This window comes from Dipodomys merriami, unplaced genomic scaffold (assembly GCF_024711535.1).
Source record: "Dipodomys merriami isolate MVZ:Mamm:240054 unplaced genomic scaffold, mDipMer1.0.p SCAF_146, whole genome shotgun sequence".
NCBI classification, from domain to species: domain Eukaryota; kingdom Metazoa; phylum Chordata; class Mammalia; order Rodentia; family Heteromyidae; genus Dipodomys; species Dipodomys merriami.
In genome coordinates this window covers 838,641-899,588 of record NW_027202782.1, presented here as the reverse complement: position 1 = coordinate 899,588, position 60,948 = coordinate 838,641, and the positions used below count along the sequence as shown (strand labels likewise).

At 47.9% G+C, this 60,948-nt stretch overlaps 1 protein-coding gene across 3 annotated transcripts; it reads right to left on the bottom strand.

Annotated features, from left to right (window-relative positions):
• Positions 1-533: 533 nt before the first annotated feature.
• Positions 534-50,290, bottom strand: Steap3 (STEAP3 metalloreductase). Of its 3 annotated transcripts, none has more exons than XM_070021851.1 (5): positions 50,130-50,290; positions 21,041-21,540; positions 18,255-18,782; positions 11,522-11,686; positions 534-3,291 (listed from the first exon to the last, which is right to left on the bottom strand). In XM_070021851.1, exons 1-5 carry the CDS (start codon positions 50,230-50,232, stop codon positions 3,010-3,012), a joined length of 1,578 nt encoding a protein of 525 aa, XP_069877952.1. In that variant the 5' UTR covers positions 50,233-50,290; the 3' UTR covers positions 534-3,009. The 3 variants fall into 3 exon arrangements, with proteins under 3 accessions (XP_069877952.1, XP_069877954.1, XP_069877953.1); XM_070021853.1 differs by lacking the exon at positions 50,130-50,290 and adding an exon at positions 43,981-44,032; XM_070021852.1 differs by lacking the exon at positions 50,130-50,290 and adding an exon at positions 35,603-35,631.
• Positions 50,291-60,948: the final 10,658 nt, after the last annotated feature.

The window sequence follows — 60,948 nt, the reverse complement described above, 5'->3', positions numbered from 1 at the left end:
TGAACTTTCCTGCTTAGGTTGGCTTTGGACCACAATCCTCAGATCTCGTTCTCCTGAGTTGCTAGGATTACCGGTGAGAGCCACTGGTACCTGTCTTTAAGGGTTTAAAACACCCAAACCCCAAAACATTAATTAGCATACTTCCCTGGCTCACTTTTCCAGTAATTAATTTTAACTACTGCATTCCCAGATCCCAACCTCCCCTTTTCTCTGCTGCTCTTATAACTCTCCAACCCCTCCCAGAAGCTAGTCTTTGATCCCATGGCCTGGGGTGTTTCATACACAATCTCATCTCACCACAACTGGCTTCTGGCCCCACCCATTTCTTTTCTGGCCTGTCACTGGCCCACATGGCTACTTTTCCGAAGTGGTGGGTTCTAGCACATATGACACATTCACACTGGCTACTCCAACACCGAATGCGCCAGGAATCAGGACTCACTGAGGACAGGCGCCAATCAGAGGCCGATCTAGTACTCCCCCTGGAGCAAACCAATGCATTTGGGATCCCATGCCAAAAATAGATCTTGGAATTTCACAGGTTAAGTGCTTTATTTTTGCAGCTTCTTAGACAAACTCTACAAGGTAAAAACAAAATGCATACGCTCTGTCAATGGCATAGATTTAACATGTGAACCTTGGGAGTTCCAGAACACATGGTTGAGGCACTTCTGTACCAGAGGCACATAGATTTTACTGAGCTCAGGGACTAACTTACTCTCTTGGGGATGCTATGGCCAGCTGCTTGGCAAGATTTGGACACAAGGTCAGGGCCGAGCACATGGCGCATAGCTGACTGTTCTGTCCAGATGGCAGGTGACAGGTCCTCTGCCCCACCTCTTACCTCCTGCCACTCACTTGGAATCTTTTCTCCTGATCTACACCTTCAGCAGAAGGCAGGTAGGAACAGCTTAGATTAGGCCCTGTGTCAGTGTCTTTGGTGTAAGCAACCATCCCCAACCCCCGCTGGGGAAAAAGGAAGAACTGAAAAAGGAAGTAGTCCACACTTACTGGGGAGGAACTGGGGATTTCCACTGCTTATATTCTTCCTGCTTCCCATTAGTAGGGACTCCACAGGCCTGCGCAATGCCAAGCATGTGCTAACCTCTGATTTGCTCAGCCCCTGTGCAGGGAGCTTCTCTGTGTTGGTGTTCTATCAGGTCCAATTGATGGCACAAGTTCTGTCTCCCAGCCTAGAACAGCAGCTAGAAGCACCTGCTGCTGGAAACAGCCTGTCTACTCACCCCCGCCCCCACCCCAACTAGCCCTGAACCTCACCAGAGGAACAGGCTCTTGCCCTGGGTGGTCCTGTGTGTCCTTCTCACTGAAGGACGCTAACGTGAACTGGGCAGCAGGGGCACCCCATCTTATACACTCCAGTTAGCCCTCCCCAGCCCTACTTTGAAAAGATGCTTCTGGGCACAGGAGGACCTTTATGTTGAATGGGTTTTTGGTGGCTGATCGTTGGCTCAGTCAAAATTTGGGGAATTTGGAGACTAGCTGTTTCTCTCCACTGAATCAGTGGCAGATGGAGGGGAGAGGACTGGTGAATAGATACTGGAAGAGCCTGGTTGTAGTCTGGGATACTGGTGTTTAGTCCTTTCCAGATGCTTTAAATGTAATTTCTCCTTTCTCCACTAGGGGTACATTCCAAGACCCCAGTGATGCCTGAACCTGACGGTAGGCGATCCTATACATAAATCTGCATGATGAGGTCTAACCAATAAATTAGGCGCAGGAAGAGAAAAACAACAGAACACAATCAAACTATTATGGCAATGTACAATACTAATATTTGTGAATGTAGTCCCTGCCTCAAGAATCAACATGAATGCTAATATTTTCAGACCACAGTTGACTGTGGGTAACTGAAGCCAAGGGAGGTGAGATGTGGATGGGTGACTGCTAAACCTCACAAGGTGGAACTTGGAGCTAGTATGGTTTTCTGAGTGCTCTGAAAAGAGTCAGCAAAGGACATTTGAAGGGGGGGATCCCTATTATTTTCCCAGGGGCCCAAATGAATGATAGCAGCCCCTCAGCCAGTGGGGCAGGTCCAAGAGGGTCTAGCAATAGTATCACTCAACCTGACATCTCCCCTTGCCCTGGGACCTGTCAGGGGTCTACTGCAGGCCTTCTGGGGAGATGGCTAAATTAATGGTGGAAAAGGCGAGAAGGCACAGCGGTTTAAAGAACGGTCACTGCCAACTTAATGGAGAGAAAGCAATTACGCTTGTTCTGAGATGGGGTTCATTAGTGACTGCAGCGCAGAGGTGTCTTCACACTGACTTCACACCCTTGCACAAGGGTCAATTTACAGGCTCTGTGGTAACTCCACACTTTCGGGGTGGGGGGACTAAAAAAAAAAACACCTCCGCAGCTGAATGAGGATCAAGTGGAGCTGCTTCAGTCCCCTGCCCACCCTATAGGACAGAGAACTGAATATTCATGGCTCTAGTACAAGCTCCAGCCTCCATCCCTGCCCTGGGTTCCAGTCTGAGCAGCTCACTTCTGCTGCCAAAGGCTGAAGGGAGAAACAGACTTGCACCCCTTGCACCCCAGCCTCTCTGAGCTCTCAGGTATAGCCAGAAATGTGGACATTCTAACCACTTCAGAGTCCCAGCTCTGTACTTTCTTTGGGGTGTAGCTAATGGGTACAAGAGAAGAGGAATACAGGATGGAAGCCTCCAAAGGACAAGCTTCTGGACAAAGTCTGTGTAAATTTTAGGAGTGCATGGTCTGCTCCTTTAACATCTGGCACTGGCTTCTAAGTCTACAAGTTGACATCTCAGGGCCCTAATTTTTTAGATAAGGAAGTATAATCGCAAATCCTGTTTTATGTATAGGTATGAAATGTATGTACATGTATGTCACACGTATGAGTGTGTCATTCTGAATACTGCATAATGTCCATTCCAGGCATTCTCACCTTACATTACCATTATTCTGCTCTGGATCATTCAGGAGTCCACTGACCATCTGGGCTTGGTATCTGGTACAGGCCCAGACACCTCACACATGGCTTGTTTTCTCTAGCAACATGGGGTCTGTCGGCAGCGTGAACTTGACAGCGCCATCCTTCTCCCAGCCCCTCCGGATCTTGGCGAGTCTGCGGCTGAAGCAGGGCAGGAGGAACAGGCCCTTGGCCAGAATGACGACACAGGGCACCAGCAGCGTGAGTGTGAAGGTAGGTGGCAGATAGAACTTGTAGCGGCTCTCCTCGAAGGCACGGGTCCAGCCGTAGGTGAGCGTGTGCAGTGTGCTCAGCACCAGGGCCATGAAGCCCAGTGTGGACTGCGGGAGGAAAGAGGGCTAGAGTGAGAGCCGGCCATGACCATGCTTTCGCTCCCTCACAGGGAGTCAGGAGTGTGGCTTTGGAACGCTTGGCTGTGGGTTCCAATCCCAGTGTTATAGGCAAGAGTATCCCAAGCAGAAATGGGAGTAACTCTTCTATACAGAAGGTGTACAAAATAATTCAGGATGAAGCTTCTCCCTCCATTTGTATCTCTTGGGGCTGCCAAAGAGTTTAGAATTGCTTTCTAAGAACTTTAAAAACATTCTATCAATTTTGTGCATATTTTAATGTACATTACAGTGACAAGCATCTACCTGCATCCCCAAATCAGAATTTCACAGTAGCTGGCCTACGATAAGACTGGATATATATTCAGAAGACTGAGATCTGAGGCTCAAGCTTCAAAGTGTGCCCAGGCAGTCTGAGACACTTATCTCCAATTAACCAGCAAAAAGCTAGAAGTCAAAGTGTGGCTCAAGTGGTAGAGCACTATCTTTGAGCAAGAAAGCTAAGAGACAAAGCCAGATGTTGGTAGCTCAGCCCTGTAATCCTAGCTCCTCAGAGGCTGAGATCTGAGGATCCTGGTTTGAAGTCAACCCAGGCAGGAAAGTCCATATGACTCTTAACGCCAATTAACTACCAAAAAGCCAGAAGTGGAGCTGGGACTCAAGTGGTACAGCACAACTTTGAACGAAAAAGATTAGGGCAGTGCCCAGGCCAACTTCAAGCTTCAATATTGGCAAAAAAAGAAGATTAGCTGTATTGATTTTAAACACAAAGTAAATAATTTACAGGCAGCAATAGTAAAAGTGGCACCAGAGGCTCCAGTCTGGGTGAGCTGGCACTGGGCAGAAAGCACCCAGGCAGATGCTCTGAGGGTAGAGGTCCCCCTCCTCCTGCCCTGCATCAAGCTAGGAGCTCCCCAGGCAGAAATGTGTCAGGATAATGCATACATTTCTTACCAAGCATTGCAGCCTCCTCCTTTGTTTAACCCCTCTGTACAGTATGTTCTCAAATAAAATAAAATAAAATTTAAATAAAAAAATTATTATCAAACACACACACACACAAAAGAAATGTGTCAGGCCTGCTTCCCGCCAGAAGGGGAAGAGTGACTGGGCGGGCAGTGGGCCCATCAGAGCTCCCAAGAGAAACTTTTTATCATTGCTCTGAATACAACTTTGTGTAGGAGCTGGGTGTGAGAACACCCAACATACACTTTTCCTGATAACTACAAATGATCTCATAGGAAGATGTAGATTCTCTGGAAGGGATGCTGGTTTTGGCTAGCTCTGATCCACTTAGCTTTAATGAGAAGCAGGGGATTCTAAAAGCCAACTTGAGTAAGCTCAGGCAGCGGTAAGGGCACTGTGCATTGGGCTGGGTGGAGAGGGAGGAGAGGCTGCCACAGTTGTGGCTAAATTCTTTTTCTTTTTTCTTTTTGCCGGTCTTGGGGCTTGAACTCTGGGCCTGGGCACTGTCCCTGAGCCATAGCAGCACTTCCTGCTTTTTCTGTTTATGTGGCACTAAGGAATCAAACCCAGAGCTTCATGCCTGGTAGGCAAGCACTCTACGAACTAAGCCACATTCCCAGCCAGTTGTGGCTAAATTCTGTGACCACTAAATATAGATCACAGGCTGGAAAGTTCTATGTTTATCATACAGGAATGAAAATAACAGTGAGTGACCGCCAAATCACTGTGCATTTTCTCCAAGGAAAGACTGCAAGGATTTAATTTATATGGGGTGGGATGGAATGTTTTCTTACCTATCACTCATGAGCTTCAGTGGGGATTTCTAGATTTCCTTCTAACCCTGCCTTGTCAGCATCAATCCAGCATCCCAGTGGGGAGATACAGTCTTGTCTGCACTCCTGTCACACACTCAAGTGGGGCTGGAGGAGTGGGGAACACTTGCCTAGCATGTACAAGGCCCTGTGTTCTATCTAATACTGGGAAATAACTACAAATGAATGACTGATTGAATAAATGAAATAGATTCTTCACTGGGCCTTCTTTTAACTACTCCCTGGGGACAGAGATGGCATACTTGTACCCATTTATAAATAATACCAGGAGAGTGAGGTCCAATGAGTAAAAGAATATTGCCCAGAATAATTGCTTGCAATGCTTTGGCATTTCCCACTTACGATGCACAGTATTATTTTGTGAACAACTTCCTAAGTTCCTTTTACCCAAATAAAACAAAATGCCCAGTCCTTATTCTTTTTTGCCCTCTCTGGGTTTTTTTTTTGGCTTTGTGTCTATTCAAGGATCTGATCTCAGATTAATGATGTCTGGACTCAATGAGAGCAGTTGAGATATGATGCTTAGCTTTGTTCTCTGATCTACAATTAATTCATATGTTATTCAATGCCATCAACCCCTCCATCAAATGGATATTTCCTTCACTGTCACTGAGAACCAAATCCTTGTCACTTCTAGAAGTATCTATCAAGAACTGCAAATCTGAAACTTCTGGTTTACACTAACTTTTTTTTTTTTTTTGCTTCTACAATTCTGATGTCTCACCATAAAAGACTGGGGTTAAACAAGTCTACAGCACTGATCAGCAGACTAAATGTTCAGTGACCTGTCAATCACCCTGCTATTCTCCAATCAGGTGCCCAGTCCCAGCAGGTGGCTCTCCCTCCCTCCTATTCATGGAGTGACAGGAATTGTCAAGAAGGCTAGGAAGTGTCATTTGTCCAAGATCACTGGCCAATCTATTTGCAGGCAGCTCCCCAGGGGAGCTGGGGAAATGTTGGTGCTCTAAGCTCCACTTTGGAAATGCAGATTAAACTGGTTTGAGGTGGGCCTCAGGCATCTGTTGTTTTTCAAAGTTCAGCTAATGCACAGCCAGGACTATGCCACTAATTTTGGAAGTTCTCAGCACCCACGTCCTTCCAGCTTGAGGTTGAAAGTGCATCCTGGCCTGGTGCCCAGGTTGTTAGAAAAGGCCCTGAACACAACTGTCCTTTGACAAAGATCCACCGAAGCCATTCAGAGCCCACCTGCTATGTTGTGGGTTTTCCCAGATGAGGAAATAAGGAGAACCTAAGAAGGTCTAGAAGAGTGGTCCCACAGAAATCAGCATCTCCAGAGGTAGCATGCTTTGTAGTTCTAGTGCTTGCCACAAGTGGGCCACTAGTCCTCTCTGAGAGTGAGGGATGGGCCCTGTACTGGGGCAGAGATGCTGTCCTGTGGTGTTGCCCTGAGCCCAGGGGGTGGCAGCTGGTGGCCCCAGCTTATATAGTCTCATTCCTGGGCCTTCGAAATGCCTTAGTGTAGATGGACAGCAGGAAGTCCTAGCCTCAGGCTAATGATTCTTAGAAAGGGATGACAGTCAAAGGCTAGCCAATAACAAGAGACTTTTAGATTTTGCAATTGAGCTGGGCAGCCTGGATGAGTCCAGCCAGTTTGTTTCCCTGGAACTCTCCCTCTCTTTGGGAACAACTTAAGAATTTCAGAGGCTACAGAAAACAAGAAGAAGGGCAGGAGCAATTAATAACCCTCCCTCACACCCAAAGTTAGGACCATTTTTATTATACAGTGGCTTGTTAGCAAAAAAGTCACAGCCAGGTTGTATGTGGCTGTTGCTGGTACTCAATAACTATGGCTTTGGCAATCGCTCACCAGGCTGAGGTCAGTCTGGTCCCTGTCATTATTCCGACCAAGGGGATGCCGAGAACAAAGTCAGAGGAAGCTTTTTTTATTTTTATTTTTGGTCATGGGGCTTGAACTCTGGGCTTGGGTGCTATCCCTCAGCTCTTCAGCTCAAGGTGAGCTCTCTATGGCTTGAGCCACAGCACCACTTCTAGTGGTTTCTAGTGGTTTATTGGAGATAAGAGTCTTTCCTGCCTGGGCTGGCTTTGAGCCGTGATCCTCAGATCTCAGCCTCCTGAGTAGCTAGGATTACAGGTGTGAACCATCAGCGCTGGGCTAGAAGAAGCTCTTTTTTTTTTTCTTTTTGAAAAAGCCCTAGTTTTTCTGTGCAAGTGAGCTTTGTCATCTGGGAACTTTGCAATTTAATGTTCTACTGGCTGAATTGGGAGTGAATGAAAGAAAGGGGAACTGTTAGATAGACAGGCATAAAAAATAGTGGACATAATATGTGGCAGAAAACATGTGGCCTGTCATGGAGCTTCTTGTTCCCATAGGCTCCTGCTCAAATGCCTCTTCTTCCTACAATGCATTATGTTTCTGCTTATACACTTCTTCTTCCCATAATGCCCTGGTGCCTGCTCATGCCTGGAAAGAGCCAAGGTGGCACACGCACAGGCCATCCAGCAATGAGCACAAAGCCCAGGAGAGGAGATATGTGAGGAGCCCCATACTGTCATAACCACCATTCATTGGGTCCTTCTTTGAGGCCCCCTCTCTGAATGGAGGGCTTTGCTACTTTCCTTTCATAGCTTTCTTTTCACTTTCAAATAAACTTGCTCTGTTTAACTTAAACACTTTCTTGCCTCTCAGCTCTTTAATAAGAGAAAAAACAATTCCATATTCCTGGATGGCATCAGGAGCATTTAGCATAGAAATTGAACAAAAATACCCGAAGAAACATAAACCAAAATTTCAAACTTTGAAAAGCTCCTCAAAAGCCAAAGGCTAGATGTAAGCAGGGTCATCTCTCTGAGGAATCAAGACAGTGGTCCGATGGCTCCCCACTGAATTAAACATGCGGACTCCATCAGCCCAGGAGCCATCTTGGTTTTCTAAGCTTGGGCTATGTGATTGTGGGTGGCAAGGGAGGACACAGTTTCCTTCAAAACTCTCCTTGGCACTCAGGGGTGTGCAAGGCTGGCACCGCACACATCCTTGAGGTGACAGTGAGTGGATGCAGCGGCAGGTAGGAACAGAAGCTTCTGGAGGCTGACCTGATTTCCTATGGCAGGGCTGGTGAAGGGTCTGGGCCTGGTGAAGGGTATGCAGCTCCTCGTCTGTGTTCCCACCACAGGAGGGCACCAGCAGTGCAGCAGTGCACCTACCTGACTTCTAGAACCATCTGAGTTCATAGGTAGAGTATATTGATACCAAATCTTTGGTTGTAATTTTTTTTTCTTGGTGCAGGTTCTGGGGCTTGAACTCAGGGCAGGGGCACTTCCCTGAGCTTTTTTGCTTAAGCCAAAAAAATTCTGGCTTTTTGGTGATTAATTGGAGATAAGAGTCTTACAGACTTTCCTGCCCATGCTGGTTTCAACCATAATTCTCAGATCTCAGCCTTCTGAGTAGCTAGGAGTACAGGCATGAGCCACCAGCACCTCGCCTTTAAACCTTTTTGGATGTCAGCGCACAGTTAGAAATGCGTGTTACATGATACATTGCAAATATCCAGTGGATAACAGGCACGCCACACTGATACATATGTGTCAGATCAATATAAGAGAACGCATATCTACGCTTATACCATCTAAGGCACTCTGGTGATTTCTTTGCTATCCTATTTTTAAAAATGTTAGGTACAACCCACCATGAGAATGTATGCTGTAGTTTATAAACTCTGACCTGAACCACTCTGATGCTTAGGGTTAGAGTCTCTTGGCTTCTTTCTACTTTCTACTCATTTCAGACATGGATGGTGGGAGCCAGGTTCAGTGACTTGCATCTATACTCCTAGTTACGCAGGAAGCTGGAGAAAGAGAATCACTTGGACCTAGGAGTTTGAAACCAACCTAGATAATATAAGATCCCTACCTCAAAAAAACAAAGGAAGCCAGGTGCCGGTGGCTTATACCTGTAATCTTAGCTTCTAAGGATCATGGTTCAAAGCCAGTCCAGGCAAGAAAGTCTGTGAGACTCTTATCTCCAATAAACCACTCAGAAAACCAGAAGTGGCGCAGTGGTTCAAGTGGTAGAGCACTAGCCTTGAGCTGAAGAGCTGAGGGACAGCATTCAGGCCCAGAGTTCAAGCCCTATGACTGACCAAAAAACAAAATCAAAAAGAAAGGAAGCAAAACAAAACAACAACAGAACAAAACAAAATATGTGGTTAGATAAAAAAGTATGACTGGTAGCTTAGTCAGGGAGAGTAGAAATATGACCAGCTACTCCAAGAATAGAAAAACACATTCTATTTTTATTACCCACAGGTCCTCACTGTTGCTTACAAAAATGCCTGTAGGAGGAAAGTGATGGAGGGTGAATTTGATCAAAGTACATTGTATGCATGGATGGGCATGCAAAATGAAATTCTCTTACACAACTAATTGATGCTAATTTTTGAAAAATGTGGACAAGAACAAATGTTAAAAGTCCTGGTAAAACATTTGGTCCATTTTTCAGCTGTGGAAACTGAGGCTTGGGTTGGACACAATCTGCCCATGGTTATGGATAGGGACCTGGGGAGGCAGAGCTAGAAGCTGGGTTTCCAGAGTTGGCAGTGCCTCCTGTCTGTTGGCACTGTTGGGAGACAGAGCAGTAGGATATGTAAATTAAATGTAGGTATTTGATTTCCACAAATAAAAGCCTGCCTTTCTACCTGCCCAGCTCCCTCCCTGGCTCCTGCAGTGGCAGAAGGACTTTTATATTTTTATCTCCACTCTTCAATATGTAAAGCAGAGTGCAGCTTTTGGGGTCCTAGGCAGCTTTCGCTAACAAAATCAAATCCACAGGCTTTCTCCAGCAGCCAGAACTGGGGCTTGTAATCTGTGTCTGCTTAAGGGCGCAACTTTCTGGTGAGAGGAGCAGCCTGCAGGCTGTTTTAATTGTGGACAAACCGTGTACCCTGAATACTCTACGCAGGAACTAGAAAACCCTAGATTTGGGTGTGCAAAACATGGGATTAGTGGCAAAGCAATAAAATTCCTTTTCCCCTTCCTTCTTAGGCCAATGAATGGCAGCCTGAGCCCTCCTCCAGGGACTTCTGAGATGAGCAGAGCCCTCAAGATTCACAGACACACTTTAAAAACAACCACGACTGTTTAGTTCTTAAGATACAGCTAAGGGTCCCCAGTCACAAATAATTAACTAAAGTTATATAAGAACAGTGCAGTCACTGCCTCTGAGCCTTCACCACAGAGAAGATAACTCTACAGATTCCTGGTGACAGGGTGGGTAGATATGAGGGCTGTTTTGGCTGTTTGGAGTCCTGATACAATCAGTCAGGAGCTAGCATTGGTCAGCTCCATCCATGGGAAGAGAGATGTTATCCCACCAAGTACAAGATGAAGAACAGCGAGAAGAAAGTCTAAGAAATATCCTGGTTGTTATCAGTTGTCTCCATTATCACAGAAACAAGGCTCAGGGCATCCCAGGTGTCCCACAATGCCAGGCCTGCAGTACATGCTCAGTACATGCCAACCGCATGAACAACTGCATAGAGATCTTTTACAAATGTTTTCTGCAGTGTTGGTGGCTGTTAGCTGAGAGACAAATGCTAAAGCTCAAAGAAGCCTGGTTAAGAGGGGTTTGTGTGATGTACAGGTGCTGTCCCTTAGCATTTTCCCTCAAGGCTAGCTTTCTACCACTTGAGCCACAGTTCCATGTCTTGCTTTTTACTGGTTTAACTGAAGATTAGAGCCTCATAGACTTTTTTTTGGGGGGGGGGGCCTGGGCTGACCTGTGATCCTCAGATCTCAGCCTCTTGAGTATCTAGGATTATAGACCTCGCTTATGTTTGTGGAATCTGTGATGTACCAAGATTTCCCCTAATTTATTTGATGGCAGACTCCCCCCACTCCCACCCCAGTTCTAGGGGTAGAGCAAATATTCTACCACTGAGCTACTTCTCAGACCCCAGAACTCTTTTGATCTTTCCTAGGAACGAAATTCTCTGGGAAACATGCATCTCTTACAAAGGGCTCCCCTCCCAGCTACTCTGCAGGATGCAGAGCCTATGGCACTGAGGATGCAGTGGGTGGGGCTCACACGTTTCTGACTCCCACTTAAATCCACAAGATGTACAGGCCTGCTCAGCAGCAAGACATGTTCAAAGACTCAAGGACTATAATAATTGGGGGGTGGCTTTACCTGGGATCCCCTCTTCTGGTCTTATCACCACCTCTGTCTAGTTTCCTAAAATTCAGAGAGCTCGGGAAGCTGAGCTTGAAGCAGGCAGTCCTGTGTCAGAAGCTGAGACCCTCTTGGGCGAGAAGGCCCTGGCACTTAACTGGGCAACCCTGCTGTGTCTGTGATCCATGCTCAGGTAGTTTTTGGAGAGAAAAGCCCAGTACTGGACAGGAGGGCCACACCTGAGATGTGGCCAGCTCTCCGGGGGGACCTGCTTTACCTGCACGAAGCTGAACTCTCTCCAGTTCAGTGAGTTTGCAATGGATGGCAGCGAGGTGACAGCCAGCAGGGACAGTGTGCCAAGGGCCAGCACTCCCAACGACAGGTAGATCTCCATTCGCCAGACCTCCTCCTCTACCCACAGGTGGCTCTTGTTGGCCAAAACCTAATGCAGATACAAGAAAAGCCATGACCACCATGGCAAATGCCAGTGTCCTGGGAGATGAGGGGGTGAGCCTTAACGGACAGGAGAGGGGCAGCCACGGCTTTACACGTACCTCCCAGACACCTGACACATGCTTGCTGTCTTCCAGTCACTGCCCAGCTGTTAACCCATTTTACAGATGAGAGAAATGGGGCACATAGAACAAATCACTTTCCCCAGGATCTGTGAGGCTCTCATATATCTGCCTGGGGGGACCAGCCAATCAGAAGGGTTTCATCAGTCAAGAGCAAAGGGTCAGAGTAATTGACAGTACAGACCCTCCACTCAGGACTGTATCACAAAGGTTGCTAGTCCCTAAACTGCAGGAGAGCAGAGAGGCACAGTCCCACTCTGAAACCCTAAACCATATGGGGCCACGCCTTCATGGGCTTCCTCTCCTCCCAGCTTGCCTCACCCTCAGCCCCTGTTTTTAGATCCTTCACCTACCTTCTCTGTCTCTCTTTGTCTATTGTCTCTCCACACAGATATACACAGATACTGATCTTCCAACATCCATCTCAAAGCTCCTGAATCTCATTTTCCTACCCACTCATCCATTTCCATCTGTAGAATATAGTTTGGGCTTGATGGCCACCAGGCAACAGAGACTGATGTCTTTTCTCCAGGACATTGAGGGACACCTACTGTGTGCTGAACCCTGAGCAGCGAAGCACAGTACCTGTTCTCAGTTGCCCTGGGGTACCTACTAACTCCAGGGACCCTCTGCAAGCCTCAAAATCATCCCACCTCCTCCTACCTAGACTGAGTCTGCAGCTGAACCCCTCTTTGTCAGCCTCTGCTCACACCCACTGGAAGCATACAAGCATATTGAGGTCTTTCCATTTCCTAACTCACCGGGAAGCTGGGTTCCTGGAAGTCAGGGTGTTCTGAGAAGCCCCTTGAAACACTAGTGCATTAATTCTACCAGAGAACAAGCAAGGATTCTTTCATGAGATGATGGGCCTGTGTGTGAGCCAGCTGCCTCTCAAAACAGAATGACTCATACAGGTTTTTTGAGACACTACTTCAGCAGAAAATGAAATATAAGCCCAGTTACCAGAAAAAAATTATTAAAAATGACTCCAGGGGCTGAGCAAAAGTGGCTGAACACCTCATGAGAGAAAGTTTAAAGAAACCCAGAAAATGCCACTCACTAGGCCCTCTGCCTGTGGTGTGGGAAAAAGGGTGGGTCTTTGTAGTATTTGAGGGAAGGTAGGCTCCTACTGGAAGGGTCAGGTGTCTGGTGACCCTGCTTATCCTGACCACTACTACGGAAGATTATGGGAAACTGGTTTCAGGCCTCAGTTTCTCTGCCTGAGACATCTGCATGAGGTTACACCTAAAACTCTGGGGTTGTTTGTGGGCCTGGCTGACTCACTTGTGGTACTGTCAGTCTATCATGTCTCCTGTTTGTCTGCAACCCCACTTTATTATTCACTCGCTCCATTTTTTGCTCATAACAGGCAGTTGAAGTCACTAGTCAGGCCCTGCAAATCTGCACACAAGGACCACGGGGGCTTGTAACATTCCTCATTTGTTCCTGATACTTACAGCCTCAATGGACTTGAAAGAGAAAGGGGTGAGGGGAAGTAGTTGGTGGAAGTAGATGGTGGAGAAATTGTCCAGGGATCTGCATTGTGGCTACTTTGAACATTCTGTGCCACTCTGTGCTACCTCACAGTCCACAAGTGCTAGCCAGTGCTGCCCATGGCCAGTTGCTCTCCAACCTTGGGGAATACCCCTACTCATATAGCTGACCAAAGGGTGGTGGACGCAGGATTTTTAGTGCATCAGTCATCTGAGGGCTGTGAGTCAGGGATGGATGTGGGATTACCTCTCCCTTCAGGTGTTGGATTAGATACGACAGGACTCAGGGAGGGCTAGGAATTTGCTGGACTGTCGAGGTGTTCCCAGATGAGTTTTCCAAGCCAGGAGGAATGTGCAGAGGACAATGTGGTGTGACATGGCATGAGAGAATAGGGTGAGGAGGCAGGGGAGGGAGTGCAGCTGCACTGTGAGGAGCTGATCATTATCCCAAGGTCAGAGGGGTCACCGGATGCTTCTCAGCAGTGCTGTGATGTGGTTAGAGGAGGTTTGGAATGATCTGAGAGCCACATGCAGATTAGCTTTGGGAAGAGGGGTTTAGAGGGAAAAGTGTGCACAGCCCATTGTCTTTCATCTTGATTTCTGATTTTGATCTGGAAATGCATCTCTGGGGAGCTGCACCAGCAAATTAGAAAAAAAAACTATATAAAATTAGTTATTGTTAATAACACTGCCAACAAACACAGTCTCAAAATCTTCTCTATCCTGGGATGCAGCCTTGCTGCCTGATCTGTATTTAGGGGCTTAAAGGGAATCTTGGGGACATTTCCTATACCCAGGCTAAGGCCCTCCCTTTACCCATGGCTTTACCAAGAATCTGCCTCAGAGAGGCACTGTGGGAAGGCAGCCAAGGGTGGGCCGGGGCAGACACCCAGCAGGCAGGAGCCATGGAGAAAGGCCTGCTATCAGGGACTAGAGGCAGGCACCCAGGCTTAGGATCCAAGCCTTGGGCTGATGTGTTCTACCTGCTAAACTCTTCCAGTGTTGTACAGTTTCACCACTTCCTGGTGGCTATGTGTCAAGTCCCAGCCTCCCTCTACTACAACCCCAGACATCCAGACATATCCCATCTACCTGGTTCCACCCTTGAGAACTCTGCAGAACAGTTAAGCCCTTCTAGTCACTGGCCTTCTGGGTCTCTGATAGTGAGCCTCTTGTAAAAGATGGTTGCCTGGCAACCTCCATCCCTTAGAGGGCTTTGAGATTCAGGGGAAATTGCCTTGTTTGTATCTTCTGGGCCTTGGTATTGGCATCAAGGCAAAATTGGGTTAGTGTTATACTGAGACGGGTTTGAGTTGGGCAGGGATCTTAGGGAAAGGAAGTTGGCCAACTGACAGGTATCCAAATTTGGACAAAGCAGTGGTTTGCCCTGTGCCCTGGGGGACAGTGGAGGTCACACTCAGATCTGCCTTGTCCAGTTGGCAATGATGACATGCCCCCCCCCCCCTGCTTACCAAGAGCCACAAAGAGATTCTTGCTGGCTAGGCTGGCTCTTTTTAAAGATGGATGAAAAAATATTAAACATGTTAGTGCTGCATACTAGTGGCTCACACCTATCATCTTAGCTACTCAGGAGGCTGAGATCTGAAGATCATGGTTTGAAGACAGCCTGGGCAGAAAAAAGCCCCATGAGACTCTTGTTTTCAATTAACCATTCAAAACTGGAAGTGGGGCTATGGCTTAAAGTAGTAGATCATTATCTGTGAGCAAAAGAGCTCAGGAGTGCCCAGGCCCTCAGTTCAAGCCCCACAACCAGAATAAAACCTGTCAGAGCAGGTGCTCATTGAATGAGTAAGTGAATGAATGGATGGATGGATGGATGAAGAGTCTGAGATCTTCTACCCAGCTGCTAATTTGGCTCTGTTTTCCTGTAGGAAGCAGGATGGATATGAGCATGGATCTGGAATGGAATGGCTGGTTCTGGATGGATGGATGGATGAAGAGTCTGAGATCTTCTACCCAGCTGCTAATTTGCCTCTGTTTTCCGGTAGGAAGCAGGATGGATATGAGCATGGATCTGGAATGGAATGGCTGGTTCTGAGTCCTACCTCTGCTGTTGATTGGCTTTGTGACTTCAGTTAAGTTTCTTAACCTTTCTCTGCTTCAGTTTTCTCATCTATATATTAAGGGGAGTACAGCCTTACAGGAACAAGATAGAAAATAAATGAACTTATAGAGGGAATGTAAAACTCTTAGAATGGTACTCAGAACAGCAAGCTTTCTTTCTTGTTTTTCTTTCTTTTTTTTGGTTGGTCATGGGGCTTGAACTCTGGGCCTTGGCGCTGTCCCTCAGCCCTTCAGCTCAAGGTGAGTGCTCTACCACTTGAGCCACTTCCAGTTTTCTGGTGGTTTATTGGAGATAAGTCTCACAGACTTTCCTGCCCAGGCTGGCTTTGAACCGCGATCCTCAGATCTCAGCTTCCTGAGTTGCTAGGATTACAGACATGAGCTACCAGCCCCTGGCTCAGTAAGCTTTCTTTCTTTTTTCTTTTTTTTTGGGTCCGGTCATGGGGTCTGAACTCTGGGCCTGGGCGCTGTCCCTCAGCTCTTCAGCTCAAGGCTCTACCATTGAGCCACAGCGCCACTTCCGGCTTTTTTCTTTTTGCTTATGTGGTGCTGAGGAATCGAACCCAGGGCCTCTGGCATGCAAGGCAAGCGCTCTACCACTGAGCCACCTTCCCAGCCCCTCAGTAAGCTTTCTTATGAGCTTTGTGACTATTACTTTTTTCCCTTTACTTTCTGCACGCATCTTGCTTCTCTGCCTGAAGCCGGAGGTTCTTGCTTTCTCAGAAAGTCTGGGCCACTAGGGATGGTATCAGGTGTCTGTGGGTGGGACATAAGGGCTTTTGAGAAGCTGCCAGTGGGGAAGCAGGAGCATCAAGAGTGAGTGGAGGCTGAGGTATGTGGTTCCTAGGCAGTAGCTGACCTTGCTTCCTCCTTTGAGGAGGGAGGAGTGGCTCCATGCTGGGCTTCTTGGTGGTGGGTCTCATCAGGGTCCCTACATCATGAGCAGGATAAGGAGCTGCAGGGCCTCAGCTGGGACAAAGGGGGATGACACATATCTTACCCAACCCTGCTGGGCAAGTAGTGCTGTGGTGTAGACAGGATCCACAGTCAATCAAGCTAGGGCTAAAGGTAAGAACTTGGTAGGAAGGAGCAAAGTGAGGAAAGAAAGACAGGTACAACATTGCTTTCAGTGCTGCTGAGACTAAGAATGAATCCTCAACTGTGAACTAAAAACCAGGAGGCTTGGGCTGGGAAGGTGGCTCAGTGGTAGAATGCTTGCCTTGCATATATAAGGCCCTGGGTTCGAGTCCTCAGCACCATATAGCAGAAAAAGCCAGAAGTGGCGCTGTGGCTCAAGTGGTAGAGCGTTAGCCTTAAGCTGAAGAGATGAGGGACAGCGCCTAGGCCCAGAGTTCAGGCCTCACCACAGATAAAATACCCCCCAAAAAACAAACAAACAAAAAACCCAGGAGGCTTGTGAGGTCTGTTCTGTATATACCACCTCCTGCTCTTACCTGGCTTGGCCTAAAAGCCTCCATTCCCTATGAGTCACAGGTAGAAGAGCATCATATCTATTCTAAATGAATAGTAATAATACCCCCCACCTTCAAACAAAACCACCCACTCCTGTAGCCTTCCCTGTGTTGGCTGTTGGCATAGCTACTTTTGGGGTGCTCAGACTCAGCCCCCAGAGCCACCCTTGACTAGCTTCATCTCTACCAGTGAACCTCACCTTCATTACTTCAGTAGCTCTGCATTCTCTTGCTTCAAACTATGCCTTCAATACTTTATGTCCTCCACAGTTCCCATGCCACTCCCTGATTCCACTGCACTGAGTGTGGGGTCAGCATGGCAGTGTCTGCCTTTGGCCCTTTGGCTGTTCTGGGCCAGGCAGCAAGAGCAAGCCAGTGATCAGGCAGGCCCTTAGTCCCCCCCATCAGAATCCTTCAGTGACTGCCTGAGTCCCTCAGGGCCTCAAGCCAAAGCCCTCCTCCCTTAGCCTTTAAGGTCTCAACTTCTACTTTTCCCTGATCTTCAGCCCCACAGGCCTCTTAGTTGTCCTTCAAATGTGCCAGGCCTGCTTCTATTTGAGGGCTCTGCTCTTGTGGCCTTGTCAGCCTGTGACACCTCTAGTTGGCCACCAATGAGGCTCTCACATGCATTATATCTCTGCTCACACAGCATCATTCATTAGGCCTCCCTGATTCCTTTAAAACCCCACCCTGGGCTGAGCATGCAGCCCATGACTGTAGCTCATGACTGTAGTCCCAGATACTCAGGAGCTAGTGGTTGGAGGCTTTAGCTTGAGGCCAAGGAAAAGGAGGGAGACCATATCTGAAAAATAAGCTAAAAGCAAAAGGACTGGGGTATGGCTCACATGTTAGAGTACTTGCCTAGCAAGGCCTTGATGGTTAATAATCCCAGTATTGCAAAACTAACCAACAGAAAACAAAACTGCATCCTGCCCTCCTGATTTTTGTTGGTTTATTGATTTTTGTACTCACGGCCCTGGGACTGTCCCTTAGCATTTTTTTCTCAAGGCTGATGCTCTCCTACTTGAGACATATCTCCACTTCCAGCTTTTTGGTAGTTCATTGGAGATAAGAGTCTCATAGACTTTCCCACTGGGGCTAGCTAGGAGCCCCACTCCTCAGATCTTAGCTAGAATTTCAGGTGTGAGCCGCAGGGGCCTGGCTGCTCCCTGCTCTTTGATCCTGGGTACCTGTGGCCCTCTGTCTGCTTTTCTTTTCTTTTTTGTTTTTCTGGTTCAAGTCTGGACCTAGGCAGCTGGGGATTTTCATCTGCTCTGTTTGCTGCCAGGAAGATGTGGGTACTGTCCAGCTGGAACAGCGCCAGCCTGCCCTTGGCCACTGTCTGTCCTGTGCACCTGCTGGGGGCCACAGCACGAACTGAGTACCTGCTTGACGGCCATATTGATCAGTTCGTAGCGGTGGGAGCGGCGCAGTGGCAGGCAGAAGCTGTAGAGTGCATGCAGCGCAGCACAGAAGAAGCTGAGCAGCCCGATCTGCTTGCGGTGCTGTAGCCAGTGGTCCAGCCAGTCAGGGAAGCGGCGGTACTTGGTGCCCCACTGCAGCTGCAGGGTGGCCGCCAGCACACCAGGCAGGTACACCAGTGACAGCAGTACATAGGCCACGCAGGGCAGTGTGGTGTTGACCACAGACACGGGCAACTTGTAGAACTTGTTCTTGCCTTCCTGCACATAGGGCTGCAGCACATCCCGGATGAAGTTGTAGGCATAGAAACAGACAAAGAGCCCCAGTGCCAGGAGGGTGGGCACCTTCCAGCCTGGGAGGAGGCGCAGGGGCATGGCCTCCACCTCCCGAGCTGAGGTCAGGGAGCCCATGTCCACTGGCATAAAGCCCATGGCACGCACCATCTCTGATACTATATGCTTGGCTTCTTGTTGGTCACTGCAGATGGGCACCTATGGGGAGAAGGAGTGGACAATCAGATGGATACACAGGCCACAGGGGCAGGCAGGGCCTCAGCAACCACCAAGCCAAAGAGCCACGGAGAAGCTAAAGAAACTGAGGTACATAAGGGGACTTGTCCAAGGAGCTAGCAGTTAATAGTACATGGGGGGGCATAAAGTGGCTACAAGTCCCAGGCCAGGGGTCTGTCCAGTTTTCTCTGGGGCTTCCAAGACAAGCCCCACCACTCAAGGAGAGATGCTAGTCACAGTGAATGTCTTGCATAGCGCACTCACTTAACAGACACAAGAGAGTGCCTGGCCATGTAGCCTCCTTAGGTCCTAGAACAGCTACCTCCCAAGATGGGGCTTACCCTAGGAGAGGGTTTTGCATGTGGTCCAGACTGTGCAGCTACAATTGCATCTTTCTGTACAGAAGTGTCCTTATTAGTGATGGCCCTCAGTTCCATGGGGACTTCGGCACACAAGCTTTCTTCAAGCCAACCCATGTCTACCTTTATTCTGGAAGCCCACTGCTCCTCCAGAGCAACCTCTGAGGGCATGATGGTATCTGGAGGTCCTGAAGATCTTACCAATTTTGCTGGCACAGCTGGGATCCAGTCCAGCTCCTCAATGTTCACTATGAACTTAGTCTGTGCCAGGTTTTATATACATGATTCCTCAGCTGCCTTAAGCCCTCAGGTAGGGACTCCTGTCCCCATTTCCCAGATAAAGAAACTAGGGTCTGGGAGTCTTGTTTCTTACCTTACTGCCCTTGCACTGTTGTGCCCACAGCCTTGAATACCTTCCTTGTTCCCTGATCTAAGAACATAAGGTAGCCAGGCAGCGGTGGCTCACGCATGTAATCTTAGCTACTCAGGAGGCTGAGATCTGAGGATCACAGTCCAAAGCCAGCCTGGGCAGGAAAGTCCATGAGATTCTGATCTCCAATTAACCACCAGAAAACTGGAAGTGGCACTGTGGCTCAAGTGGTAGAGTGCTCACCTTGAGCTGAAGAGCTCAGGGATAGCGCCCAGGCCCGAAGTTCAAGCCCCCTGACCGACAAAAAACAAACAAACAAACAAACAAACAGAACATAAAGTAAACCGAAGCCCAAACCCATCTCAAGGCCTTCCCCAGCCAGCTTGTGCCACTCCCTGCAGGCCTGCACCTTATACCTGCACCTCTGCACTCTTCCTCACAGCTGGTACTTGGCTGGACTGGTTGGTAGACATTCTTCCATATGTGTGGAATTATGTATTTTTGCCCCAGGGAAGAGGCAGGTGGATTTTTTAGCATTAAAAACCACCTTGTCCTAGTTAGACCTCTTTTTTTGCCAGTCCTGGGGCTTGAACTCAGGACCTGGGTGCTGTCCCCAAGCTTCTTTTGCTTAAGGCTAGAACTGAGCCACAGCACCTCTTCCAGCTTTTTCTGTTTATGTGATACTGAGGAATTAAACACAGGACTTCATGCATGCTAGGTAAACACTCTACCACTAAGCTTCCTTCCCAGCCCATCCCACATGTTTCTTGATACATATGCAGGTCTGGCTATTCTATAGAGCCATTTTCCAGCCTCTGTTGACCATTCTGAGAAAATTACTAGATTCTTAGAAGTCCTGTCATAAATGTGATGAGGTCTGGGATATGCCTGTCTCCCTCCGGGCCTGCCACAGAAGTGTATTACTGTCCTCTTTCTGAGTCTGATTTTATAAGCCACGTCTCCTTCTTGACTTGAAACAGCAAAAAGGCCAGACACTGGTGGCTCACGATTGTAATCCTAGCTACTCAGGAGGCTGAGATTTGAGGATCACCGTTCTAAATCAGCTTAGGCAGGAAGTCCATGAGGCAGTCTTATCTCCAGTTAAGTATCAAAAAAAGCTACAAGTGGAGTTGTGGCTCAAGTGGTATCGCACCAGTGTGGAACAAAAATGCTTAGGGACAGTACCCAGACCAAGTTCAAGCCCCAGGACCAACACAAAAAACCAAACTACAGTATAGAGCTATTACCTTCTAGGAAGCCCGGGTATCAAGGCACAAAGAACAGGAATTTCTAATTCCTAGGATTAAGGTTCAAATCCCGGCTTACCGGCTGAGGGCCTGTAAGATCACTAACATTCCTAGGCGTCTCCTGCCATGTAAAATAGATTTTTTTTTTCAGCTATGAGATTATCTCAGACTATATAGAAAAACTTGGCATGCTGCTAGCTTATGAGAAAAATGAGCCACATATTTATTATAAGGAGAACTGTTATGAACTTCTTATGAACCTACCTGCCTGTTTCCATCCCTCGGGCCAGCCTGTAGGGTCCAGGCAGAGATGACATTGAAGGCCTTGACCACTGTGCAGGTGGGGAAGAGTGAGGCCAGGAACTCAGCATTAGACTCACGGTGCCGAAGGTGCTCCTGCTCTGTGGGATTGCTCACATCCACCAGGATCTTGCCGGCTAGCAGGTCACTGAGACTGCACAGCGTGGAGTAGTGCTCCCGGAACATTGCCACGAAGATGACTTCTGGGGAGCTCACTGCCTCCTCCTGGAAAGTTACCTGCGCAGAGGCAGGGAAGAGCCCAGCCGTGCGTTTGGGGTTGCGGCTTCCCACCACTACACTGAAGCCGGAGCCCACCAGACGTGTGGCCAGGGAGCGGGCAAAATCCCCGCTGCCCAGGATGCCCACTTTGGGGGCCCCACTGGGGGCCTCCGCAAGGCTTCCATCACTGTCTATCAGGCAGCGACTAATCAGGGGCTTGTCCATCTCCCCTGACATTTTGGTGGCTGCAAGAGAAGACAGAAGACTGGTTATTGGAGGACTCCCAGATTCTCTGCTTGCCACCTCCTCCTCTTGTTCAATGTGCATGGCCAGACCTCAGCCCTGCAGGTGTTCTCTGAGTGCTCCCCATCCCATGGAGGACAGAGACTCAGCAAGGGGTGTTGTCCATCACCAAGTCCTGCCTTGGGACCAATAGGCTTGAGTGCTGGGAAAGGGGATGGGATTTCTGTCCTGATTCTTTTCAGAAGAGTTATGCAATGTGGAATGACCATGCAACCCAGCTTGTAGGGTATTGTCTGTGATTACTGGCAGGCAGAGCCAACATGCATCTGTGTTGCTTCTTGCTCTGCACAGTGGAGCAGGTGGTCCCCCTTGTGTTCTTCCTTAAGTAGGTGATGGGAAGCCAGAGGGCAGGGCCTCTGGCTGGGCCTAGATCCTGTATGTATGTATGTATGTATGTATGTATGTATGTGTGTGTGTGTGTGTGTGTCCAAAGTGGGCTTGAACTCTGGACCTACATGCTGTCCTTGAACTCTTTTGCTCAAGGCTAGCACTCTACCACTTCTGCCACATGTCCACTTCTAGCTTTTTTGCTCATTAGAGATAAGAATCTCATGAACTTTCCTGCATGAGCTGGCTTCAAACCCCAGTCCCCAGATCTCAGCCTCCTGAGTGGCTAGGATTATAGGCATGAGCCACTGGTGCCCTGCTTGACCTGTTCCTTCATCTTGGGGTCTGTTGCTGGTGTGGAGTTCAATATCTACCAAATGGATGAATGCGCATTGTAACTGACAGTTCTGGGGGACAGTGATGGGACTTCAAGGCGTTTTGGGTGCCTTGGGATCTCCTTCAGCAAGCCCATGATATCAGTGGACATGAAGGACATCATGGATTTGGGCCAGGGGTCCGCAGTAAAGCCAGATGGTTAAATTCTATTTTAATTGTCACCATCTGATGCTGGTGATTTTATTCAGGCACAATGGTGAGCACAAATCATGGTAGTGTTGGCAAGTCCTGTGAACTTGTGACCGCACTGACCAAAGTTAGGTAAGGGATTCCATCGTAAAAGCATTCACCCAATACTATTTAAACATCTGTAACTGAAAGCTATGGTAGATATCAGACCTGTCACTAGATCATGCTATTCAGCATAGTACTAAAGAAGCATACACAGTGTTAAAACACTTTTAAAGAAAATAAACAGTATCTGTGTTGCATGTTGGTTCCTTTGTAAGCCTAGAGTGTTTTATGTGTGCGAGAGCATCATCACTGTGAGCACAAAGCACACAGGCTTGGCGCAGGATGGTCAAAAGGCTGTGTCTGAAACTAGCTGGGTAGCAGGAGTGGCTTGTCACTACTGTGTGATCCTTCCCCCCACATTTCCATGAGAAGCTCCTAAGACCATGTCAGCACTGGACAGGTGTGTGGCGGTTGGGGAAGATGGGCTATAACACAGGGTAGGGCCGGGGACTGAGAAATGAAGCCTCAGCATATATCAGTTGTGTGTCCTTGAACAGGTCCCTACGCCTCTCTAGGCTCCAGCTTCCAGTAGACATCCCATGACAAAGAATATGATCCTAAATGGTTGAAAAACTGTGACATGGACTTTATTTTTTTTTTTAACAAGGGAGCAACGAATCCTGTTTATAGGATACAGACCAAGTACTGCTGTAAAGGCCTTTCTTGAGTCCTGGAGTAATAGCCCTCTTGGGAGTCCATGACCTGGGTACTATGTTAGCTTTCTCTCTCTCTCTCTCTCTCTCTCTCTCTCTCTCTCTCTCTCTCTCTCTCTCTCTCTCTCTCTCTCTCTCTCTCTCTTTCCCCCTTCTTTCCTTTTTTTAAAAGAGTGGGTTGCAGCTGGGTGCTGGTGGCTCATGCCTGTAATCCTAGCTACTCAGGAGGCTAAGATCTAAGGATCATGGTTCAAAGCCAACTCAGGCAGGAAAGTCTATGAGACTCTTATCTCCAACAAACCACTCAGAAAACTGGAAGTGGCACTGTGGCTCAATGGTAGAGCACTAGCCTTGAGCTGAAGAGCTGAGGGACAGTGCCCAGACCCAGAGTTCAAGCCCCACGACCGACAAAAAAAAAAAAAAAAAAAAAAGAATGGGTTGCGAACTGCCCTTGAACTTCTGGGCTCAAGTGATTTACCCGACTCACCCCCATGTAGCTGGGACTACAGATCATACTACCCTGCCTGGCTACCAGTCTTGAGTGTCAGGGTGGTTGAGGACCGTGCTCCAGGTGGCACAGAGGCAAGTAGAGGAAGGGAGACTCCAGCCTATGTTCTCCCCAGAGAGCAGGGAGCTATATACTGAAGCCTTGAAGAGATGCAGAACAGGTACAACACAGCTGAGATATGAAGTCAGTATGGAAGGGACTACTCTAACCATCCGTTCCTGTCTTTCCTCTCTTTCAAGTTGTGATTTAAAATGTCACAGTGTCTCTCTCACAGGGCGGCAGAGATGGTCTGCTGTCAATCACTGTGATTATTCTGCAGGCCCACGTTTCCTGAGTCCCCAGGAGGAAGTCACACCTGCACAGACCTGCAGGCCCAGCCATGCCTCCAACCCTGCTCTTCCTGGACTTGACCTCCCTGAAAGACAGGAGCAGGTGTTTTCTGTCTGGTTCATTTGGGGGTGGGAGGTGATCAAGTATACTTTGAAAAGAGGCCTCTTGACTCACCCCACAATTCCCACATAGGGAGGGCTGGGCCTGGGACATTCCTTAGGGATCCAGGCTGCCTGGCTTGATTCTGACTTGTGTTAAGTGACCTGTGACCTGTCTGTGCCTCAGTTTCCTCAGTTATAAAATGGATAAATAGTTTCAGTAAGCAGACTTTGAAACCATGCTAGGCATATCATAAACCCTGGGTAGGCAGGTTACTGCGACTAGGTGGGAGGGCAACCATGCTCTGCACCAGCAGCAGGTCAAGGGTGGAGAAGGAGTGGTGGGGGCCCTCCCTGTGTTCCTCTGTCCTAGCAGCAGGGATGAGAGCTGGGCTAGAGGGACACTTGATGCCCAGACACTTGGCACTGGAAAGGCAGGGAGACACACATCGCCCTGCTTTGATGGGGAGGAAGTGAACCACTAGGAGCTTCCTGACAGGCCTGATTACATTTGCCAGTAGATGGATGGTACTAACTGGGTTCTCTCATGGACCAACGTCTGGTATCTGTCTTGGTCCCTAAGTAACTGTTGAGTGCTCTGGGAGTATCAGTATGGGTAGGTAGATCCTGCATTAGTGACTACTTCTTTAAAAATTTTGTGAGGTGGTGGGAGGGGTTGGATAAAATCTGTCCACAGAGGACAGACACGGGACAGGTGGGCAGGGCTCGGGGCTCGTTTCCAGGTGGGGCTGAAGCCAGCTCCCAAAGCAAAGCCAGATCAGGCTACAGGATAGATGCAACACTGGATGATCTTGAAGAAACATGTGCTCAAAACAGCATGGAGCCAAACCAGGGTGAGAAAAGGTGGTCAGACTCGGACTTGGAGTGTTATCTGTGTTGAACCCATACTTAGCATCCTGGGGAAGGATTGTGGCACTTGGGGTCCTGCTTGCAGTAGAAGAAAGCCTCAGGGAGGGGGTGATTCCATTTCTGCTCTTGACTAGTATCACCCAGCCTCTCAGGGTAGTTTCCCCTCCCCTCGCCTTCCCTTCTATGAGTAGGTGTAACTGCTCTAAGTAAGTTCTCCCTGGGCAGTGGCCATACATCCTAAGACCTGCTGCTGGTCTGAAGACCAGTAGGGTTGGGGGCAGGGAAACTGATACAAGTCATGGAGGTCTGAGAGTCCCTGCAAAGCCCTGGATGTCTGAGCATGTGACCTGAAGGTGAGGATGTTACAAGGCCTGTCTGGGCCCCTGGCCAGGCCTGGCTCCCACTGGGGTTCTATTTATAGATTGGGAGCATGGTAGGGGAGATCACATTGCAGCTGGTGGGCCAGATTCGTAGCCTGCACACAGACCAGCTGCTTGCCTGAGGCTTGGGTGTCCCTGCTTTCACTTCCTGGCAGGGGCAGATTGTGGGCTGTGATTATGGCCAGGAACCACACCTGGCCCATGGGCAACATGCTAGCTCCAGCCTGTTCTCAGGCAGGCCCTAAGGATGACACCAACAGCTCCCAGCCTTTTCTTCATGGGCAACAGCAGCACGTTGGGCATGGGGCAGCCAGAACAGGCTACCATTTATCCTTGGAGTGAAAAAGTTCTTCCCAAACATACTACACACTTTAAGCCCCAAACTGCTCAGGCTTCCCTCAGTTGTTACTTTTTCCTATTTCTGGGGATCAAACTTAGTAATCTGCCCCTGCCAGAAAGTGAAAGCAGGGACACCCAAGCCTCAAGCAAGCAGCTGGTCTCATACAGGTGGGCCTCATACAGTGATCCTCTCTACCTCTACCTCCTGAGCACCTGGAATAACAGGCATGAGCCACTAGTGCCCTGCTCCACTTAGGTTTTTATGGAAGATTTTTGTATGTCATAAGTATTTTCTCCCTTTGTTAGACTACTGCTTTCTTCCACAAGACCTATCCCCAGGGCCTGCTAATTTGCTAATTTGTTCAAGTGCACACCATCTGGAGAGTTACAAGACAACCCACAGAATGGAAACAAATGGCAAGTGACATATTTGATGAGGGACTTGTTTCTAAATACATAAAGAAGTCATAATTCTTAAAACTTACCACACATTGCTGTAGAAATGTTAAATGGTGTCACTACTGAAGTAAAGGGTCTGATAGGTCCTCAGAAAAACACAGATTTTTGTTTGTTTCTTCTGCAAGGGTTGGTGATATTGGAGCTTGAATTCAGATCCCTGGATCTGCTCCACCACTGAGCCACACCTCTAGCCCTTTGCTATGTTAGTTGTTTTTCACTTTTTTTTGGGGGGGGGGAAGGTGGTTGGTCGTGGGGCCTGAACTCTGGGCCTGGGTGCTGTCCCTGAGCTCCTCAGCTCAAGGCAAGTACTCTACCACTTGAGCCACAGCACCACTTCAGGCCTTTTCTATTTTTTGTGGTGCTGAGGAATGGAATCCAGGGCCTCGTGCATGCAAGGCAAGCACTGTACCACTGAGCCACCTTCCTAGCCCCTCTACATTAGTTATTTTTGAGATAGGGTCTTGCCTTTTGCCTGGTCCCATAATTGGTTCATAATTTGCCTATTTTATGTTTACTGACATACCTGAGATGCCACCATGTCCAGACATTGGTTTAGAAGGGGTCTTGCAAATCTTTTACCTGGGCTGGCTTGAAGCTGTGATCCTCCTCCATCTCTACCTCCCAGGTAGCTAGTATTGCAGGTATGTACCACTATACCTGGATAAACACAGGGTTTTTCTTGTTCCCAGTAATTCTGTTCCCAGGTGTATACCCATACCCAAGAGACATAACAGCATATATTCACATGTACAGCTGCTGGACACTACTGGCTCCTCCCTGTGATCCTAGCTACTCAGGAGGTTGAAATCTGAGGATTCAGTTCAAAGCCAACCTGGGCAGGAAAGTGAGACTCTTCCCTTCAAATAACCACCAAAAAGCTGGAAGTGGGAACATGGCACAAGTGAGTAGAGCGCTAGTCTTAAGCACAAAAGCTCAGAGACAGAGTCTGAGCACTGTGTTCCTGCCCAGAACTGGTACAAAAAAATATGTACATCAGCATTTGTAGCACCCAGAAAATAGAAATAACTCAAAAGACCTATCAGTGGATGAATGGCTAAACAGATGTGGTCTGTCCATAAGATGTAATAATATTCAGCCATATAAAAGGAACTAAGTATAAATGCCTGCACTAACATGGATGAATCTTGAAAGTATTATGCTTGCTCAGTAAGCTAGTTGCAGAGAACTACACTTACTATATAATTGTGTTTAAGTGAAATGCCTACAAGAATCAAATCCATAAAGACAGAGTAGATTAGCTTGCCAGGAATGGAGTTTGAGGGAAATGGAGAGCAACTGTTCAATGGTATAGGGTTTTTTTTTTTTTAACAAGATGATGGAAATATTACAAAATTGACAGTGGCAGCTGTATAGTTGAACATACTAAATAATAAAAAAAATTGACTTGTATACTTTAAATAGGTAAATTATATGGTATGTGAACTATAGTTCAATAAAGTTGTTACAAAAGAAGCTGACAATCAACTGGGTACTGGCAGCTCAAGTATGTAATCCTAGTTAAACAAGAGGCTGAGATTTGAAGGTCTCAGCTCAAAGCCAGCCTGGGAAGACAAATCAGAGAGACTCTTATCCAGTTAATCCGCAAAAAGCCAAGTGGAGGTGTGGCTCAAATGGTAGAGCATCAGCATTGAGCAGACAAAGGCCAGTGAGAAGATGAAGCCCTGAGTTCAAGCCACAGTTCTTGTGCATGCGCGCGCGCGCGCGCGCACACACACACACACACACACACACACACAGGAAGTTGATAATAACCATGTTTTTTACATGTGCCCTGGCTTCTGTCCCCTTTATCAGATGCAGACTGTCACTGGTGTATATAAACTAAGAAGTTACAGAGCTCTGAGGGACTTGCAGTGAGCATCATGCCTGTTTTGTGACTTGATGCTGCTGGCTCTGCACCCTTCTTGGCTATTTCCTAGTTGCTTTTTTTCTCTCTTTCTTTCCTTTTTTTTTTTTTTTTGGTCAGTTGTGGGGTTTGAACTCAGAATCTGTCCCTGAGCTCTTTTGCTCAAGGCTAGTGCTCTACCACTTTGAGTCACAGCTCCACTTCCAGTTTTCTGGTGGTTCACTGGAGATAAGAGTGACATGGACTTTCCTGTCTGGACTGGGATCCTCAGATCTCAGCCTCTAGAGTAGCTAGGATTATAGGCGTGAGCCATCAGCGCCCAGCCCCTAGTTGAAGTTTCTAAGCTCCAGAGAGTAATTAATATTGTTATAGTTGTTGGTTGAACCACCTCCAGGGCTGGGTGGGACTTGTAGCCCTTGCTCTTCCAGCTGCTTTTGTGCATGCCACTCACGTAAACAGACCACCATTCCTGGGCCCTGTGGGGTGGGCTGGTATGTTGAGATCCGAGGCCCATCCAACCGGCTCCCTGGGTGGTCAGGAATGGAACACACATGTTTTGGTGGGAGGGTTGGGAGGCATTAGCTGCCTGGAGCAGGGAGGGTATTAACTACCGTGTGTAGCTGGAAATCAACCACAACTACAAATCTGCTAAGTGTGGTATTGGGTCTGACTAGTTTCCTGCTATGGTTTGAACATGCTTGGTCCCATAGGTTGAAATTAAATCCTCATTCTGAGACACTGAAAGATGATACCAGGTGAAATCCTTAAGAAGTAATTAGAAGCAGTATGGTGTCTTGGGTCAGTAATCCTGGCCTTCAGGATGCTGAAGCAGGAGTTTGAGGCCAGTGTAGGTAATGTGGTGAGAATCTGTCTCAAAATAAGACAAACAAATGATAAGAAGAAATGATAAAAAGAAATCCAGGTATTGGTGTCTCACACTTATAATCCTAACTACTCAGGAAGCTGAAATCTGAGGATCACAGTTGAAAGCCAGGCTAGACAGGAAATTCCCTTAGACTCTTATTTCCAATTAACCAGCAAAAAACAATCAAACAAAAAAATGGAGCTGTGGCTTAAGTAGAAAGAGCACCAGCCTTGAGGAAAAAAAAAAAAAAAAAAAAAAAAGCTAAGGAACAGCACCCAGGCTCTGTTGCCCTGAGGTCAAGCCCCAGTACCAGCACAAAAATTAAATTTAATTAATTAAAAATAAAAAAAAGTAGGGGCTGGGACAGTGCCCAGGCCCTGAGTTCAAACCCCAGAACTGGCCAAAAAAAATTAATTAAAAAAAAAAGTAAATAGGAATCTGCATTAATGGGTTAGAGTAGATTCCTACAAAAGCCAGTTGGGCTAGATCTCTTTGCAATGCCTTGTGCCACTTTGGAACCTTACCACTGAAGAGGGCATCACCAGGTATGGCCCCCAGATGATAAAGCAGAACTTAGAGCCATAATAAACATCTTTTAAAAAAAATAAAGTACACAGCCTTGGGTATTCTGTAATAGGAACAAAAAAAAACTAAGATTCTTCTTCCTCCCAAGCTCATCCATTCCCAAATTAGGTAGAGGATCAGAGCAGGCCCGAGACTCTCCAAGGCTTGTCCTGAAAACTACATTAAGTCCTTGGCAGCTTACCCAGCCAGGCTACACTACTGCCCTCAATGCTACTATCAGGAAACATCTAAATAGTCTAGATTTATTAAGGACTGATTACTTTAGGGAACTTCAAGGTTACTGGACAAGGGTATGGCTTGGAGGCAGCCTGAGTCATATCTCAACCTGACTGCTTACCAGTTAGGGGCTGCTGAAGCCACTTACCTTTCTGAGCCCGGTTCCTACATACAAGAGATACAGTAACTTTAATGTATTGTAGTACGGGTTAAAGGCCACACTTTGGGCTTGTTAAATTCACTCTATCTTCTTTCTTTCTTTTTGTCAGTTGTAGGACCTGAACTCTGGGCCTGGGCGCTGTCCAGAGCCCTTCAGCTCAAGGCTAGTGCTCTACCACTTAGACACAGTGCCACTTCTGGCTTTTTCTGCTTATGTGGTGTTGAGAAATTGAACCCACGGCCTCAGGCATGCAAGGCAAGCATTTTACCATTGAGCCATCTTCCCAGTCCTTCACTCCGTTTTCATTATATTCCTCTGTCTAGGATTTTTTAAAACCATTTTTGTCTGTATAAAGCAGATATAGATACCATCAAATCAATATACCAAATGGATAAAATTTCAGTTTTCTAAAAATGTGCTCTAAGATAATGCCCTGAATGTTCACACATTCCTCCTGAGATGGCTGACAGAGAGGGGACACAGCTGTCTGGGACTTGAGGAAGAGGGACAGCAGGGCCAGGGGAGGGGACACTAGGACTGGCATAAGGAGCAAGGCACCAGGATATTTGGTATGGGCATTGGGCTCCTTTCAGGACAGTCCTCAAGCCATGGGGTTCCCAAGGATCCTCAGCACCTGCATCAGCTTCTGCCCCAAAGGACAGCCCATCTTTGTGAAAAGCATCTCCTTTTTCCCTATTTGTTTCCTCTCCTGACTTCCAAGTTCCTTCAGGACAAGAGGTCGGCACTGCTGTGACTCCAGCACTCATCAGTGCCTAGCACAATCAGTCTGAGTGTGCTGGCCTCCGCAGAGGCCATGAAACTCTGCTGGGCTCTTTCCCTGGGATTCTGATGTTGCTTGTCCAGGCACCACACGCTGAAGCTACTAAAGTAGGCACCCAATAAAGGACTGTGCATGCAATAGTCTTGTCTTTCCAGGATTTCTTTTTCCAGGTCCTTATAGTCAGCCCAGGCCCCAGCCTACCTCCTCCATAAAATTCCCCTTGGCTATAGGGACCCCCAGAATGGTCTCATCTTACATTCCTCTTAGTTGTGAGGGTCAAGTGCATTCCCCCTGCCCCTCCTGCTACATGTGGGTCACCAGACACAAGAAGAGGTGGAGGAGAGAAGTAGTATTGGGATGGGGTCACAAAGATCTAAGAGGGGGCAGGCAAACCCATTAACTCCCAGGGGCCTGAGTGTCCTGGCTGCTCAAGAGTCCAGATAGTGACTGGACATGGTGGCTCATGCCTATACCTGAGCTACTAAGGAGGCTGAGATCAAGAGGATGCAGATTCAAAGCCAGTCTGGATAGAAAAGTCTTCCCCACTCCATCTCTAAAATAACCAGCAAAAGGCCAGGCTCAAATAGTAGGAATCCAGCTAACAAGTAAGCCAAGTGAGTGTGATGCCCTGAGTTCAAATGCTAGTGCCAGGGGCAGGGGTGGGGCGGGAAGGAGGGGGAATCCAAATGACCACTTCCCATCCAGGACTGTCTTACTTCCTCAATTCAACAACCCAGCTGGGAAGACTGACTCCTTTGAGTAGCTCATCACGGGGATGTAAGGTGGTCAGGGCTGCTTTCCAAGTCAGGAGAGGAAGACCCAGTGGTCAGCATCAAGGCCAAGGACTCAAAGCAGCAAAAGGTGCTGTAGTCTCAGGCTTCCTTTGCTGCATCTCCTAGAGAAATCATTCACTTAAGAGTCAGTCTAGGTAGACAGGGCCCTCTGCAGTTGTGCAGCACACAGCCTGTGCAGCTATAAATTATGGTCAGTTTAGCTGGGCGCTGGTGGCTCACGCCTGTAATCCTAGCTACTCAGGAGGCTGAGATCTGAGGATCACAGTTCAAAGCCAGCCCGGGCAGGAAAGACCGTGAGACTCCTATCTCCAATAAACCACCAGAAAACCGGAAGTGGCGCTGTAGCTCAAGTGGTAGAGTGCTTGCCTTGAGCTGAAGAGTTAAGGGACAGCACCCAAGCCCAGAGATCAAGCTCCACGACCGACAAAAAAAAAAAAAAAATTATGGTCAGTTTGACTAAACCTCCTTTAAGAAATTTTCCCATTTATGAGTTCCTGAGCCTCCTCTAGGTACCAACAGGAAGTAATGCACTAGGGCCATGGTGTGTGTGGGGGGGTGCGGGGTGCGGCTCAGAAAACAACCTGCCTTCCAGGTGTTTTTAGGAGAATGGCCAATTACCCTATGCACATCAGTGCTGTGTGGTAGGGAGCAAAATGCTCCAATGAGGGCCAAGTCAGGGAAGAAGGGCTTAACTCTGCTGGGGAGCCCAGGGAGGTGGCATTTGGGAGCATCTTGCTCCCTGTGGGCTGGTTAGTCCAGCCAGGCAGGATGCCATCAGAGAGCAGTACTTGACTCTGCAACCTCAGCGTCTGGGGTCAGGTGATTTCTTGCTTTCCAGGGAGATCTGAAGCTGCAAAGCCTGGGGCCAGTTGGTCTTGTGGGCTGTGGCTGCCCTGCCTTTACCCTGGCCGTGGTGCAGGATCTGCAGAGTCAGGAAGGAGCCTCGGCCCCAGGCCAGAGCAGGGAATGTGTGGACAAAAAGATAGTGAGGGCGGCGGAAGCCAAGACACACAGAGGTAACTCCAGGGTTTCAGCTGAGTTGCTCAGCCTGCCTTTGCCAGTCTGAATGTCATGCTTGGGGATGTCATTTTTCTCTGGTTTTCATACTATGAGTGCCCTTTCCAGAAAGCCTCTGGAAGGCATTTCTTCCTGCCTCATCCCTCCCTCTTTCCCCTCCCCTTTCCCACTCTCCCCCCCCCCCCCCCCCCCCCCGGGCAGCTGCTTCCTTTTGACTCATAGAGACACTGAACTTGGCCTATATGTTCTCTTCAGTTGCTTTGCATGCAAAGCATCATACAGCCCCTTCCCAATCTTGCCATGGGACAGCTCCAACTTTTGCAAGAGTCCCCAAGAGCTCCCAAGACTAACTCCAGAAGCAGCTCCTGGAATGGGGGTGGCGGGGAAGGAGATGTGGATGTGGAGAGGGGGAACCTCATGTTCTAGGACCCACTCAGAACTTTGATGCTTCATGTGCCTATTAACCTACTAGGTAGAGGCCACTTCTTAATTTTGTGCCTCTGGGGCCCAGCACCCAGTAGGTGCTCAATTGATGTGTATGGCTTGAGTGAAATAACTTCTGGATTCTGTGCATAAGGGCAGGGTGTGCCTGTGGGTCTTGGCAATTGTCCCAGAACCTAGCCAGGGCTTTCTGTACCCTGAGATGATGAAGTAACACATGGATCTCTAACCCCACTGCAGTGTAGTGATAGGTTAGATTTAGCCTAGTATTTCTTTATTTGAGAAACTTATTAATACATAGGATTTTGTATGCACAGCTGTGTTTAAATACTGCAAATAACTATAAAAAACATAAAAGGCTCCTGAAGCTTTGATCAAAGTGGAAAATCTGAGGGGCAACCAGGGTATAGCTCAGAATGGGGTATAGTCCAAGAGGGCTTTGGGGATGGTGGGTTAATGGCTTCTACACTAAAGCAGAACAACCATATAAAGCAACCAGTCTCCATCAGACAGGAGTGCCAGGGGACACAGGTGAGACCCTACCAATGGCAGATATGTCCTGCCTAGCTGGGCCAGCCTATTCCACAGTCTCATTTCTGAGGTCCAAATCTCAGGCTTTTTTCTGCTCAGGTTGTAGGACCTCAGGTCCTTTTCCTCAAGGTCCAATAGGAAGACACAGACCGCTCCCTAAGAAGTCCAAGGAATAGAAGTGGGGCTAGCTCTCCAATCCCCTCTCCCCTCCCCACATGTCTATGTTAATAGTAAACCTACTGCCATTGATAGGAACAACTCACACCTCCCAGTTAGGCAAACAAATCTCATTTTACTGACCCCAAATGTATGGAGGTTCCCTGAGTTACAATGGAGGTACTGCTAAATAATACCATCATGACCGCATCATGAATTGCTTACTGTAAGGTTGGAGAAAGATCCAAATGGAAAATGTAAAGTGTGGTCTCTAGTAAATGCTTACTGACTTTACATCATCATCAAGTTGAAAAACCCAAAGTTGAACCATCAAAGCTAAAAAAAAACAAAACTGGGGACTCTATACAATGGAAATGAAAGTCAGGACCCTGGCTAGGCAAGTAGAAGCAAATCTTAGGGATGTTCCTTAGCACCACCTTTTCTGACACATATCTGCCCTGTGTAGTTTTCCTTAAGAAGGAGCAGGGTTAGCACACCCCAGTGCCCAGCAAGTACATGGCACCAGCACAGCTGAAATCACCAGGAGTCAAATAAAAAACTAGGAGGTGAGGCCCGACTCTCATTGTGGAGGGGTCATGACCTTGGATGTGACCCACAGTAAGCTATCATTGCTTCTACTTTGCACATCACAAACCAGAGGTCTGGACAGGTTAGGGGACTGGTTCCAGGCCTAGTCACTAGCTCTGGGCTGTGCCAGGACCTGCTGCACTCTGGTCCTGTCCAGTCTCTCCATCCACACTGAATCAGGGGTGGAGAGGGTGAAAGCCCCTTTATATAGGTGTCACAGGTAGTTATCTGGCCAACAAGAGGCTCATGCTTGCTCTCTTCCTTTTAACTTTCCCTTTCCCCTGAGCTTCCCTAACCCAGCTCATCATTCTGAGGCTAATTTTGCAAACCTGGAAATGCCTGCCCTCTCTCCTAAATCCTAAAACCACAGTCTCTTACTGGCCCAGTAAGAGGGACCCCAGGTTCCTCTCCCCTCCACCAGTACCTCTCTCCCTGGACAGAAGAGATCTCAGAGAATGTCCGCCTCAAATCAGGATTGAAAAGTGAGGTGAGGGCCATATACATCTTAACTGCCTCATTTATATTTCCTCTGTGGGCATTTTCCCTTTCTGATAGACTCTTGCAAACATTTCACTGTTATATTTCTTGTAATACTACCTGGAATTGTTATTTAGACATCATAAAAAAATCATTATATTTTAAAAAGAAAGGCGGATATGTTCTTACCAAAGAGAAGACAGAAAGCTTGGGCACACACATTAGCCAACACACACACACACACACACACACACACACACACTCACACACACACACACACACATACAAACACACACACACACACACACACACACACACAGCAGTTTGGTCTGATGGAAAACAGAATTTTACCCCCACATCGCTTTGCAAAATAAAAGCGAATGAATAATTTATAAGGCTTTTTACAAATATCTAGATTTCGAAGCATCCTAGAAAAATCCGGTTCGATTACTTGAAGCTGCAGTTCCGTGATAAACCAATGCAGAAATGGTTCCCAATAAGTAAAATTTATAATTCCCAATGGACTTGCTTTCTACAGAAATGCACCATAAACATTAACAGTTCTTTTTTTTTTTAAACACACACACACCAGAACCCACAAAGCAACTGCTCTCTGCTCTTGCTACCTGCAGGCACTGTGATAAATCCTGGAACCCTTTACTTTGAAAAGGCTTCTGTCTTAATTGCCTGGACTCCTCTCCTTCCACAGGAGGCTGAAAGAAACAGAGGAGACCATCTTTTCCTTTCTTTTGCCAAGAACCCCATTATACTGTACTCTTTGCTGCCAGTCGAAGGCAATGCAGCCCCCTGGGAGAAATCTAGTTCTCTGGAGATATAGGACACACTCCAATAGGCCAGGGGCTAGCATAAGACTAGGGCCTGCCACTCCCCGTGCCTCCTCTGAGCTGGATCGGAGCCCTATCTGGACTTACCAGCTTCAGGAAGGTTTGGCATCCGGCCAAGGCAAGGGTCTGAAGTTTTGGTAACTCCACTGTGAGCTGGATCACCCCTCTCATTCAGGTCTCCACCTGCGTCCAGCCTGACCATAGCTTCTCAGAAGGGGCCTGACAGGCAGCTGGGTTGCCTCCTCCTCAACCTGCACTCTTGCTGTGGTCTCAGTGGCTAGCCCAGGAATGGTGACTGATAAGTCAGTCAGAATGTGCCCTGAGAGAGAGCAGTTCTTCCAGAGACTTCCTGTTTGGGGAGGAAACCTCCCTGGTGATAATTAGTGGCTCAGCCTCTGGTGTGTTTGCTACAGGAACTGTGGTGGGACAGCCAGTAGAACCCAGGATGCACAAAGCAAATAAATGTCATCCCAGTGCAAGGTGTACATAGACAGAAAGACAGAGAAAGAGAGAGACAGAGAGAGACAGAGACAGAGACAGAGAGAGACAAAGACAGAGAGGAGGGGGGAGAGACTCTTAAGCAACAATTTATCTGGGTGCCAGTGGCTTTTGTCTATAATCCTAGCTACTCAGGAGGCTGAGATCTGAGAACTGCAGTTCAAACCCAACCCCATGCAGGAAAGTCCCTGAGACTCCAATTAACCAGCAAAGAGCCAGAAGTGGAGCTGTGGCTCAAGTGGTAGAGCCCTAGCCTAGAGCAAAAAAGCTCAGAGACAGCACCCAACTCTGAGTCCCAGGATCCATATACACAATCACATATGCACATATAAACACACACACACACACACACACACACACACACACACACACACACACACACACACACACACAGAGGAAAGAAAAAAAAAGAAAGAAAAGGAAAGGAAAGAAAAGGAAAGGAAAAGAAAAAAGAAAGCAATTTATCAGTTTCTACAGAGGTAATTTATTGCCGTTATCACAGCTGACTTAGTGTCAATTGACACAGCGTTTTGTGTGGCCTAAGGCTTCACTGTCATCTTTACCTGTCACATGATATCCATGGCAAGGAGAAAGATGAACAGACAGAAAGACACACAAACAGAAGACAGCTCTGTCATGAGGGCAAATCTTGAATGTCAGCTGAAGACACGGGGATGTGTCCACCTGCTGCTGGTGGCTTTCAACTGACCCTGCAGGCTACACCAGCAGTCCCATGAGACAGAGGCTTGCAGACTTCTGCACTGTTGAAGTGAATTATGCCCAGTTTAAGCTTATGGAGAAGACTAGTTGACTGTGGAAAAAGCTGGAGAGAACAGTAGCTCCAAGCAGTGCTGGCCTTGGAATACCAGAGCACCCAGGGCCAGGTTGCAGCCAGTATCCTCTTACCTCTTACAATCACCAATAATTATTAGAGCAGAAGAAGAATGGTACTCATTGAGGTGGGCCCTGCCTCTGTTTCTCCCCCTGCAGTGAAGCTTCCTCAGGGCAAGGGCAGATTCTGGAATCTTCCAGCTCAGGCCAATATAGGGATTTTTTTTTCACTACCCCCCCTTCTAGGATTGTCCCCTCCTCACTTGGCTTACTACATCTCTCTGGCTCATCCTAGTCCTCCCTTCCTAGAATATCCAACCCAAGCTCTTGAGCACTGAGGGCATTTCTGCCCCCATGTCCTCAAAGCCTTGAGTCTGCACTCTGCCCACTGTGATAGCTGGCTCCAGTAGACACAGTGCTTTCAAGTCAAGAGAATCCCAGAATCCATCACAGTTGCCCAGGGAGCAAGACTAGCAGGTTTCTGGGAGGTTCCCGGTGAGATCCAGTCACTGGGTGGGGACAGGGGTGGAGGAGGGATGCTCAGGGGTTCCAGTAGGGCTCTAAACACAGTGTTCCTGTCAGTGCAGTGGGTGTTCCAGGACCTCCCCACCCTGGAGAAGCGGAAAGGACACTTCCCTAGGAAAGAACCCCTGCCAGGCAGAACACACAAACACCCGACAGTTCCCCAGGCCTCACCTGCTTGGGTGGGGGCACTCACTGAGATCAGAGCTGTATACTAACTTCCCCCCTCTCTTAGTACCCCACACAATTATTCTAGATGTTCAACAGGAGTTAGTTACAACAAGGGCCCTGGGAGGACAAAAAGCAGCCTGGACAAATTTGGATTTTTGTTGTTGTTGTTGTTTTAAGTACGTTTTTTATTGTAAAAATACTGTATAGAGGGGTTACAGTTACATGAGTAAAGGTAATGAGTAAATTTCCTATTAAGCATTGTTGCCTCCTCCTTTGTTTTTCCCCTACCATCCCTTCCTTGCAACCTCCCTAACTACTTCCCCCACCCCCTACTGAAAATGTAAAGTTCATTTTCAACATAGTGTCTTGTACATCTCATTGTTACAATGGGTCAACCTGTACCCCTATGTAAGCATTTTTTTTTCCCTTCTCCTTCCCAAATTAGAAGATGTAGGTCACCAAAATCAAATACAGTGAAAACAGGGGTTATACCTTGGGGGAGGAACATACCAAAGAAACAAAAAAAAATCACATCGTACATTATAAGAACGTTAAAAACAATAGCAAGAAAGAAAAAAAACCACTTGTGTCCCTGTCTTAGGGTTCATCTCACTTAACATCACCTTATATGGTCATATGTATATAGCTTTTGACTTTTTCTGCTTGTCCTAGTCATATACTAGTTGTTGCAAATAAGGGAAATCATGGGACCTATGTTTCTTTAGCGTGGCTTGCTTCACTTAATATAATTTTTTCTAAGTCTTTCCATTTCCTAACAAATGGGGCAATGTCATTCTTTCTGATGGAGGCAAAGAATTCCATTTATATATATATATATATACACACACACACACACATATATATATATATATATATATATATATATATATATATATATAGGCATAGAATTCCATATATATATAGATCACATTTTCTTGATCCATTCACCTACTGAGGAGCATCTGGGTTGGTTGCTGCAATAAACATAGTTGTGCTGGTTGCTTTAGTATACCCTTCTTTGTGATCATTTGGGTAAATGCCTAAAAGTGGGATTGCTGGGTCATAGGGAAGCTCTATGTGGAGTCTTTTGAGGAACCTCCATACTGCTTTCCAAAGTGGTTGAACAAGTTTACACTCCCACCAACAATGCAGTAGGGTTCCCTTCTGGCCACATCCCCTCCAGCATCTGTTATTAGATTTCTTGATTATAGATATTCTAAATGGGGTGAGGTGGAATCTCAATGTTGTTTTGATTTGCATTTCTTTTATGGTTAGAGAAGTTGAACATTTCTTCATGTGTCTATTGGCCATTCTTATTTCCTCTTCAGAGAAGTTTCTCTTTAAGTCTTTAGCCGACTTATTTATCGGGCAGTTGTTTCTTTGAGGATTTATTGTTGGGGGAATTAATATTTTGAGTTCTAAGTATATTTTAGATATGAGACCCTTGTCTATTGTATGGCTAGTGAAGATCTTCTCCCAGTCCATGGGCTTTCTATTGATCTTTCTAGCTATGTCCTTTGCCATGCAGAAGCTCTGTAGTTTCATGTAATACTATTTGGCCTGGATAAATTTCTAACAGCCTGGAGTTGTGCTCTCCATCTCTACCCACAGATCCAGGATTCCTGGGGGCAGGGCCTTCCAGGATGGTGGGCCACCCAGCCCCCATCACAGCCCTTGGGTGCTAGATCCAAGGCTTCCTTCCTTTCTATATCTGGCCAATATAAGCCATCTCCAAGAACCAGATACTGAAGCCTTGGGCCTTGTCCCACCTTCCAAAGTGGCTCAGGCCTCATATCCACACTAGAGCTGACTGGACAGCAACCTCACTGAGTCCAATCTACACTAATAAGCTCAATGCAGGCCAACTCCCCCAACACACTCAACACACAACAAACACACTAAAGCCCAGTTCTGGGCCAATTTACACTCTATCTTCTTACCCAGAGTGTGTTCATCTTCACATAGACTCTCACTCCAACTGTGGATGTCCTGTCACCCTTGAAATCCCATCATGAAAATCACAAACCTACTGCCCCTATAGCCAGACTAACATACCACAATTACCAGAAACCTCAAGTGATGAGACAGGTCTGACTGTGGGAGTGCTGCTTTTTGCTTGTGAACCAAGGTCTCTACCTGGTAAAGCCTGCCAATCCCCACATTCCTTTACAGTTGAATCACAGGCAAATTTTATCCTCTGGAACTATATATAGATTTTACATCTTAATCTCCTAATCTGATAGCTGAAGAAGGTTTAAAAATGGGCTCTTTGGGGCTGGAGTGCAGTTTGGTGGTAGAGCACTTGGCTAACAGGCTCAAAGCCCTGAGGTGAGTAAAGGGCAGGAGATTATGATTCACTAGCAGTCTGCCCGCCTTGCTTCAGCACGGTGGCCAATGCCTCTAATGTGGGGGTAGGGAGGCAGTAACTCTGGTTTTGAATCCTGATGCACAGTAGCTGTGGGCCCTGGGCCTAGCTGAGGCCATTTCCTTACTCTTTTATTCAGAACTTTAGAGAATGGGAGTGGGGTGAGGAGAACCATTGATAGCTGCAGCCAGGTGCTACACACCTGTGGTCACACCTGTGGTGCTAGCAATTCAGGAGGCTGATATCTGAGGATCTGAGTTCAAAGTCAGCCCAGGCAGAAAAGTCCATGAGACTCTTATCTCTAAATAACTAGCAAAAAAAACCCAGAAATGGAGGTGTGGGTCAAGTGATAGGGCACCAAGCTTGAGCAAAAAGCCAAGGGAGAGCATCATGAGGCTTTGAGTTCAAGCCCCACTATGGCATGCAAATAAATAAATAAATAAATGAATAAATAAAAACAGATGATAGCTGTGACATTCATCCTGCTACATGTGTTAGTCAACTGGTTTTAGAGTAGCTAGCCCAAATTAGTACTCAGTAAACACTTGTTGAATAAATATATGATAAGCAGAATATTGGCGGTAGCTAGGAGTCTCAGATTTGAGGTTGAAACAAGAGTCTCTTTGTCCTTGGGACAGTTATGTGGTTGGGAAAAATAACATGATCGTCTCCAAAGAGTCCCAAAGCACAAATGAGCTCATGTATACAACTGTGCTTGGCCTAGGGCCTAGCTTCAGGGAGGCGGATTGGTCAGGGATGAGGACTGTCATCTCAGATGTGGGTGTGTGGTTTAAAACAAGCAGGCCAACCACAGGAGGGCCTGACAAGCTGGAGAATGCAGAGACGTGGGATCTTTGGGAAGCAATCTGGACAGGGAGTTTGGTCTCTTCAGCGGGCAGATGGGAGGCTGTGAGACCTGAGCAGCTGAAGAATGTTTGGATACCACCCAAGGTGCATACCCTATACTTGCCTTCCACTCTCCAAGTTTAGAGAGGAATGGGGTTGGCAGAGAAGGGTAGCAATAGAAAAAAGAGCACTTAGGGCTGGGAAGGTGGCTCAGTGGTAGAGCGCTTGCCTTGCATGCATGAGGCCCTGGGTTTGATTCCTCAGCACCACATAAGCAAAAAGAAAAAAGCCGGAAGTGGTGCTGTGGCTCAAGTGGTAGAGTGCTAGCCTTGAGCTGAAGAGCTGAGGGACAGTGCCCAGGCCCAGAGTTCAGGCCCCACAAGAAAGAAAGAAAGAAAGAAAGAAAGAAAGAAAGAAAGAAAGAAAGAAAGAAAGAAAGAAAGAAAGAAAGAAAGAAAGAAAGAAAGAAAGAAAGAAAGAAAGAAAGAAAGAAAGAAGAGCACTTGTCCTTTCAGGAAAGAGAAAAGGTAAGTAAGTGAAAGCATTCTAGAGTGGTAGGTCACCAATTTTGTGTGAAAAAGCTAAGGAGGAGAATAGGGCTCTGAGTTCAGGTCCCAGAACCAGCACAAAAAAAAAAAAAAAAAAAAAAAAAAAAAAAAAAAGAAGAAGGAAGGAAGTTGGCCTTAGGTTTTAAAACAACTACTTAACCTGACAAGTTTTCTTTTAAATCCACAGGCCCATTCCTGGTCCAGATCCTAGAAAGTAATTTTATGGAGGGCTGAACTCAGCTCCTGCCCGCTTAGCCCAAGAAATCCTAGCCACTGTAGATGGTATAGAGGGCAGGAAGGGGTAGAGACAGTCTCAGCTACAAGGCAGGAGAAGCCACTTCCTGAATGTCTGTTCCTGGACTCTCATCCCAACCTGAATAGGTTTCCAGTTACAGGTTGCATGGAAAAGGAAGTAGGTAAGTCTTCTCCCAGGCTAGCAGTATGGGCCAAGACATCGATCAGTTACCCTGGGGCCTGGAGGTGAGGTCAGCTCTGCCACAGAGAACTTGAAAGCTACACTCTGGGCCTCCCTAACCTTCTTTAGGGCATTCTTAGAGCCTAGCAGGGCAATGAACCTGGAAGGTCCCATTCGATTGACACTCAAATCCCTAAAGGGCAAGAGCTATTCAATGTACTCATACAACTTAGTGTTTCTCACTGCCAGGCAGGCACTACTGCCTCTGCTTTATGAAGACACCATGTCTGAAGCCCTAGGCAAAGTATCCAGATGAAGAAACATATAAGAAATCTGAGGACTCTGCTCCACCTAACTCCAAAGCCAGGCTCTCCTCCATCAACCATCACCAGCCTTCATGGCACCCAGTGCTCAGGTGTGCGGATTTGGACTTTGGTCAAGAACTTTCACACTTTCACTTTTTATCTGCCTCAAGGCCCTGCCCAGTACACAGGTCTCTAAGTCCTAGAAAGGAAGAGGCCGTCTAAGGAGGAAAGGAGATAGAAATATATTTGATTTCTCCTTTCTGCAAAAGGAATATCTGTGGGTACAGGTGACCTGACTGGGTCCTGGAGACCTCAACAGGTTTGGGGCAGGCTGTTCAACCTTCAGGTGACCAGGTGGCCCAGCCTAAGTTTCTCACTGCTGGCTCTGAGGCTAATATAACCATATCTTCATCCCAGATTGCCTGGCTGGGGCGTATGTACCATTCAAAGAACTTCCCCAAGAAGCCTTCCCCTTCCCCCATCTCTGCCCAGTGACACCATCTACCCCACTATGCCTATTCTGACATCCATCTATCACACACTAATTACGCATTTGCAGCCACTGGTGACAGAGATGAATAAAACAGTCTGGGACCTCCAGATGCTTCTGGCTGATTGGGTCAATTGCTAGCAGGACATAGCCATGTACATTTTAAGAGAACTTGTCAGCAAGTTGGGTGCTGGTGGTTTGCACCTCTAATCCTAGCTACTTAGGAGGTTGAGATCTGAGGATTTCAGTTTGAAGCATACAAATCCAAGAAACTCTTATTTCCAATTAGCCAGCAAAAAGCTGGAAGTGGTGGCATGGCTCAGGTGGTAGAGTGTCACCTTTGACTCAGCAAGAGCATGAGGCCTGAGTTCAAGTCCTAGTATTGGAGAGGGGGAAGCAGAGGGAGAGAGGCAAGGAGGCAGGGGGGCCTTGAATGTGATTGAGGAGGACACCCCGGTGAGACCCTTGGGTCTTGTGGGCATTTTAATTCCATCCTCTGAGGATAATGACGACCTGTCTCTCCTAATAGTAGGCTCATCTACGGTGTCCAAGTCAGAAGACTGGGTTGGAATTCTACTTCTGCAACTTGCTACTGGCGACTTGCAAAATACCCATGCTCTCTGGGGCTCAGCATCTCCATCTGAAACAAGAGGCAATAATGCTGCCTTTCTGCTGTGAGGATTAGCCATAATGTAGTGCACCCAGCCCTTAGCAAGGGGCGTGGCACACATAAATTCGCAATAAGTATTTGCTATTAATTACATCATGGCTGCCCTCCGAAGGGCAGAAATACCTCCCTGGGGGGGCATTTACTTAACACCCGCCCCTTTTGCAGGAGATATACTGGTGACCTCCGACCCCGGGAGGCCTCTCGGTTCCCCAGGTCACATCTCCAACAAAACCTCCCCCCGCCCCCCTCCCACCCTCCTCCACCCATCGCGAACCGTGCCTCGGGACATCCAAAACGCCGAATGCAACCCTCCCTTTCCTCTAACCAGGGACCAAAGTTCTAACCACACTTTTCCGGGCAGACGGCTCCCCAATTTCTGGGAAACGGGCAGGAGGGGGAGCTTTACAGACTAGGACTCCGAGTGCAGAGGCGAGTCCCGGCAGCCCGGCCTCCGAGGTACAAGGTCGGCGCCCCCGCCGCGGCGCGGGAGGCGTGGGGCGGAAGGTCCCGCCCGCGGCCGCCCGCTCAGCCCGGGGACCGGCTGGGGAGGCGCGGGGTGCGCGGGACTGCCGCCAGCGGCGTCCACAGCTGCACCCCAGGGTCCGGACCCCTGTCCCCGCCCCCCGCACCCCGCCCGGCCCTGCACACGGGGTGGGGCACCAGGACCCTCTGCCACCCGGCGCACGGTTCTAGGGGACTGAGCTCGCCGGACGGGTAGTGAACACTCTAGGTGCAGCCGGGCGGGAGCCCCGGGGACCCGAGGCAGCCCGCTGGGCCCGCGGGGCCCGGGGAGGAATCACTCACCTCAGCGGCCCGCCGCTCCGAGGTGCGACGCCGGCTGCAGGTTCCCCCCCACCCTTCCCGGCCCCGCCCCGGAGGCGGTGGCTCGGCTCCAGGCTCCGCCCCACACGCGCCCCGCCCACCACCAGGCCCCGCCTCCCGTCGTGACCCAATCCCCACCCACCGCCTCGCTCCGCCCCGGCCGCGCCCACCGGCTAACTCCGCCCCCTGCCCAGCCCCGCGCTGGCAGGCCTGCCAGGGAGGTGGCCACCAGCCAATCAGCCGCCACCGCTTATCCAACTCGGCCAACTTACCCCAGGCTGCAATCGCCAAGCTGCAGGGTCCTGGGTCTCTGCCCCGCCCTGCATCTGAGGAAGCCACCAACGACTCTCCTCCCTCTGCTCCTTGGCTGGAAGTTCAGGACTAGCTAGGCCATTTGCACAAAGTGAGCAAGAACTCCTGAAAGGCCTGTTAACGGGGCAACTGGGTATGGAGGACAGAGTGACTTCTGACACCTCCTTCTCAACTCCTTTATAATCGAGGTCATAATGGCTGGTCCACTGGTAGGTTAAGGCTGTAGAAGAGGTATACCAAAGCCAAGATGCAGGGAATGCGGAATAAGGGAGGGAGGGGGGTCTTTACCTCCTCCTAATGGAAGTGTGGGACAGAGGGGCCTCTCCTTTTTCTGCCAGTTTCATCCAGGCCTGTGTGGTCCTATGGCATGCCTATCCCTTGTCTCTTAGGGCAGATCTTTGACTGTTTCTTGGAGTCTGCAGTTTCAAGGCCTGGGCCTTGTGGTTACCATACCATCCTGACAAGGTGTCCCTACCCTGGGACTGTCAGGGTTTCATAAGCAGGGAGCTGGGACTCAGGATGTCACTGGATATAGTCACCACCTGCTTCTGACAACTACTCCCCTCCTCAAACAAGTGAGGAAATAGAGGTACTAGTAAGGGGGACACCAACTTCACCCAGCTTCCGAGAAATTGAGTGGGGATTTCCTAGCCCCTTTAACCCTTTCTAGAATATCCCATCAGCCCCCTGATAAATGGCTCCAAATTACTCTTTTAAAAATTTGTTTTAGATGAGGTCTTCCTATGGTTCGTAGACTGGCCTTAAGCTCATAATCTTCCCTGCCTCAGTTTCCTGAGTGCTGGTTTTGCAGACATACATCTAGTTTCAAGTCACTCTTAAGAAGTTGAAGAGGGCCAGTGTAGTGAACATATATAATTCCAGCTACTCAAGAGCTGGAGAATCGTACGTTCAAGGCCAGACTGGGCAAAGGTAATGAGGAGACACTCTCAAAAACAACAAGGGCTGGGGCATAGCTCAATTGGCATAGCACTTGCCTAGCATGAACCAAGCCCTAGGTCTAATCCACAATCCAAAAAAAAAAAAAATTCAGAGAGACTTGCTTCTAGGAATCCCAACTGTATCAGGGAGATAAGGTCTAGAAGGTCAGAGGTAGGGTATGGCTTCAGGAATGGGCCTACAAAATGAGATGGCTGGGGAGTCAGAGTTCTGCCCTCACACAACCTGTGAGACTTCCTATGAGAGCCTTACCCACCACAGACTTCCTCCTCCTGTCACCTACTCCTGTCCCAGCTCTCTACCCTGCCAAGTCCCAGGTTCCCTCTGGTCTCCTTCAAGGAGCCTCCTGTCCCACCTTGACCAGCGCCAACACTCTCTACACTCTAAAGGCAGCTCTTAAGTCCTTTATCCATTCACGTCAATGCTCCCCAGGGCTGGGTCTGAGCACAGTAGCTGGTCTTTAAATGTCTGTTGGCCTGATGGAGATCTCTTATCATCCTACTTACAACTCCAGTGAGTGGTACATGCAGCTAGAGCTTGGGAAATGGAAGTCCTGGTGGAGGAGGGGAAATAATGTTGGAAGGCTTCTTGGATTCACCTAATGTCCCACGATCATGGTGGATTTCTTTGTAGGGCTCCCCATATGTGGGGGTTGTCTGAAGGAGGCTAGATTGACAGAAATGACTATCATAGCCAGGAATGGGATCTTATGCCTAGCTACTAAGGAAGCTGAGATATAAGGATTACAGTTCAAAGCCAGCCTGGGAATGGAGGTTGGCGAGATTTTATTTCTAATTAACCACCAGAAAGCCAGGTGTGAAGCTGTGGCTCAAGTGACAGTATGCTAGCCTTGAGTGAAAATGCTAGTGGACAGCATCCAGGTCCTGAGTTCAAGCCTCAGTACTGACATAGAAAAAAAGAAAGACAGGAAGGAAGGAAAAATTTATAAAAATAAAACAGAGAAAAGAAGACTGTCTTAAAGGGAACATGAACCCTTTAAGGGAAATGGAGAAGCCTGAAGGGCTTGGGGAGATAGGCCAACAAATCTCTGCGGGGACACATTCCTTAATGGACATAGCAGCTCCACGTCATTTGTTTTTCTACTTGTCCTATCTACCTCCCCCTTGACTGGGTATGCCTGGAGTGTGAGCTGGCACAGGATCTGGAGTGGGTGAATACTCAACAAATGTCTCCTAAAGTTTGTAGGCCTGACTCCCCAGAGCAGATGAGACTTTCACTCCAGGTTTGCTGAGCACCTTCTGTAGACCAGATGTTGAGATCTTAAGCCAGTCCAGGGACAGCAATCAGAACCGCCCTTGCAATGTATTTACTGGATTCTGTTACCCCTGGACTCCAAACCCTGAGTTGACTTCCCAGATTTCTTAGCAGAAGCCAAGTCCTTGGAATGGCCACACAGCAAGGTCAGACATGATTAACTCTCTACTCATCCTCCCCTCTCTGCTCATACTCTATTCTGCCCACTGGCCTTCTTTCCTTCCCTTGGATTGATGGGGCAGGATACCTAAATAGGCCTTCAACAGGGCCATTCCTTTGCTGTCCTCTTTGCTTAAACCCTGGGGCCCTATCCATCCTCCTTCAAGCCTTTGTCAAAATATTATTGTCTAGCTGAGTGCTGGTGGCTCACACCTGTAATCCTAGCTACTCAGAAAGTCTGAATAGCTAGGATCTGAGGGTCGTGGTATGAAGCCAGTCCAGGCAGGAAAATCCATGGGAATCTTATCTCCAATGAACTACTAAAAAAGCCAAAAGTAGAGCTGTGGCTCAAGTGGTAGAGTGCTAGCCTTGAGCAAAAGAAACTCAAGGACAGTATCCAGTCCTTGAGTTCAAACCCCAGGAATAGCACACACACACAAAACATCACTGTCAAGAGACAAACCCTTATCATTCCCTCATTCCTGGCCCTGCTCACTTTTGTTTTCTTCTACATCATTCTGTGTTGTTTACTAACTCTCCCCTTAAGAAACACGAGCTCCTTTAGGGTGACAGTATCTGTTTTACCCATTCTGGTATTTTTGTGTTTAATGCAGTACATGTCCATAGTAGGTACTCAGACAATATTTGCTGAATGAACACATTCCCATTCTCACCCTCTTCAGTATCTCTGAGGAACTTCTGCAAGGGTTCCTGGTCACTCTGCTCTCCTCCAGTGGGTACCTACTGCTGTGGGCCACATGTGTAAATCATGTATACATTTATTGCGCCTACAGTTTCTGAGTATCCGTATGTGGAGTAGTAGTGATTTTCCTTGAGGACAAGGCTAGCTAGCCCCTTAGCTAAAAGGACGAGACTATCCAGGTCAAGAAACTGGAGACATTGTCTAGTTAGACCAAGAAGAATGGGATATTGTTCAGGTTCAGCTTCTTGGAGCAACCCCACATTTATAAAAGACTGGGACAAAGCACATCGATTTCACAAAATAAATACCTAATTGACTGTTAAAAAGAGATGGCTGCAGGAAGCCATGGGTCCAGATGCTCTCTAACAGCCCTGGCCAGGAGCCAGGCCACCTGGATCACATCCTATTCTGGCCAGACAGGGTAAGCTGTGGCTCAGGAAAGGTATTTCTGCTCAGGGATGCCACAAGAGGAACCTAAGCTTTTAGGGTACAGGAAGCGATTCCCTTCTGTAGGGGAAAGAGGGGCTGCACTTAGGGGACAGAAGATCCTGAGAAATGAGGAATCATTGTTATCCTGATGATGTCAGATGGGTAAGGCCATGTGGGCCACACCCAGAGCTGAAGGGAATGGTCCAGGTGGAGGCTGGGTGTGCCTTCCACGGGGAGTTATCGTGATGTGCTATCCTATACTGTACATATTGTATATTGTGCGGCATTGTAACATGTGGTTTATAAGGTACTAGGAATACCCCCACCACCACCAAAAAAAAATCTCCCTGCACTGGAGTTTTGTACCCTGCTGTGGTATAAGGTTGCCTCTTTCCAGCTCTCTATTAAAATTTGAGCTCTCCAGAGAGGAAAAGCAATCTGAGCTCAGAATAATAAAGATTGTATGTCCACAGGGAGATTAACTGTGGCAGCTAACAGTGTGGAGAAGGTTCTGTAGGAAAGTAAGGGGGGGGGGTGGGAGAAGATGGAGGGGAGGGGAGGAGGACCGCCCATTTTTCTAAGGGAGCTTCCTGATATAAACAAGGTACTTAATAAACTTGACTGTGGCCTGGCACTGGTGGCTCATGCCTGTAATCTTAGCTACTCAGAAGGCTGAAATCTGAGGATCATGGTTCAAAGCCAGCCCGGGCAACAAAGTCTGTGAGACTCTTATCTCCAATTAATCACCAGAAAACTGGAAGTGGCTCTATGGCTCAAGTGGTAGAGTGCTAGCCTTGAGCTAAAGAGCTTAGGGACAGTGCCCAGGCTCACAGTTCAAGCCCCACGACTGACAAAAATAAAATAAAATGAAACACAAAACTTGTATGTGTAATTAAAGGTCTTAGATTTTCACTGCAACAAGGGAAGGTGTGTGAGCCATACTGGCACTGTATCTGTGTAGACACAGCATTGACTTTCCTGTTAGGGACCGTTGGGGAGAGACTCCTAGGTACTTATAGAAGGCTGGGCCTCAGACCCTTGAAGTTTCCAGCAGGATGCAATGATGCCTAGTGGGGGGTTTCAGAATTGCACAGAGAGGCCCACCCCAAGGCTCCTGAATTTGAACTGCATTTCCATAAGACCCCATGGGAAAGATTGAAATGGCACCTAGACACTGCTGGCTCACAGTTTGTAATTCTAACTACTCCAGAGGCTGAGATCTGGAAGCTCAAAATTCAAAGCCAGCCCAGGCAGATTCTATCTACAAAATAAACAGTAATAAGCAGGCCTAGAGGCATGGCTCAAGTGGTAGAGTGCCAGTACAAGTAAAAATAAGCCCTGGTACAGACAAAATTTAAGAGACTGAAAACTCCTTTGACAGTACAATTGCAAAAATGGACAATTCCTTGCATACCTGGGTCAGGGAAAATCAATAGTTGTCTGTGTTTGGGTGACACACTCCTTGTATGACACTACTGTGTTGTCAAAGGCTTCCCAGTTTCTTATAAATAAGGACCTATCTTTCATAACACTCTACCTATTCTCAAAGCTTCAGGAAAAAAAATTATAAGACACAATGTGGACTTTTTTTTGGGGGGGGGGGTCCAGTCGTGGGGCCTGAACTCTGGGCCTGGGCGCTGTCCCTCAGCTCTTCAGCTCAAGGGTAGCACTCTACCACTTGAGCTACAGCGCCACTTCTAGCTTTTTTCTTTTTGCTTATGTGGTGCTAAGGAATCAAACCCAGGGCCTCAGGCATGCAAGGCAAGCGCTCTACCACTGAGCCACCTTCCCAGCCCATGGACTTTTTTTTTAAGTGTTTGCCTTCTGATCATGATGATGAAGTTACTCAGAGCCAGGTTCCTAATTATATTATTTTTATTATTCAGTATTTCTCCATATTGACATATTTAGTTTTTTATTTTTCTTTAGTCCATGACTTTTCTGTCTAGTTTATTATTTGCCCCATTGCTAAACCTTTTCATTCTAAACTATGCCAGATTGTATTTGGAACAAGCCAAAATAAATGGGAAAGGTGTGCTCTCAATCATAGCCCATCCCCCTTCTTTTAGACCAAGTCACCCTTTCAGGCTATTGACATAGAGTTAGGATGAGGGGTTGGAAGAGGCCCACCCCTGGGATTTCTGCCAGCAGTTACTGAGAACCACTGGAATCTGGAAGGGTGTTGGCACCGGAAGTTGGGGGTCACTAGTGGGAAAGGGGTTGGCATGAGAAGCTCACTTTGTCCCATGTGCCACCTACTCCTTGCTTCTTCCCAGCCTTTTGGAGACTAACTTACCAGTTATGGAGTAGGAAGTGCTATTCTTGTCAGGCAACTTTCCACAGCCTTGGGCAGGAATGGTGGGGCAGGAATTTTGGTCACTGAGGGCCTCAGCTGCCATCTCTCTCCGTGTTGCTCCCTCTGCTGTTGAGACCCCCAGGAGAGTTGTGTGGAGCTCTTTCAGCACAGCTGGGGAACTGGAGATCAGAGTGAGCTGGCCACGCCCAGCATGTGGGATGAAGCTGTTGGTCAAAGGCCTCTGGTTCATCTGCAAACACTCTGAGGTCAAGGGCAGCAGTAAGGCCAGAGATAAGACCCAGCAGTGTGATCATGCTGTCCAATTCTCTGCTTCTTGGGGCTTGGCCCCCCAAAGGGAGATGAGGGAAGGGAAGTGACGTTTACTGAGCCCGTACTGTGCAAAATGAATGTCTCAGCTCCACTGTTTAGAAGAGGATGTGATTACCTTGTTACCCTGCAGGGAGGAAATGACAGATCTGGGATTCAAACTGGGATCTCCAACTCCCAGATCTCCCTACCTCTTGTTTCCTAGGTAGAGGACTTCTGTGGGAAGTGACCTGCACTTCTTCAGTGACCCTATTAATACAAGAACTGAGCCATCTGAGTGTGTGGCCCCATGGGGGCTGTGCACGTAGAATGGATGGAGGGAAACAATTCTGTCCTGAACATTCACAGTGCTGCTGAGGGAGGTGTCCCAGCTGTCCCTAGCCTCTTAGCTAAGGAGCAGCTACAGGAATCAACCTGACCTGAAAGTGGCTCATTTGGAGAGCATGAATGGACTGTCAGGGAAGGCACCAAGACTGGCTTGGTGGTATGCTGGCTGACTTCATGGACCTCTACACAAGAGGGCCATCATTAAAACCACCTTTAGACATTGCAGGTGACTCCAGCATGGAAGAAGCCTAAGCCCAGCTTGACAAGACAAAAGAGATAAGGGTTCAGGATCTGCTGAGTGCCCAGGGCTCTGGGCCCCAGCCAATCGGACAGAGGGGCCTCCAGAAAAGAAAATTGGCCAGACCTTGGCCTCCGGAACATCCACAGGGTAAAAAAACCTAAATAAACATGGGCTTTAGAGCCCTGTGGATGTCAGTTTGGATTCATGTTTTGCACTGTTTCTCTGTTTGCTCCACTGAGAAATGGGATTGTGTATTTCTGCTCAGCTGATTGTAATATGTGAGACATTACCAGGAAAGTGCCTGGCACTTATTAGGTGTTCACAAAACACAGGCCATCAGAATGGAAGTCAGAGTGTGGAAAAAGCCAGCTCCCTGAGGAAATATGCTCCCATGCAGGCTCTTCTCCCTGTAAGAGGACTTCCCTGGACAAATCTGCAGGGAACTGGTTCTTCTACTTTCCTCTGCCCCAGAGCAAAGAGCCTAAGTGGGCAATGGCTATCAGCCCTTCCTCATCCTCTCTGTCCCAGGTGTGAGTGGGTACCCTGGGTCTTCTGGCCTAGGAATCAAGAAGCCTAGCCCTGGCCTGCTTGGGTGGCTGGCTGACTCCTATACTTTCTTCTAGCTGAGAGTCCTCCTTAGGCCACCTCAAAATACCTGGATCTTAATGTTGGCAACTTTTCCACTGCTGTGAGAGCTGGGAGCAGGCCCTACCTTGTGCATGGGTTGAGGGGCCCTCAAAGATGCTACAGGAGAGAGGCTGGGGAGGGGGAAGCAGGCAGGGAAAGAAAGGCTTGATCTCACTGGAAGTAGGAGCCAGGAAAGACTTCAGAGTGATTATATTTGCTTGACTTTTTTTGTAGGGGGGGCTTGCTACATCCTGGGTACTATTCTTTGCATTAAGTATTAGAATTGTATTAGCTCATTTAATCCTGTAGAGAAATTTGCTTTTATATCCTTGTTTGTTTGTTTGTTTTGTGCTGTTATTAAGACTTGGTCTCCATCTGTGCCTTAATCTCTCATTGTTTTTCTTTTGGGGGAGGGCCTGAACTCTAGGCCTGGGTGCTGTCCCTCAGTTCTTCAGCTCAAGGCTAGCACTATACCACTTGAGCCACAGCGCCACTTCTGGCTTTTTTTTTTTTCCTGCTTATGTGGTGCTGAGGAATCAAACCCAGGGCCTCATGAATGCAAGGCAAGCGCTCTACCACTGAGCCAACTTCCCAGCCCCTCTCATTGTTTTTGAACTGTGATCCTCATACCTCAGTTTCTGGAGTACTTATGATTCTAGACATGAGCCATTGGCACTTGGCTTTGCCTGTTTTCAAATAGGGAAATGGAGGCAAAAGATAGTTAAGTCACCTGCCTGGTGTACACAGCTGAGCAAGGGGTAGACCCAGTACTCAGCCCATGCATCTGCCTCAGCGCCCAGGCCCACCCCACATTCTTGTTGCCTAGATGGCCTCACTCCTTTCAGAAGTGAGTGCCATTCTCCCTGATAGCCATTGTGGGTGGAGGAAGATACAAGGCTGGGCTAAGCCTAGAAGCAACAGGAAGCGTGTGGAATTGTCTGAGCTGTGTCTTAAAGTCTATCTGTGAATGGCAGCAGCTAGTCAAGAGTGATGGGGAGATGCAAAGCAAATCTAAAGCAGAGGACAGGCTCACAGGATCTGTGAGAGAAAAATGCATTGTAATTCAGCTTACCCACGAGGCCCTCCAAAGTCACAGAAGGTCAAAAGATAAAGATGGTTTTGGGGGAGGGGTATTCCATCCTCTTAAGGATTCATCCCAGCCTAAGTGGGTCAACAAATGGTTCCTAAAACAAAAGATCTCCACCCCCCCACCAGGACAGTAAACCAGGATCTAAAGATCAAATGTAATTTAGAAAACCTCCCTTACCCTTGGGCCCTTGACTTAATACTCTAAGCCCCTTACACTTTAACAAAAGTGAGCGTGTGAGTAAAAGTTATTGCCATGATCACCTTAGATAGGATCCTCTTTCAGACTATTGAAGTGCATTCCAGGCTGGGAATGTGGCTTAGTAGTAGAGTGCTTGCCTATCATGCATGAAGCTCTGGGTTCGATTCAGTACCACATAAACAGAAAAGGCTGAAAATGGTACTGTGGCTCAAGTGGTAGAGTGTCAGCCTTGAGCCTAGAAAGGCTAATGGACAGAGCTGAGGCCCTGAGTTCAAGCCCCAGGACCAGAAAAAAAAGAAAGAAAGTGTGTTCCTTTTCTAATACATTTTCCTATCCATTTCATTATGTTTGCCTGAATTCTTCTTCCTTTTTTTTTTTTTTTATTGTGAAAATACTGTACAGAGGGGTTACAATTACATGGGCAAGATAATGAGTACCTTTCTTTCTTTCTTTCTTTCTTTCTTTCTTTCTTTCTTTCTTTCTTTCTTTCTTTCTTTCTCTTTCTTTCTTTCTTTCTTTCTTTCTTTCTTTCTTTCTTTCTTTCTTTCTTTCTTTCTTTCTTTCTTTCTTTCTTTCTTTCTTTCTTTCTTTCTTTCTTTCTTTCTTTCTTTCTTTCTTTTTGGGTCTGGTTGTGGGGCCTGAACTCTGGGCCTAGGCATTGTCCTTCAGCTTTTGAGCTCAAAGCTAGCATTCTACCACTTGAACCACAGCACCACTTCTGGCTTTTTTTTTTTTAATGCTTATGTGGTGCTGAGGAATCAAACCCAGGGCCTCATGCATGCAAGGCAAACACTCTACCACTGAACCACATTCCCAGCCCAATAAGTACATTTCTTATCAAGCATTGTTGCCTCCTCCTTTGTTTCCCCTTCCCATCCCTTCCCATACTCCCCTTCCATCCCCCAACCTGGTCCTTCCCCCTCCCCTCCCCACCAGTTGTAAAGTTCGTTTTTCGACATAACGACTTGTACATCTCATTGTTGCAATAGGTCCACCTGTATCCCTATTTAAACGATTTGTTTTTCCTCTTCCCCTCCACAAATTATACCAACATCAAATACAGTGAAAACAGGGGTTATACCGTGGGGGAGGGACATACAAAGCAACAAAGAAATCATCTTATAAATATGTTAGAAACAATCTCATGAAAGAAAAAAATATTTTAATACATATCTTGGGGTTCATTTCCCTAACATCAACTTATCTGAATTCTTCTTGTAAGGTCCGCTCCTGGATGGCGAGCAGCAAAGTCTCCACCCAGTACCTGAGTTACCTAGGCAACTGGGACACCTGGAAGAGGTTACATCTGCATCCGCTGAGGTCACATCTGAATTTGATGTGGCCACACCTTTCTCGGCCCATACCCTAGATTAGGCCTAGCCCAGGCCCACAGGCCCTCTCTCTGCTCTTTTCTAGCTCTTCTCTTTTCTAGCTATTTTCTCTCTTTTCTAGCTCTCTCTTAGCTCTTTTCCCCAGCTCTCTCACTTTCTCTCTCTCTTTCCCAGGCCTTTCCCTACTGCGTGGAGGACCAAGATGGCTTGGTGTCAGCCGGAACAGTGAATAAACCTACCCCTTACCTGAATACCACGTGTGCTGTTCTTACTCGGCCAACTCTTTTTAAAAACCTAACACTTCTCATACTGGATATAAGGATGGGGTGGATTAGTGATAGCTGGCTTTCTAGTAACACCTAGGGGTCACAATTTGTCTTGAGGCTTTGGAGCCTGTTCCCAGATCCAGGGCATCACATTTAATCAGAGTTCACATCAGGCCACATCTGGCCCATGGCCCAGGGCGAAAGGCTGAAGAAAGGCACACATCTCACCTGCCAAGACCAGGGAGAGAAGTGATTACAAGACCTACCATCCATGTACGACTTTGTCACCTAGGCAAAACCCAGATCCTTACATGCTTGGCCAACATTCTCTCCAGTTTCTGACTTTCCTTGGCTAGAAGAGAGAATTCCATAGGGAGTCTCCCTGGGCTTTGGGGGGTGAGGTAGGGTGGGGTGGGGGTGGTGCTTCCAAAGGTGATCATTGTGTCAAAACACCAGTCTTTGGGGTGCTGTTTTCTGAGCTTCAACAGTCCATTTCCTCAGAAGTGAAATGTGGGAGGGGGAACTCCCAGTCAGTCTGAGGAGCTGAGGGCTCTGCATAAGCCTTTAGGGATGAGGATGTGGAGGAAGGTGGTACCTTCAGCCCTGCCCACCTCTTAGCCAGACCCTGACCTCCACTTGCACACAGGTGAGGTCATGCTGAACATCTTGCTTTAGAAATCTCAAAATCTCCTCCACACCTAACATTCTAATCTACTTAAGCCGGGGCTGCTTAGAGGATTAGATGTGCCAAGATCTTGTCTCCCCCACCCCCCCCCCTCCTGTCAGTGGAATGTCTGGTGATAGTTACCCAAAGCAGTGGGTAGTAACCCCTAAAAAGAATTTAGTGACAGGCCAGGTAGGCCCAGGGCAGACTTTTTCTATTGGGTGGGGAGCTTTAGAAGGGTAAGAAAGGGGCTTTGGGTACGACTTTGTCAGGAAGCTCAGGAGACCAGGCCTCTGCTGCTGACCCTTCCTGGAACATGTTGCTGCTTGAATGCAATCATTGACTCCAAGGCATGCTGGGAGTAAAGAGATTGGGCAGATTTATGCAAAAAACATGCAAATGCAGCCAGCCTTAAGGGCTGAGTGTCCTGGGATGGCAGCTGGTTGGAGGTGGGGTGTCCTCCCTCCCTTTTTTTTTTTTTTTTTTTTACTTCTGACTTTGCCTTAAGCTTCTGAATTCTTTGAGGGGATAGGACCACTGCCAATGGTGTTTCTCATCAGGCTTTGACAGATGACAACAAACAACATGGCGTGCTGACAGTAAGTGGGTCCTTTTGAGCAGAAGGTACCAGGGCACCAGGAGAGGGTCCTATGAGGGGCAACTGTAGACACAATTGTGGGCTTTGCACAGGAGTGTTCTCCTAAATCCAGTGAACTTGGAAAGATGATGTGGTTTTCCCTGCTCCTCCACTGGAGATACTGGACCTCAGAACCCACCCACCACCATTGTCTGACTGTTTCCTCCTTGCCTTCAAATGCAGCTGCATACGTTGCTCTGGCTGTGACACCTGATCAATGCCTGGGGTAAAGGAGGCCTGGGGTTCATCCCCAGCATTGTAAAGATAAATAAAGAAGCTGGGCACCTTTGGTTCACACCTGTAACCCTACCTATTTAGGAGGTTGAGATCTAAGGATCACAGTTCAAAGCCAGCCTGGGCAGGAAAGTCTGTGAGATTCATCTCCAATTAACTACAAAAAGAAAAGGAGGAGAAGAAGAAGGAGAAGGAGGAGGAGGAGGAGGGGGAGGAGGAAGAGGAGGAGGAGAAGGAGAAAGAGAAGGAGAAGAAGAAGAGGAAGAGGAAGAGGAGGAAGAAGATAAAGAAGAAGCCATCACCACCGAAAGTGGAGCTGTGGCTCAAGTGGTATAGCATTAGCCTTGAGCAGTAAAGCTCAGGGAAAGGCTCTGTGTTCAAGCCCAGAAATGGTACACATGCATGCGCATGCATGCACACGCGCGCACACGCACGCGCGCGCGCACACACACACACGTTAAGTAGTGTGGCAATAAATAACAGGCCAAGTATGAGTCAACATGTGAGCATTGGGTCCCTTCTGACATCCCTTCAGCCCCTAATATATGGCACCTCTCCATTCTTAGTGCCATTGTCTGACTCAATGAATGTTGCTCTTAATGAATGAAACTATTAATTAATTAGTTAGTTGTGGCACTGGGGGTTGAACTTAGGGCCTTACTTTTTACCTGTTGAGCCATGTCTCCAGCTTTGCTTTCTGCTGGTTATTTTGGAGATAGTCTCAAAGACTTTATTGACTGGGCTGATCTTGAAATGCCATCCTCAGGACCTCAGCCTCCTGTGCTAGGATTACAAGCATGTACCACAGGGGCCCAACTTGAAACCTCATCTTTGTGCTGCTGGGCATTCTGCACTGCTGTTTTCTGGGCTATTGGGGCTAGAACACAACTGTGTCGTGGTGAAATTTTACTGCAAGCAGGGACTGTGTGTTCTCCTAGCCAGACATCTGGGAAAAGAAGCCATGCTTAGAGAGAGTGGGAAGGAGACAGGAGGGGGGCATGGACGAAGGGAGCTTTGGACTTGGGGCTGGAGGACCCATGAAGAGCTTGATTTGGACACTCCTGCCTGGAGTACGTGGAGGCCTTGCTTACAGGGCCTGGAGCTGCCACCTCCCTTCTTTTCCCCTCCCACCCACTCTACCCTCAGGCCCAAGGAATCACATGGGCATAGGCCAGAGCTGAGGGGAGCTCTGTAGCCACACTGAGGTTTGTGTGAGTGGTGAGAGGGTTGGACTGGGGCTAACTCCAAGCTTTGAGGGTATTTTGCTGGCAGTCATGAGCTTAATTGAGCAATAAGGGATTCCATCTTCTCTTCAAAGAAAGCCAAGGGCATGAAGGTCCCCAGTGGAGAGAGCTCATCTTATGTGATCACCCACATTCAACTAGACACCAGGGCAGTGGCAGGCCTGAGGCTAGGGGAAAGAAAGCAGGCGCCTTACTCAGAGCTCTGAGAGGCAGTGTTTTGGGAAATACTCAGACAGCACAGTGCTGGGGTGAGGTGGGTTGTGGCAGGGGCTGTGTTATGGGCATTTTTACCTCAAAAGCAAGAGTCCCATAGGTGGGGTCAGAGTGCTGGGCTCAGAGACCCACACTCCTCAACCTCAATGCATCTCCAGAACAGAGCAGAATGTGGTATCACAACACCTGAAGAGGCCAGAGCAGTGGTGATCACAAGATGGCCAGAGCTGGCTAGAGCTCAGTGTCGCCATGGCAGCATAAGGTCTCTAGGCCTGGCATCTAGGCTCCCCCACCACAAAGCTCTGGGCACTAGGGGGTCTGCCCCACAGCATGCATTTCAGGATTTGGCTGGAACGAGACAGAACACTCCACTTCCTCAGACCTATGCCCAGGGAGCAGGTTGAATTATGGGTAAGATATGATGACAAACCCCATAGCAGAGGCTGAGTGCTTGACAGAGTTCAAAGCACAGTGGATGGCTGCGGAGAATGGCTGAGAGGCAGCCCTAGGCTTCTTATCCAGGCACAGCAGAAGTATGGGAGATCAGGCAGTTGGGCAGGGATGGAAGCTCACTCTGTTTCCAGGGCTGAGTAATATACTTCGGAAAGGCTTAGTAACATACTTCGGAGAGATGTCTCCCCATACCATGTTGTGGCCCAAGGTCCTTACCTTGAGAGAGAGCTAGGGCTCTCTGCCTTTTGGAAAAGAACAGGAAAAGAAACAAAGAGCTGTGTGTATGTGTGTGTGTATGTGTGTGCGTGCACACATGTGTGCACGCACACACAGACATAGACACAGACACAGGTACATTTGCCAATCCCAAGGGCATGAACTCAGGGCCTGGGAGCTGTCTGAGCTTTTTTGCTGAAGGCTAGCACTCTACCACTTGAGCCATGCCCCCATTTCCTGCTTTTTGGTGGCTAATTGGAGATAAGAATCTCACAGACTCTCCTCCAGGCTGGCTTCAAACTGTGATCCTCAGGTCCTCAGCCTCCTGCATAGTTAGGATCACAGAGCCTCCAGTGCTTCTTTCCCTTCTCCTCCCCATACTTCTTCAAGGGTGTGGACAGTGAGTTTGAGATATAGAGAGTCACTGGCACAGACCCTTGCTGAGTCTCAAGCCCTGGACACCATCTTTCACCCTTTTCGTGGGTTGCATTATGTACCATTAGGTCCTGGAGGGCCAGTGAGTATGGAATGGGCGTGACAGGGGTGGGGAGTGGTGCTTCCAACAAGCACCTTAATTGACCTAGGGTGCCTAGAGTCTCCATTATTTCAGACACATCTAGTAAGACCTGGAATCTTTGCTAAAATCTCTGCCCACCGCCTCCAAATATTAGTGGGTATGGATATGTGAATAAGTGCTGAAATGCAGAAGATTTGGGACCCACTTAAAGAATGGGGTTCAATGCTTGTGGCAGAATTTGGAGTCACACCAGAGTGAACACCCTTTCCCTCACCAGCACTTACAGTTCTATCTCTAACCTCGAGTAACTCGTCTTTCTTTTTTTCTGGACCTCAGTTGCTCATGTATTAAACCCCATCATACTCTCACACAAAAACATGCTTCAGGACCCACTGCTTGGCTAAATAGAACAATCCATGCTAGCAGACTTAAAAATTCCTTGCATCCAACCTCTCTGAAAGGTGGGGAAACTGAGGCACACACGAGGAACTATGGATTGTCCCTTAACACTCACAAGCAAATAATGGAGGCAAATGCTTAACCAGTAGCAGAAGACAAGTGTCAGGTGTCATAGTAGAGGTAAGTAGAAGGGTGTGGTAAAATTGATCCCCACTGCTTCAGATATAAAAGTGGGCTGGAACCACCCTCCAATTCCAAGATACCAAGACGTCTGCCAGTATCATGGCCCCCATCCCTCCCTGCACTTCAGTGATCATCAGGATTCTGGCCTCAGCAGACACGGACTCTGGGACAGGAAGGACACAAGCTGTCTTAGAGCCTAGCAAGGCTGAAAGCTCCAGGCAGCAGGGACTAGAGGCAGAGACTTCCCAGTTACTGGTATGGACACTAGATGCCACCACTGGCTTTGCTGCCTCAGTAAGTGAGGCTGAAGGCCCACTTCTGACTGCCCTGCTCCTAGGTATTACTCCCTGTAGACCCAGGTCCCTGGCTAGAGCATCAGACTGAACACAGCTCAGCTTCCCAGGACAAGGTGAGTAAGGCAATGCTAAACTTTCCTCAAGGAGGGGGTTCCTCTGATCCCCAAATTCCCTAGGGCCCCTTCCTGATGCTTGACTCCCTCCTGCTGCACCTTCTCCCTGTACCTGCTCTGTGCCCTTTGTTCTATGTAGGAGTATTTAATTAAATAGAAAATATATGAACCCACCAACATGGCACTGCCTGGTGCTGGGCTATAGAGATATCATAGTTTTCTGGCTAGGTTATATATGTTAATTTCTTGAATATAAATGTTGTGCCAGGAGTTTTCCTTCCTGATGGAAGAATTGGTCTCAAGGGCTTCTCTTAGCCCTCAGGGTGATGGCTGTCAGGGTGAAGGAGGGGTTGAGGGAGATTTCCTCTGGCCATCCTTTCTCTTCATTTGGAGCTGATTGGCCCTGTGGCATGCTCATTGCTCAGCCAGCAGGAAACTGCAGTGGCCCAAACAGAGGTGAGAATCCCTTGACTGGCTTAATAGACACGTCCATCTGTCTATCCCTCCATCTGTTGATCCATCCATCTATCCATCCAACCATCCATCTGACCATCAATCCATCTATCCCTTCTTTCATACATTTCTGAGCACATTCTCATTTGGGTTTGGAGAGCTACAAGATGAGGGGAAGGCAGGGATTACAGAGATGAAAAACAGTGAATAAGACTTCAAAATCTTAGAATTGGGTGTTGGTGGCTCAGGCCTGTAATCTTAGTTACTCAGGAGGCTGAGAGACTCTTATCCACCGGTTAACCCGCAAGAGATGAAGATGGGAATTCACAGGGGTCAAAGTTGCTGGGATGTCAAGGGAACCACCACAAGGAGGTTTGTGGTTTACTTTGTGGAGCCCCCTTGTGGCTTTGGGGGACTGACTAGAGTAGTAATTGAGAGCACAGATTTGAGAATCTGATCTGGACTTAGGTTGGCGCTCTTTTGCAAGCTCTTTTACTTGGAGAGATTATTTAACCTCTTTGATGTTTGTAATTGTCATAGAGACCTAAGAACACATGAGAGGGAGGAAAGAAAGCACTTGACCTAGCTCCACTCACTTTTTCATGGGAGTGACAACCACAGGCAGCAGGTGTCACTGCAGAAGAGTGGGGGCAGGAAAGGTTTTGTGTGTATGAGGGCAGGGAGGAACATTCCACATGGGGTCTTTGAGGTGGGTTAGAGTAGACATAGGGAAAGATGCGAACAAGCAAGGGGCTAGAGGCAGTGCCATGGGCACAGGTACGGAGGGGAA

Excerpts from the sequence above, each read along its gene's own strand:
- Steap3 (XM_070021851.1), bottom strand. The coding sequence starts at position 50,232 with ATGGCAGCTGAGGCCCTCAGTGACCAAAATTCCTGCCCCACCATTCCT. Across the intron at positions 18,783-21,040 it reads CGAGGGATGGAAACAGGCAG|GTGCCCATCTGCAGTGACCA; the intron begins GTAGGTTCATAA and ends TTCTCCCCATAG. Across the intron at positions 3,292-11,521 it reads GAGAGTTCAGCTTCGTGCAG|TCCACACTGGGCTTCATGGC; the intron begins GTAAAGCAGGTC and ends TTCCTCCCGCAG.